Source organism: Petromyzon marinus, unplaced genomic scaffold, assembly GCF_048934315.1.
Source record: "Petromyzon marinus isolate PM22_M1 ecotype Great Lakes invasive population unplaced genomic scaffold, UKy_Petmar_22M1.pri1.0 PM_G_Scaffold_39, whole genome shotgun sequence".
Classification (NCBI taxonomy): Eukaryota; Metazoa; Chordata; class Hyperoartia; order Petromyzontiformes; family Petromyzontidae; genus Petromyzon; species Petromyzon marinus.
In genome coordinates, this window is record NW_027422972.1 from 425,005 (window position 1) to 495,339 (window position 70,335).

General features: G+C 48.2%; 1 protein-coding gene across 2 annotated transcripts; it reads right to left on the minus strand.

Moving 5' to 3' along the window:
* Positions 1–5,835: 5,835 nt before the first annotated feature.
* LOC142916501 (uncharacterized) lies at positions 5,836–39,579 on the minus strand. Of its 2 annotated transcripts, XM_076061631.1 has the most exons (8): positions 39,397–39,579; positions 36,572–36,709; positions 36,351–36,428; positions 12,244–12,336; positions 11,080–11,191; positions 9,813–9,979; positions 8,646–8,927; positions 5,836–6,600 (listed from the first exon to the last, which is right to left on the minus strand). In XM_076061631.1, the coding sequence occupies exons 2-8, from the start codon at positions 36,657–36,659 to the stop codon at positions 6,440–6,442; spliced, it is 981 nt and encodes a 326-aa protein (XP_075917746.1). In that variant the 5' UTR covers positions 36,660–36,709; positions 39,397–39,579; the 3' UTR covers positions 5,836–6,439. The 2 variants fall into 2 exon arrangements, with proteins under 2 accessions (XP_075917746.1, XP_075917747.1); XM_076061632.1 differs by lacking the exon at positions 36,572–36,709.
* Between the last annotated feature and the right edge of the window lie 30,756 nt (positions 39,580–70,335).

A 70,335-nucleotide genomic window follows, 5' to 3' on the forward strand; every position in this document is an offset into this window, starting at 1 on the left:
TCGGATCATTCATCAGTTACAAGGCATACCACTTAAAAGTTACACGTATAGGGGGAGGTACATTCTCTACAACACGAATTGTAGTTTTGTTACGTGTTGATGTAGATTTTGTCTAACTAGGACTAGAAATGCCCTTTGCTGATTCACGTCTGGATGTTCGTACCTATCGGTTGAAGCAAGCCCCACTGCTGCTGCTGCTGAGACGCTGTGCACCAATGAGGGTCCAAGCATTTTAGGGCCTTCGGCCAGGAAAGTCACAACATTTACGGCACACGAAGGACGCATTCACGCAAGCGGCCCATGCTCCGTTTTCAAGTTTTAAAATGAAACATCTTTGAATCGTGTTGTGTTTTGAATTAGATGATTGTTATTTCTTCATTAAAAGCTTCTTTCAAGCATATTTCGTCTCTAACAGCGACTACAGGGACCACGTGATTGTTAAAAAAATGTCTTTGATTATAACTATATTTGCCTACAATTCGTATTGTGTAGCTTATTTAGACTATAACTCATTCACTACCCAAACTGTATTGACTTGAAAACATAGGAGCTGATATTTGTAAGCAATGTCTTTGTTATTTATACGTTTGACAAAAAAATATTTGCACAAATTGAACTTGTTCAGATACAAGGTGAATTCACAAGGCTTTGTAAAAAATCCAATATTTCAGAATTTTGCCTTAATGGAGAATATTTTTTTTTAAATGTTGGTAAAAATAAAGATTCAGAAATATATATTGTGCCGTGTCTACAATTTTATTGTAAAGTGGAATTGGTAGAAAAATATATATATATATTTGTACACGTAGAGGCGTTGTGGTCCATAAGTCTGGTGACACAGAAGTTTAATTTATTAGGTATAGCCCTGTGAGCCATGCGGCTCATAAGTCGGGTGCAACCGCAACAAACATAAGTCTGGTGACACAGAGACGTTGTGGTCCATAAGTCTGGTGACACAGAGACGTTGTGGTCCATAAGTCTGGTGACACAGAGGCGTTGTGGTCCATAAGTCTGGTGACAGAGACGTTGTGGTCCATAAGTCTGGTGACACAGAGGCGTTGTGGTCCATAAGTCTGGTGATACAGAGGCGTTGAGGTCCATAAGTCTGGTGACAGAGGCGTTGTGGTCCATAAGTCTATGGGCTGTGTTGAGTCTATGGCAGTGTTGAGTCCATGGGTAGTGCTGAATCTATGGGCAGTGTTGAGTCTATGGGCAATGTTGAGTCTATGGTAGTGTTGAGTCTATGGTAGTGTTGAGTCTGTGGGTGGTAGTGTTGAGTCTATGGGTGGTAGTGTTGAGTCTATGGTAGTGTTGTGTCTATGGTAGTGTTGAGTCTATGGGTGGTAGTGTTGTGTCTATGGTAGTGTTGAGTCTACAGTGAGGGAAAAAAGTATTTGATCCCCTGCTGATTTTGTACGTTAGCCCCATGACAAAGAAATGATCAGTCTATAATTTTAATGGTAGGTTTATTTGAACAGTGAGAGACAGAATAACAACAAAATCCAGAAAAAACGCTTCGCTACGTGGCCACGAGTGACGGTGAAATATGAAGAAGGGGCGACCCTGAAGCGTGAAGGTCAGGAATCTTCTCCGGGTGCTCCTCCTCCCACGTTTGCAGGCGCCTATCACCGTCATCACAGCATCCCAATGGCAGTATTCTCGACACGAATATCTCGAGACTCAAGGAGGCTATTCTGGACAAATTCATTCGCGTTATTCTTATTATTATTGTAATCCTCATGTGTGTATGTTGAACTTCTTTCGCACAGTACGTAGCAAACCTTGCTATACATCCTAAATAGAAGAGTCATTCTATGCAGAGGCCGGTGCCTGCCAATAAATGTATAATTTCCACCCTCAAGCTCAGATGAGAGCCGTCAAATGTATATTTGACAATGGTGACACTTTGATTTGTGTTTCTGGATAAGGTTAACATATAGGTTGCATTTTGCATTCAAACATGCTTATACAGGAATACAGCTTCTGACCTTCAAGTGTGCATAACGTTAATTTTATTTAAGCCGAGATGCCATTCATTAATGTGAATGGAAATAAGCTCAAATATATGTTTTATGAAAGTATACCACATTGATGAAATGTATGGTGTGCATTATTGAAGGTCTGTGAACTTTCTAACAGTTTTCCCAGGAAGTGAAGAAACTTGTCAAGCATTTCTAAAACACTTTATATAAACAAGGTTAATGTTTTAATGGTATCTGTGAAAGCAGAGGATGGAGCTCTTTTTTCATCAGCGGAGTACGGTGCCCACACTCCTCTTACACAGCAACTCTTTGAGTTATGGATCACGCAGAGATCGTAAAACTCTGCACGCCCGACTTGCAGGGCAGCACTGTGGTGTCTGTAAGAGCATTCATTTTTATCTATGCACGTAGTCTTCAGTCTCGGTGGTGCTTTCCTGGGTAAATATTCTAATGAAATATGGATGATGAACGTTAGCAACTGCTCAATCTGCTGTGTGTGTATATTTACATTTCTGCTCTAATTTGATGCGTGAGAAGGGGAGATCCATTTTTCACTTAATGGGAACCAGTCTCCCCGAAAAAAGACTGCAGTATAGTGGTTGTACAAATATACTTACAGCTTTGTTGAACAGCACCACTCACCTTCATTACAGTGGAGATAACCCATGTATATCAGTTCACCAACATTGATCTGTTGTTCACACATTAATAAGGTTGTGGTTATGGTGGTGGAAACAGAAAAATGCATTTGTGGGGGCTACCGTCCCCCGCCATCACCGAATTGTCGGGGCCGTTGGCCCCCGACTCCCCCGTTAAATTCATACCACTACCACAACTACAACACCCGTTGTATGATTATGCCCGTGGGTACCCGTGTACCTCACGGCGCAGCTCTACTCACGCGGTAACCACCGCCAGCAGCATCGCGTACTTGAATTGTGTAATCTTGTTTCATTTACCTTCGCAGCCGGTCGGAAGCAACTAATTAGGCCGCGCTGCGCAATTCCCGGAACGCGCGGCGTGTGCCGTGAGCGCCGCTGCTCCTGCACGTCCCCGTACTGGCGCGGGCGAAGTGCAACCAGTACCACACAATGCAGAGGCTCACCACACCACGCACGAGTGCATTTAATGATCGAAGGACCCGTACTTTAATTCCCAGGGCGATAGCACGTTGCTGCTGCCCCGGCATGCGTGTCAAGCCCCGAGTGGACTCACCCGTGCGAGCGTAAACACGTGGGTAAAATTACTCACTCACGCGCAAACAAAAGAATCACCGCGGGCAGGCTCGCCACACCACGCACCGCCCCTCCGTACTCACAGAGACAACACGATACGGTTTATACCCTACGGACGGTTTATTCCCCACGAATAAACGAACTAGACTGTGCGTGTCAGTACGGACCAGCAGGACAGGTCTAACCTATCTCGCTACTGCCTGATACTTAATCGACCTGTCTGCCCTCTATTTTCTCTCCCCGTGCTTCCCCAAAGCGTCCCTTTTTATCCTCCTTTCAAAGCCCTCACACCGCCCATCCGCGGTGCATCACGGGTCAGGCCGTTAATTCGCGGTGCATCATGGGTAGGGCCGTTAATCCGCGGTGCATCATGGGTAGGGCCGTTAATTCGCGGTGCCTCATAGGTAGGGCCGTTAATCCACGGTGCATCATGGGTAGAGACGCTAACCCGCGGTGCACCATGGGTAGAGACGCTTAACCCGCGCTGCCCCGCTCCCCACCTGTCTGCTGGTCCGCGTGTGTCCTAGGCATCTCCTCACTGCAGTTCTCAGCGAGTTCTCCATGGTCATTTAATTCTAAGTTAAGCCACGGCGCCGCAGTGCCATTTGGCCTGGGGGGGGGGGGTGCCTGCCAATTCCCTAACCCTGAGAAACCGTGGAGCACCCCCACGAGGGGGCCTCTCGGGTAACAACTCAGGGCAGGTGCCCCCCCCCTCCCCATGAGGCCCTACTTGAGTGTGTGTTTAGGTGGGGGGGGGGGCAGGGGAAGTGCTGTGATGGGAGCCAGGTGGCTTCTCGGTCGCAGCAGCACAGCGACTGCCCCGGTTTCGACGGAGCGGCTTCTCTGTTGTGGCACCACAATGGCAATTGTCATCCCGGCCGAGGGCCGCCTGACAGCGAGGGACATCCGTCGCTTCATTACTGAGAACTTCCCCTTCTATCAGAACAATGACAAGAAGCGGGGAAACTCTGTCCGTCGCTGCCTCACGTTTGAAGACTGCTTCGTTAAAGTGCCCAGAAGGCCGGGCCGGCCGGGCAGAAGCAATCACTGGGTCGTGGACCCGGCGGCTGCGAACATCTTTGATGACGGCTCGTATCAGCGCAGGAGGAAGAGGTTCAAACGGTGCGGTGTGGTGTGGGGTGAGTGGGCGAATGACTGGATGGGTAGGTGAGTGGGTGGGTAGGTGAGTGGGTAGGTGAGTGGGTGGGTGAGTGGGTGGGTAGGTGAGTGGATGGGTAGGTGTGTGGGCGAATGACAGGGTGGGTAGGTGAGTGGATGGGTAGGTGAGTGGGCGAATGACTGGGTAGGTAGGTGAGTGGATGGGTAGGTGAGTGGGTGGGTAGGTGAGTGGGTGGGTAGGTGAGTGAGTGGGTAGGTGAGTGGGTAGGTGAGTGAGTGGGTAGGTAGGTGAGTGGGTGGGTAGATGAGTGGGTGGGTAGGTGAGTGAGTGGGCGAATGACTGGATGGGTAGATGAGTGGGTGGGTTGGTAGGTGAGTAGGTGGGTAGGTGAGTGGGTGGGTAGGTGAGTGGGTGGATAGGTGAGTGAGTGGGCGAATGACTGGATGGGTAGATGAGTGGGTGGGTGGGTAGGTGAGTGGGCGAATGACTGGATGAGTAGATGAGTGGCTGGGTAGGTGAGTGGGTAAGTGAGTGAAAGGGTGGGTGAATCGGTTGGTGGGTGAGTGGGAGGGTGGGTGTGGATGTGTACTGTGATGCATCTGCCAATTGTCTCAAGTGAGTCAACCCATGGCATCTGGGTCTGTCCCGTGACCTGTCAGCGAACTTGGCCTAAGCTCCGTGGTGATCTCACGGGTGGTCGGGGCATTTAAACTGGAGCATGATGTTTATTTTGCTCCCCATAGAATGTGGAGATTTTACGTGGTAACAACTTCTTTAAACACCACCGAGGCGTCGTTAAGCGTCTCTTTCAAACCGTGATAGTTTGCGAACGGTAGTTTCCCTTATCTCCAGATATATAAAAGGCAAAGTTGTGATTATGTGTGTCTGTTCAAAATGTTTAGCGTACTTCCCGACATGCAACAAACTTTAAATTTGCCATGTGGGTACTTTCCAGACTGTACACCGTGCAAACATTATAAAAATACACTTTTAGCTTCTATTTTAGGGGGGGGGGGGAGCTCAATAATGCATTTATTTTTTGCACGGCAAGTGAGCTGTGACATCAAATCTGTCACGTGACCCGCGCACGTGGAAGCGTAACGCATTGTAGTGTAGCGGTTAGCGTTGTCTGTGTGTCTGTGTGTGTGTCTGTGTGTCTGTGTGTGTGTCTGTGTGTGTCTGTGTGTGTGTCTGTGTGTGTCTGTGTGTGTCTGTGTGTCTGTGTGTGGCTGTGTGTGTGTCTGTGTGTGTCTGTGTGTGGGGGGGGGAGCGGTAGTGTAGTGGTTAGCGCTACGCTGCGCTACGAACCCGGCGACCCGAGTTCGATTCCCGCTCACGGCCACCACCGGTGACGATTATTTCAACCGGTCCTGGGCCTCCCCTAGGTCGACTCAGCCTCAAACGTGTAAATGTTGTGGTGTGAACATCGGGAGACAAAGGCGGCCGGACGTGGTGAATCCAAGTCCCGGGCGAAGCCGGGTAGTTAAAGCTCGTGCTGTTATATTCACAATCAGATGTTTTTATTTCGACTCGAGGAAAATCGGTGAAATCGGAAGCCAACGATAGGCCCCAGTTGTGGGCCCTTCTTAACCTGGTAACAAAATAATATTCTTAATCAGTGATGTCCTCACCTAAGCGTGTGAGACGAGACGGACGCACAAGACTCTAGTCTCCCTTTGCTGTACATCACTCACAGAGCACCACAGCGCCCCCCCCCCCCCCCCCCCACCAGATCCACAACAGCGTTCGCCCCGCAAGACTAAGGCAGCTTCTCCCTGCCTCAGCTGGACCATCAACAACGGCAACATTTGTGTCAACAACAGCAGCAACAGCTAACTTGGCGCCTTTATCATTACGTCTTCAGCACGGCAGCAGCAGCAGCACGGAACAACTTCAGGGCATGACTCAGTCGCAACTCGCGTTTAAAATCGTCACGCAAGACGGCTCTCCGCGAGACGTCGCGGGCACACGGCGAGTTACTTTTTTCCCCGAATAAAACTCGGGACAACGTGAATGCGTGGAAACGAGAAACGATGTCGGAACGCAACGGGGCATCGCAAATCGTAAAGATTTTTGCGAGAGCGAGAAAGAAAAGCTTCCTTCTAGACGTCGCCGCCGCGCGCCAACGACGGCACCAGCGCGAGCAGAAGCGCTGTGGGCCAAGCGGCACCGGGGCAGCAAGACGCCTTGCTGGTGGCGGACGCCCGCCCCGCTGACGTCGTCGCCGCTGACGTCGTCGCCGCTGCTGATGACGTCGTCGCCGCTGCAAAGGGGCAAGCGGAGAAACGAGACGTCAGTCGCCATCGCTACGATGAGAGCGATGTACGAGTACCGGGGGGCCTCTTACAACCCTCCGCCTCCTCCTCCATCTCCACCACCACCAACACCACCAACACCACCAACATCAACACCACCAACACCACCAACACCACCACCACCAACACCACCAACACCACCACCAACACCACCAACACCACCACCACCAACACCACCAACACCACCAACACCACCTACACCATCACCACCAACACCACCAACACCACCACGAACACCACCATCACCACCAACACCACCAACACCACCACCAACACCACCACCAACACCACCAACACCACCAACACCACCACCACCAACACCACCACCAACACCACCATCACCACCAACACCACCACCACCAACACCACCAACACCACCACAAACACCCCCAACACCACCACCAACACCACCATCACCACCAACACCACCACCACCAACACCACCAACACCACCACCACCAACACCACCAACACCACCAACCCCACCACCACCAACACCACCACCACCACCAACACCACCAACACCACCATCACCACCAACACCACCAACACCCCCAACACCACCAACACCACCAACACCACGAACACCAACACCACCAACACCACCAACACCACTAACACCACCAACACCACCAACACCACCAACACCACCAACACCACCACCAACACCACCACCGCCACCACCTCCTAGGGGATGGAAGATTTGTTGGAGGTTGTTGTTAGTTGAGACTGAAACCTCTTCCTCACTTGTTCACTCAGCCACTCACCCACCCACCCAATCACTCATTCAGAGAGACGATCCATCACACTACGTTTAAAACTATTTGGGAAATTAAAACGCCGACTGTCACATCATCGACGTCGGGTGCCCGATTGTAACTCCTCTGCGGTGAGCGGTGTACCACCACCACCACCCCCCGCGTGTCAACAACGCTCTTTGCCAAAACAGCAAACCCCTGCCCAGAGTTGCGATGCTGAGAATATTTTTAATGTCAAAGTGTTCTTTTATCTCCGTTTGACCGCAAATTGGTTGACTGCCCTCGATGTGTGCACCTCCGTGAGTCTATGGGAGCCTTTAACATTGAAGTCTATGGGAGCCTTTAACATTGAAGTCTGTGGGAGCCTTTAACATTGAAGTCTATGGGAGCCTTTAACATTGAAGTCTGTGGGAGCCTTTAACATTGAAGTCTGTGGGAGCCTTTAACATTGAAGTCTATGGGAGCCTTTAACATTAAAGTCTGTGGGAGCCTTTAACATTGAAGTCTATGGGAGCCTTTAACATTGAAGTCTATGGGAGCCTGTAACATTGAAGTCTATGGGAGGCTTTTACATTGAAGTCTATGGGAGCCTTTAACATTGAAGTCTGTGGGAGCCTTTAACATTGAAGTCTATGGGAGCCTTTAACATTGAAGTCTGTGGGAGCCTTTAACATTGAAGTCTGTGGGAGCCTTTAACATTGAAGTCTATGGGAGCCTGTAACATTGAAGTCTATGGGAGCCTTTAACATTGAAGTCTATGGGAGCCTTTAACATTGAAGTCTTTGGGAGCCTTTAACATTGAAGTCTGTGGGAGCCTTTAACATTGAAGTCTGTGGGAGCCTTTAACATTGAAGTCTATGGGAGCCTGTAACATTGAAGTCTATGGGAGCCTTTAACATTGAAGTCTATGGGAGCCTTTAACATTGAAGTCTTTGGGAGCCTTTAACATTGAAGTCTATGGGAGACTTTAACATTGAAGTCTATGGGAGCCTTTAACATTGAAGTCTATGGGAGCCTTTAACATTGAAGTCTATGGGAGCCTTTAACATTGAATCCAAACATGAATGGGGCAAGCACTTGGGAACCCGAGCAGCCAATGGAGATTCACGGAGTGGCCAGAAACCCAGTTTTTTTTAAACCCAGGACTTTCCGCGCCGCCGACCTCATTGGGCTGACCAGGGCCATTTGCATCGTCAGGGTGGTCAGACGATCCAAGCCGCCGCCCTCCCGCGTACCTGGCGAGGTAGCTAACAGCTCGTCGTCGTCATCTTCGCCCTCGTCAGCACCGCCGTCACGGCCGCTACCGGCGTTGGGGGCCGATGGCGAGGACGTAGAGGCCTCCTTGCCATCGTCCTGGCCCTCGTCCTCCTCGTCCTCCTCGTCCTCCTCCTCATCCTCCTCCTCGTCCTCCTTGTCCTCGTCCTCCTCCTCCTGCTCGTCCTCCTCCTCGTCCTCCTCCTCGGCCCCCTCCTCGTCCTCCTCGTCCTCCTCCTCGTCCTCCTCACCGTCCGACGCCACTGTGGGGGTGGTTGTGGGGGTGATGGTGGTGGTAGTTAATGGTGGTGGTGGTGGCGGCGGCGGCGGGTGTAGCGATCTACGCCGCGCTACGCCGCGCTACGAACCCGGCCGAACCCGAGTTCGATTCCCGCTCACGTCCACCAACATGCGGTGACGATTATCTGAACCGGTATTGGGCCTCCCCTAGGTCGACTCGGCCTCAAACGAGCACCCGGCGCGGTGTGTTGCGAACATCGCCAGCACCGGGGAGACAAAGGCGGTCGGGCGTGGCGCTGGCCACCCACCCCCTCGTGCGCCGTGCCGGCCTTCACAGGTGCTACTTGCTAACAGCACTTGCCCCTGCGGCCTGTTGAGGCTACACCAGACGTGGGCAAAGTACGGCCCCCGGGCCTTCTAGGGCCCGTTGGGCTTTTTAATCTGGCCCGCCGAACTTGTCCAAATATTATTATTAAATTAAATTTGACCTTTCTCCTGTAATGCCCCCGTTTCCCCATTAGACGGCGCTGTTTTCACGATGTTTGATCAGTCACGTTTCGACATGTTTTTGTATTGTTCATGTTCGTGCAATTTGTTAAATTGCCTTGCAAATAAATGCTTTGCTACCTGTTAAAGGCCAAATCCTTTCACGTAATGATTTTTAACACGTCATTTATATTTAGTTCACACAAACACTCCATCCATCTGTTCCTGGCCCGGCCCCTCTGTCAAATTTTAGAATCCACTGTGGCCCGCGAGTCAAAACATTTGCCCACCCCTGGGCTACACGGTGGGGGATCTTCATCTTCGATGGCGGCGGTTGCGGTGCGGCGGCGGTTAACGGCTCGGCGCCGGATCGGAGAGGGATTCCGGCCGACGGGTTTGTTGCCGGCGGCGACTTTGCTCACCTTCGACGGAGAGGTGCGCCCGCAGCTGGCCGGTGTTCAGGTTGTTGGTGGCGAAGCAGGTGTAAGTGTCCGTGTCCTCGCGCCGCAAGTCCACGATGTGAAGGGTGCCGTTCTCGAAGATCTGGAAGCGCTCGCCCTCAACATTCAAGCTCCGGTAGTTCCTGAACCTGGCGGTGCGCGGGAAGGCATGGGGGGGGGGGCAGGCGGGGGGCGTGAACCGTTGAGGTTTGACGGCGATGCCGTCGGGGGTTTTGAGATCCGGGGTCGGCGGCTTCGGGAGACGCGGAGGCGAACGTCCCGCGGGACGTTGGAGCGGCGAGGTTCACGCGGCCCTCCGCCGCGTTGAGTGCCCCTCTCGCTCTCTCGCTCTGAGCCACGTCCGTGTGGCAGCCATCGACAGTCGCCCAACCCCGCCCCGCGCGCGCGAAATTATAAATGTTAGCCTATGGGAGCCTTTAACATTGAAGCCTATGGGAGCCTTTAACATTGAAGTCTATGGGAATCTTTAACATTGAAGTCTATGGGAGCCTTTAACATTGAAGTCTATGGGAGCCTTTAACATTGAAGTCTATGGGAGCCTTTAACATTGAAGTCTACGGGAGCCTTCAACATTGAAGTCTATGGGAGCCTTTAACACTGAAGTCTATGGGAGCCTTTAACATTGAAGTCTATGGGAGCCTTTAACATTGAAGTCTATGGGAGCCTTTAACATTGAAGTCTATGGGAGCCTTTAACATTGAAGTCTATGGGAGCCTTTAATATTGAAGTCTATGGGAGCCTTTAACATTGAAGTCTATGGGAGTGTTCTATGTTGAACTTCTTTCGCTCCGTACGTAGCCAGCCATGCAAACCCGCTGGCGGCATTCACAAAACAGACTCAGCTCCCGTGCCTCTGATTAGCACGGTTGGCCACGTAGGGTGCGAAAGAAGTTCAGGGCACGTACACATACAGAGAGACCCACGGACACCCAGCTCCACGGAGGCACAGATTAGCACGGTTGGCCACGTAGGGTGCGAAAGAAGTTCAGGGCACGTACAGCCCTCGCGCCAGGGAGTGTCGAGGCGCGGTGACGGCGTGCCGAACGAACGAGGAGCCTCTTCGTCGTCAGGGCCGTCGTTTGCGACATGGCCCGGGTAGCTTCTGAAAAACAGCTGCACGGCTCGGTGGGCATCAGGCGGTGAAATAAACAAAAAGAGTCTCCAGCGAGCGGAGAGCGAGAGGAGAGGCGGAGAGGGACGGACGCTCAGGTGCGGCGTTCGGTCTCACCACAGGATGGTGGCGGGCGGCCACGCCAACACCGAGCACTCCATGTACACCGCCTCTCCCTCTCTCGCCCTGTACATCCTGTCTGGCTCCGACAGCATCTGCGGGGCGCTGGCTGTGTGAGGCGGTGGTGGGGGGGCAGAGACAGCGCGCGGGCAGAGGTCGCTCCCGAGGGGGGGGGGGGTGGTGGGGTCGCTCCGGGACGTCGGGGGGCTGCCGCGTCCCTCCTACGAGTCGTGGAGGGGGGGGGGGTCGTAGAAGGCGATTCGCACAAAGTGGGTTTTTAAAAAAAATATAAAAAAATCGATTTTCAGAACCCTCTCTCTCTCTCCCTCTCGCCTGCGAGGTTCTGCGGCTCGGAGTGGTGGTTTCTCGCGTTGGCCTCTCGTCACCGTGGCGGTCGCGTGGATTTCTTTCTCCGGGTCCTTCCGGGCGTCTCTCCCCGTGCGCCGCGCTCAGAATCGACGTCGCGCGTTTCAAAGCGTTTGGGCCGCAAAACGAAAAATGTCCACTCGCGCTGACGACGGCGACGGCCCGGTCGCCGGTGAAAAAGCGCCACGTAGCTCGGTGGGGCCCTTACCTGCCGGTCAAACACAAAAACAAAGTTTTTCGCAGTTTTAGTTTTCCTAACGAGGGGACGCCAGCCCGGCCCCCGGGGGTCTTCGTGGGGGGGTCACGCCGGGGTCGCGGGTCGTGAGCGACGACTCCGTTGTTGTCCACCCGGCGGTGGGAGTGAGCTCACCGCGGTGCTTCCCGTCTAGGCGGGTGGCACGTGGTGGGGGTGAAGTGTGGGGCACTTCAAGAGGTTTGGCTGGCGTGGTGGAGGAGTGGGGTCCAACGTGCACCTGCCTAGAGGGGAGCTACCTACAGCCCTCTGTGCAGTGAAGGACCTCCTCCTTATCCTCCTCCCCCTCCTCCTCCTCATCCTCCTCATCCTCCTCCCCCTCCTCCTCATCCTCCTCCTCCTCATCCTCCTCATCCTCCTCTACCTCCTCCCCCTCATCCTCCTCATCCTCCTCCCCCTCCTGCTCCCCCTCCTCATCCTCCTCCCTCCTATTCCTCCTTCCGCCAACAGGGGCACGAGCAAGTACTTGCAGTGCTGCACCTTAACAAACCGCGTACTCAACTGGGCCCTGTACGTGTGTGTGTGATGTCGCAACCGTGCACCTTTCCGTCGTGTGTCCGGAGGTTGCTGCTTTGCTGCATTCGCCAGATTTGAGCTTCTTTGGTACCGTACGTGGCCAGAGATGATAACCGCAGCTGCGGGCGAAAATACAGCAGAGTGTTAGTAGGGTCTCTGTGTGAGTAGTGTGTGGGTCTCTCTGTGTGAGTAGTGTGTGGGTCTCTCTGTGTGAGTAGTGTGTGGGTCTCTCTGTGTGAGTAGTCTGTGGGTCTCTGTGTGAGTGTGGGTCTCTGTGTGAGTAGTCTGTGGGTCTCTGTGTGAGTAGTGTGTGGGTCTCTGTGTGAGTAGTGTGTGGGTCTCTCTGTGAGTAGTGTCTGGGTCTCTGTGTGAGTAGTGTGTGGGTCTCTGTGTGAGTAGTGTGTGGGTCTCTGTGTGAGTAGTCTGTGGGTCTCTGTGTGAGTAGTGTGTGGGTCTCTGTGTGAGTAGTGTGTGGGTCTCTCTGTGAGTAGTGTTTGGGTCTCCGTGTGAGTAGTGTGTGGGTCTCTGTGTGAGTAGTGTGTGGGTCTCTGTGTGAGTAGTGCGTGGGTCTCTGTGTGAGTAGTCTGTGGGTCTCTGTGTGAGTAGTGTGTGGGTCTCTGTGTGAGTAGTGTGTGGGTCTCTCTGTGTGAGTAGTGTGTGGGTCTCTGAGTGAGTAGTCTGTGCTTCTCTATGTGAGTAGTGTGTGGGTCTCTGTGTGAGTAGTTTGTGGGTCTCTGTGTGAGTAGTGTGTGGGTCTCTCTGTGAATAGTGACTGGGTCTCTGTGTGAGTAGAGTGTGGGTCTCTCTGTGAGTAGTGTGTGGGTCTCTGAGTGAGTAGTCTGTGCTTCTCTATGTGAGTAGTGTGTGGGTCTCTGTGTGAGTAGTGTGTGGGTCTCTCTGTTAGTAGTGTGTGGGTCTCTGTGTGAGTAGTGTGTGGGTCTCTGTGTGAGTAGTGCGTGGGTCTCTGTGTGAGTAGTCTGTGGGTCTCTGTGTGAGTAGTGTGTGGGTCTCTGTGTGAGTAGTGTGTGGGTCTCTCTGTGTGAGTAGTGTGTGGGTCTCTGAGTGAGTAGTCTGTGCTTCTCTATGTGAGTAGTGTGTGGGTCTCTGTGTGAGTAGTTTGTGGGTCTCTGTGTGAGTAGTGTGTGGGTCTCTCTGTTAGTAGTGCGTGGGTCTCTGTGTGAGTAGTGTGTGGGTCTCTCTGTGTGAGTAGTGTGTGGGTCTCTGAGTGAGTAGTCTGTGCTTCTCTATGTGAGTAGTGTGTGGGTCTCTGTGTGAGTAGTTTGTGGGTCTCTGTGTGAGTAGTGTGTGGGTCTCTCTGTTAGTAGTGCGTGGGTCTCTGTGTGAGTAGTGTGTGGGTCTCTCTGTTAGTAGTGCGTGGCTCTCTGTGTGAGTAGTGTGTGGGTCTCTCTGTTAGTAGTGCGTGGGTCTCTGTGTGAGTAGTCTGTGGGTCTCTCTGTTAGTAGTGTGTGGGTCTCTGTGTGAGTAGTGTGTGGGTCTCTGTGTGAGTAGTCTGTGGGTCTCTATGTGAGTAGTGTGTGGGTCTCTGTGTGAGTAGTGTGTGGGTCTCTGTGTGAGTAGTCTGTGGGTCTCTGTGTGAGTAGTGTGTGGGTCTCTCTGTTAGTAGTGCATGGGTCTCTGTGTGAGTAGTGTGTGTGTCTCTGTGTGAGTAGTGTGTGGGTCTCTCTGTGAGTAGTGTGTGGGTCTCTGTGTGAGTAGTGTGTGGGTCTCTGTGTGAGTAGTGTGAGGGTCTCTGTGTGAGTAGTGTGTGGGTCTCTGTGTGAGTAGTGTGAGGGTCTCTGTGTGAGTAGTGCGTGGGTCTCTGTGTGAGTAGTGTGAGGGTCTCTGTGTGAGTAGTGCGTGGGTCTCTGAGTGAGTAGTGTGTGGGTCTCTCTGTGAGTAGTCTGTGGGTCTCTCTGTGAGTAGTGTGAGGGTCTCTGTGTGAGTAGTCTGTGGGTCTCTGTGTGAGTAGTCTGTGGGTCTACTGTGTTAGTAGTATGTGGGTCTCTGTGTGAGTAGTGTGTGGGCCTCTGTGTGAGTAGTCTGTGGGTCTCTGTGTGAGTAGTCTGTGGGTCTCTGTGTGAGTAATCTGTGGGTCTCTATGTGAGTAGTGTGTGGGTCTCTCTGTGAGTAGTGTGTGGGTCTCTGTGTGAGTAGTGTGTGGGTCTCTGTGTGAGTAGTGTGTGGGTCTCTATGTGAGTAGTGTGTGTGTCTCTGTGTGAGTAGTGTGTGGGTCTCTATGTGAGTAGTGTGTGGGTCTCTGTGTGAGTAGTGTGTGGGTCTCTCTGTGAGTAGTGTGTGGGTCTCTGAGTGAGTAGTCTGTGCTTCTCTATGTGAGTAGTGTGCGGGTCTCTGTGTGAGTAGTGTGTGGGTCTCTGTGTGAGTAGTGTGTGGGTCTCTCTGTTAGTAGTGTGTGGGTCTTTGCGTGAGTAGTGTGTGGGTCTCTCTGTTAGTAGTGCGTGGGACTCTGTGTGAGTAGTCTGTGGGTCTCTGTGTGAGTGTGGGTCTCTGTGTGAGTAATCTGTGGGTCTCTCTGTTAGTAGTGCGTGGGTCTCTGTGTGAGTAGTGTGTGGGTCTCTCTATTAGTAGTGCGTGGGTCTCTGTGTGAGTAGTCTGTGGGTCTCTCTGTTAGTAGTGCGTGGGTCTCTGTGTGAGTAGTGTGTGGGTCTCTGTGTGAGTAGTGTGTGGGTCTCTGTGTGAGTAGTGTGAGGGTCTCTGTGTGAGTAGTGCGTGGGTCTCTGTGTGAGTAGTGTGTGGGTCTCTCTGTGAGTAGTGTGATGGTCTCTGTGTGAGTAGTCTGTGGGTCTCTGTGTGAGTAGTCCGTGGGTCTACTGTGTGAGTAGTCTGTGGGTGTCTGTGTGAGTAGTGTGTGGGCCTCTGTGTGCGTAGTCTGTGGGTCTCTGTGTGAGTAGTCTGTGGGTCTCTGTGTGAGTAATCTGTGGGTCTCTATGTGAGTAGTGTGTGGGTCTCTCTGTGAGTAGTGTGTGGGTCTCTGTGTGAGTAGTGTGTGGGTCTCTGTGTGAGTAGTGTGTGGGTCTCTATGTGAGTAGTGTGTGTGTCTCTGTGTGAGTAGTGTGTGGGTCTCTATGTGAGTAGTGTGTGGGTCTCTGTGTGAGTAGTGTGTGGGTCTCTCTGTGAGTAGTGTGATGGTCTCTGTGTGAGTAGTCTGTGCGTCTCTGTGTGAGTAGTCCGTGGGTCTACTGTGTGAGTAGTCTGTGGGTGTCTGTGTGAGTAGTGTGTGGGCCTCTGTGTGCGTAGTCTGTGGGTCTCTGTGTGAGTAGTCTGTGGGTCTCTGTATGAGTAATCTGTGGGTCTCTATGTGAGTAGTGTGTGGGTCTCTCTGTGAGTAGTGTGTGGGTCTCTGTGTGAGTAATCTGTGGGTCTCTCTGTTAGTAGTGCGTGGGTCTCTGTGTGAGTAGTGTGTGGGTCTCTCTATTAGTAGTGCGTGGGTCTCTGTGTGAGTAGTCTGTGGGTCTCTCTGTTAGTAGTGCGTGGGTCTCTGTGTGAGTAGTGTGTGGGTCTCTGTGTGAGTAGTGTGTGGGTCTCTGTGTGAGTAGTCTGTGGGTCTCTGTGTGAGTAGTGTGTGGGTCTCTGAGTGAGTAGTGTGTGGGTCTCTCTGTTAGTAGTGCGTGGCTCTCTGTGTGAGTAGTGTGTGGGTCTCTCTGTTAGTAGTGCGTGGGTCTCTGTGTGAGTAGTGTGTGTGTCTCTGTGTGAGTAGTGTGAGGGTCTCTGTGTGAGTAGTGTGTGGGTCTCTGTGTGAGTAGTGTGTGGGTCTCTCTGTGAGTAGTGTGTGGGTCTCTGTTTGAGTAGTCTGTGGGTCTCTGTGTGAGTAGTGTGTGGGTCTACTGTGTGAGTAGTGTGTGGGTCTCTGTGTGAGTAGTCTGTGGGTCTCTGTGTGAGTAGTGTGTGGGTCTCTCTGTGAGTAGTGTGTGGGTCTCTGTGTGAGTAGTGTGTGGGTCTCTCTGTGTGAGTAGTGTGTGGGTCTCTATGTGAGTAGTGTGTGGGTCTCTCTGTGAGTAGTGTGTGGGTATCTCTGTGAGTAGTGTGTGGGTCTCTGTGTGAGTAGTGTGTGGGTCTCTGTGTGAGTAGTGTGTGGGTATCTCTGTTAGTAGTGTGTGGGTCTCTGTGTGAGTAGTGTGTGGGTCTCTCTGTTAGTAGTGCGTGGGACTCTGTGTGAGTAGTCTGTGGGTCTCTGTGTGAGTGTGGGTCTCTGTGTGAGTAATCTGTGGGTCTCTCTGTTAGTAGTGCGTGGGTCTCTGTGTGAGTAGTGTGTGGGTCGCTCTGTTAGTGGTGCGTGGGTCTCTGTGTGAGTAGTCTGTGGGTCTCTCTGTTAGTAGTGCGTGGGTCTCTGTGTGAGTAGTGTGTGGGTCTCTGTGTGAGTAGTGTGTGGGTCTCTCTGTGAGTAGTCTGTGGGTCTCTATGTGAGTAGTGTGTAGGTCTCTGAGTGAGTAGTGTGTGGGTCTCTCTGTTAGTAGTGCGTGGCTCTCTGTGTGAGTAGTGTGTGGGTCTCTCTGTTAGTAGTGCGTGGGTCTCTGTGTGAGTAGTGTGTGTGTCTCTGTGTGAGTAGTGTGAGGGTCTCTGTGTGAGTAGTCTGTGGGTCTAATGTGTGAGTAGTGTGTGGGTCTCTCTGTGAGTAGTGTGTGGGTCTCTGTGTGAGTAGTGTGTGGGCCTCTGTGTGAGTAGTCTGTGGGTCTGTGTGAGTAGTCTGTGGGTCTCTGTGTGAGTAGTGTGTGGGTCTCTGTGTGAGTTGTGTGTGGGTCTCTATGTGAGTAGTGTGTGGGTCTCTGTGAGTAGTGTGTGGGTATCTCTGTGAGTAGTGTGTGGGTCTCTGTGTGAGTAGTGTGTGGGTCTCTGTTTGAGTAGTGTGTGGGTCTCTGTGTGAGTAGTCTGTGGGTCTCTGTGTGAGTAGTGTGTGGATCTCCGTGTGAGCAGTGTGTGGGCCTCTGTGTGAGTAGTGTGTGGGTCTCTGTGTGAGTAGTCTGTGGGTCGCTGTGTGAGTAGTGTGTGGGTCTCTGAGTGAGTAGTGTGTGGGTCTCTGAGTGAGTAGTGTCTGGGTCTCTATGTGAGTAGTGCGTGGGTCTCTGTGTGAGTAGTGTGTGGGTCTCTCTGTGAGTAGTGTGATGGTCTCTGTGTGAGTAGTCTGTGGGTCTCTGTGTGAGTAGTCCGTGGGTCTACTGTGTGAGTAGTCTGTGGGTGTCTGTGTGAGTAGTGTGTGGGCCTCTGTGTGAGTAGTCTGTGGGTCTCTGTGTGAGTAGTGCGTGGGTCTCTGTGTGAGTAGTGTGTGGGTCTCTCTGTTAGTGGTGCGTGGGTCTCTGTGTGAGTAGTCTGTGGGTCTCTCTGTTAGTAGTGCGTGGGTCTCTGTGTGAGTAGTGTGTGGGTCTCTGTGTGAGTAGTGTGTGGGTCTCTCTGTGAGTAGTCTGTGGGTCTCTATGTGAGTAGTGTGTACGTCTCTGAGTGAGTAGTGTGTGGGTCTCTCTGTTAGTAGTGCGTGGCTCTCTGTGTGAGTAGTGTGTGGGTCTCTCTGTTAGTAGTGTGTGGGTCTCTGTGTGAGTAGTGTGTGTGTCTCTGTGTGAGTAGTGTGAGGGTCTCTGTGTGAGTAGTCTGTGGGTCTAATGTGTGAGTAGTCTGTGGGTCTCTGTGTGAGTAGTGTGTGGGCCTCTGTGTGAGTAGTCTGTGGGTCTCTGTGTGAGTAGTCTGTGGGTCTCTGTGTGAGTAGTGTGTGGGTCTCTGTGTGAGTAGTGTGTGGGTCTCTATGTGAGTAGTGTGTGGGTCTCTCTGTGAGTAGTGTGTGGGTATCTCTGTGAGTAGTGTGTGGGTCTCTGTGTGTGTAGTGTGTGGGTCTCTGTGTGAGTAGTGTGTGGGTCTCTGTGTGAGTAGTCTGTGGGTCTCTGTGTGAGTAGTGTGTGGATCTCCGTGTGAGCAGTGTGTGGGCCTCTGTGTGAGTAGTGTGTGGGTCTATGTGTGAGTAGTCTGTGGGTCGCTGTGTGAGTAGTGTGTGGGTCTCTGAGTGAGTAGTGTGTGGGTCTCTGAGTGAGTAGTGTCTGGGTCTCTATGTGAGTAGTGCGTGGGTATCTCGGTGAGTAGTGTGTGGGCCTCAGTGTGAGTAGTGTGTGGGTCTCTGTGTGAGTAGTGTGAGGGTCTCTGTGTGAGTATTGCGTGGGTCTCTGTGTGAGTAGTGTGTGGGTCTCTCTGTGAGTAGTGTGCTGGTCTCTGTGTGAGTAGTCTGTGGGTCTCTGTGTGAGTAGTCCGTGGGTCTACTGTGTGAGTAGTCTGTGGGTGTCTGTGTGAGTAGTGTGTGGGCCTCTGTGTGAGTAGTCTGTGGGTCTCTGTGTGAGTAGTCTGTGGGTCTCTGTGTGAGTAATCTGTGGGTCTCTATGTGAGTAGTGTGTGGGTCTCTCTGTGAGTAGTCTGTGGGTCTCTATGTGAGTAGTGTGTGGGTCTCTGTGTGAGTAGTGTATGGGTCTCTGTGTGAGTAGTGTGTGGGTCTCTCTGTGAGTAGTGTGTGGGTCTCTGTGTGAGTAGTCTGTGGGTCTCTATGTGAGTAGTGTGTGGGTCTCTGAGTGAGTAGTGTGTGGGTCTCTGTGTGAGTAGTCTGTGGGTCTCTATGTGAGTAGTGTGTGGGTCTCTGAGTGAGTAGTGTGTGGGTCTCTCTGTTAGTAGTGCGTGGGTCTCTGTGTGAGTAATGTGTGGGTCTCTGTGTTAGTAGTGCGTGGCTCTCTGTGTGAGTAGTGTGTGGGTCTCTCTGTGAGCAGTGTGATGGTCTCTGTGTGAGTAGTCTGTGGGTCTCTGTGTGAGTAGTCCGTGGGTCTACTGTGTGAGTAGTCTGTGGGTGTCTGTGTGAGTAGTGTGTGGGCCTCCGTGTGAGTAGTCTGTGGGTCTCTGTGTGAGTAGTCTGTGGGTCTCTGTGTGAGTAATCTGTGGGTCTCTATGTGAGTAGTGTGTGGGTCTCTCTGTGAGTAGTCTGTGGGTCTCTATGTGAGTAGTGTGTGGGTCTCTGTGTGAGTAGTGTATGGGTCTCTGTGTGAGTAGTGTGTGGGTCTCTCTGTGAGTAGTGTGTGGGTCTCTGTGTGAGTAGTCTGTGGGTCTCTATGTGAGTAGTGCATGGGTCTCTGTGTGAGTAGTGTGTGCGTCTCTCTGTTAGTGGTGCGTGGGTCTCTGTGTGAGTAGTCTGTGGGTCTCTCTGTTAGTAGTGCGTGGGTCTCTGTGTGAGTAGTGTGTGGGTCTCTGTGTGAGTAGTGTGTGGGTCTCTCTGTGAGTAGTCTGTGGGTCTATATGTGAGTAGTGTGTAGGTCTCTGAGTGAGTAGCGTGTGGGTCTGTCTGTTAGTAGTGCGTGGCTCTCTGTGTGAGTAGTGTGTGGGTCTCTCTGTTAGTAGTGCGTGGGTCTCTGTGTGAGTAGTGTGTGTGTCTCTGTGTGAGTAGTGTGAGGGTCTCTGTGTGAGTAGTCTGTGGGTCTAATGTGTGAGTAGTCTGTGGGTCTCTGTGTGAGTAGTGTGTGGGCCTCTGTGTGAGTAGTCTGTGTGTCTCTGTGTGAGTAGTCTGTGGGTCTCTGTGTGAGTAGTGTGTGGGTCTCTGTGTGAGTAGTGTGTGGGTCTCTATGTGAGTAGTGTGTGGGTCTCTCTGTGAGTAGTGTGTGGGTATCTCTGTGAGTAGTGTGTGGGTCTCTGTGTGAGTAGTGTGTGGGTCTCTGTGTGAGTAGTGTGTGGGTCTCTGTGTGAGTAGTCTGTGGGTCTCTGTGTGAGTAGTGTGTGGATCTCCGTGTGAGCAGTGTGTGGGCCTCTGTGTGAGTAGTGTGTGGGTCTCTGTGTGAGTAGTCTGTGGGTCGCTGTGTAAGTAGTGTGTGGGTCTCTGAGTGAGTAGTGTGTGGGTCTCTGAGTGAGTAGTGTCTGGGTCTCTATGTGAGTAGTGCGTGGGTATCTCTGTGAGTTGTGTGTGGGCCTCAGTGTGAGTAGTGTGTGGGTCTCTGTGTGAGTAGTGTGAGGGTCTCTGTGTGAGTATTGCGTGGGTCTCTGTGTGAGTAGTGTGTGGGTCTCTCTGTGAGTAGTGTGATGGTCTCTGTGTGAGTAGTCTGTGGGTCTCTGTGTGAGTAGTCCGTGGGTCTACTGTGTGAGTAGTCTGTGGGTGTCTGTGTGAGTAGTGTGTGGGCCTCTGTGTGAGTAGTCTGTGGGTCTCTGTGTGAGTAGTCTGTGGGTCTCTGTGTGAGTAATCTGTGGGTCTCTCTGTGAGTAGTCTGTGGGTCTCTATGTGAGTAGTGTGTGAGTCTCTGTGTGAGTAGTGTATGGGTCTCCGTGTGAGTAGTGTGTGGGTCTCTCTGTGAGTAGTGTGTGGGTCTCTGTGTGAGTAGTCTGTGGGTCTCTATGTGAGTAGTGTGTGGGTCTCTGAGTGAGTAGTGTGTGGGTCTCTGTGTGAGTAGTCTGTGGGTCTCTATGTGAGTAGTGTGTGGGTCTCTGAGTGAGTAGTGTGTGGGTCTCTCTGTTAGTAGTGCGTGGGTCTCTGTGTGAGTAATGTGTGGGTCTCTGTGTTAGTGTGGGTCTCTGTGTGAGTAATCTCTGGGTCTCTCTGTTAGTAGTGCGTGGGTCTCTGTGTGAGTAGTGTGTGGGTCTCTCTGTTAGTAGTGCGTGGCTCTCTGTGTGAGTAGTGTGTGGGTCTCTCTGTGACTAGTGTGATGGTCTCTGTGTGAGTAGTCTGTGGGTCTCTGTGTGAGTAGTCCGTGGGTCTACTGTGTGAGTAGTCTGTGGGTGTCTGTGTGAGTAGTGTGTGGGCCTCTGTGTGAGTAGTCTGTGGGTCTCTGTGTGAGTAGTCTGTGGGTCTCTGTGTGAGTAATCTGTGGGTCTCTCTGTGAGTAGTCTGTGGGTCTCTATGTGAGTAGTGTGTGAGTCTCTGTGTGAGTAGTGTATGGGTCTCTGTGTGAGTAGTGTGTGGGTCTCTCTGTGAGTAGTGTGTGGGTCTCTGTGTGAGTAGTCTGTGGGTCTCTATGTGAGTAGTGTGTGGGTCTCTGAGTGAGTAGTGTGTGGGTCTCTGTGTGAGTAGTCTGTGGGTCTCTATGTGAGTAGTGTGTGGGTCTCTGAGTGAGTAGTGTGTGGGTCTCTCTGTTAGTAGTGCGTGGGTCTCTGTGTGAGTAATGTGTGGGTCTCTGTGTTAGTGTGGGTCTCTGTGTGAGTAATCTCTGGGTCTCTCTGTTAGTAGTGCGTGGGTCTCTGTGTGAGTAGTGTGTGGGTCTCTCTGTTAGTAGTGCGTGGCTCTCTGTGTGAGTAGTGTGTGGGTCTCTCTGTGACTAGTGTGATGGTCTCTGTGTGAGTAGTCTGTGGGTCTCTGTGTGAGTAGTCCGTGGGTCTACTGTGTGAGTAGTCTGTGGGTGTCTGTGTGAGTAGTGTGTGGGCCTCCGTGTGAGTAGTCTGTGGGTCTCTGTGTGAGTAGTCTGTGGGTCTCTGTGTGAGTAATCTGTGGGTCTCTATGTGAGTAGTGTGTGGGTCTCTCTGTGAGTAGTCTGTGGGTCTCTATGTGAGTAGTGTGTGGGTCTCTGTGTGAGTAGTGTATGGGTCTCTGTGTGAGTAGTGTGTGGGTTTCTCTGTGAGTAGTGTGTGGGTCTCTGTGTGAGTAGTCTGTGGGTCTCTATGTGAGTAGTGTATGGGTCTCTGAGTGAGTAGTGTGTGGGTCTCTGTGTGAGTAGTCTGTGGGTCTCTATGTGAGTAGTGTGTGGGTCTCTGAGTGAGTAGTGTGTGGGTCTCTCTGTTAGTAGTGCGTGGGTCTCTGTGTGAGTAGTGTGTGGGTCTCTGTGTTAGTGTGTGGGTCTCTCTGTGAGTAGTGTGAGGGTCTCTGTGTGAGTAGTCTGTGGGTCTAATGTGTGAGTAGTCTGTGGGTCTCTGTGTGAGTAGTCTGTGGGTCTCTGTGTGAGTAGTCTGTGGGTCTCTCTGTGATTAGTGTGTGGGTCTCTATGTGAGTAGTGTGTGGGTCTCTCTGTGAGTAGTGTGTTGGTCTCTCTGTTAGTAGTGCGTGGGTCTCTGTGTGAGTAGTCTGTGGGTCTCTGTGTGAGTAGTGTGTGGGTCTCTGTGTGAGTAGTGTGTGGGTCTCTATGTGAGTAGTGTGTGGGTATCTCTGTGAGTAGCGTGTGGGTCTCTGTGTGAGTAGTGTGTGGGTCTCTGTGTGAGTAGTGTGTGGGTCTCTGTGTGAGTAGTGTGTGGGTCTCTGTGTGAGTAGTGTGTGGGTCTCTCTGTTAGTAGTGCGTGGGTCTCTGTGTGAGTAGTGTGTGGGTCTCTGTGTGAGTAGTGTGTGGGTCTCTCTGTGAGTAGTCTGTGGTTCTCTATGTGAGTAGTGTGTACGTCTCTGAGTGAGTAGTGTGTGGGTCTCTCTGTTAGTAGTGCGTGGCTCTCTGTGTGAGTAGTGTGTGGGTCTCTCTGTTAGTAGTGTGTGGGTCTCTGTGTGAGTAGTGTGTGTGTCTCTGTGTGAGTAGTGTGAGGGTCTCTGTGTGAGTAGTCTGTGGGTCTAATGTGTGAGTAGTCTGTGGGTCTCTGTGTGAGTAGTGTGTGGGCCTCTGTGTGAGTAGTCTGTGGGTCTCTGTGTGAGTAGTCTGTGGGTCTCTGTGTGAGTAGTGTGTGGGTCTCTGTGTGAGTAGTGTGTGGGTCTCTATGTGAGTAGTGTGTGGGTCTCTCTGTGAGTAGTGTGTGGGTATCTCTGTGAGTAGTGTGTGGGTCTCTGTGTGAGTAGTGTGTGGGTCTCTGTGTGAGTAGTGTGTGGGTCTCTGTGTGAGTAGTCTGTGGGTCTCTGTGTGAGTAGTGTGTGGATCTCCGTGTGAGCAGTGTGTGGGCCTCTGTGTGAGTAGTGTGTGGGTCTATGTGTGAGTAGTCTGTGGGTCGCTGTGTGAGTAGTGTGTGGGTCTCTGAGTGAGTAGTGTGTGGGTCTCTGAGTGAGTAGTGTCTGGGTCTCTATGTGAGTAGTGCGTGGGTATCTCGGTAAGTAGTGTGTGGGCCTCAGTGTGAGTAGTGTGTGGGTCTCTGTGTGAGTAGTGTGAGGGTCTCTGTGTGAGTATTGCGTGGGTCTCTGTGTGAGTAGTGTGTGGGTCTCTCTGTGAGTAGTGTGATGGTCTCTGTGTGAGTAGTCTGTGGGTCTCTGTGTGAGTAGTCCGTGGGTCTACTGTGTGAGTAGTCTGTGGGTGTCTGTGTGAGTAGTGTGTGGGCCTCTGTGTGAGTAGTCTGTGGGTCTCTGTGTGAGTAGTCTGTGGGTCTCTGTGTGAGTAATCTGTGGGTCTCTATGTGAGTAGTGTGTGGGTCTCTCTGTGAGTAGTCTGTGGGTCTCTATGTGAGTAGTGTGTGGGTCTCTGTGTGAGTAGTGTATGGGTCTCTGTGTGAGTAGTGTGTGGGTCTCTCTGTGAGTAGTGTGTGGGTCTCTGTGTGAGTAGTCTGTGGGTCTCTATGTGAGTAGTGTGTGGGTCTCTGAGTGAGTAGTGTGTGGGTCTCTGTGTGAGTAGTCTGTGGGTCTCTATGTGAGTAGTGTGTGGGTCTCTGAGTGAGTAGTGTGTGGGTCTCTCTGTTAGTAGTGCGTGGGTCTCTGTGTGAGTAATGTGTGGGTCTCTGTGTTAGTAGTGCGTGGCTCTCTGTGTGAGTAGTGTGTGGGTCTCTCTGTGAGCAGTGTGATGGTCTCTGTGTGAGTAGTCTGTGGGTCTCTGTGTGAGTAGTCCGTGGGTCTACTGTGTGAGTAGTCTGTGGGTGTCTGTGTGAGTAGTGTGTGGGCCTCCGTGTGAGTAGTCTGTGGGTCTCTGTGTGAGTAGTCTGTGGGTCTCTGTGTGAGTAATCTGTGGGTCTCTATGTGAGTAGTGTGTGGGTCTCTCTGTGAGTAGTCTGTGGGTCTCTATGTGAGTAGTGTGTGGGTCTCTGTGTGAGTAGTGTATGGGTCTCTGTGTGAGTAGTGTGTGGGTCTCTCTGTGAGTAGTGTGTGGGTCTCTGTGTGAGTAGTCTGTGGGTCTCTATGTGAGTAGTGCATGGGTCTCTGTGTGAGTAGTGTGTGCGTCTCTCTGTTAGTGGTGCGTGGGTCTCTGTGTGAGTAGTCTGTGGGTCTCTCTGTTAGTAGTGCGTGGGTCTCTGTGTGAGTAGTGTGTGGGTCTCTGTGTGAGTAGTGTGTGGGTCTCTCTGTGAGTAGTCTGTGGGTCTATATGTGAGTAGTGTGTAGGTCTCTGAGTGAGTAGCGTGTGGGTCTGTCTGTTAGTAGTGCGTGGCTCTCTGTGTGAGTAGCGTGTGGGTCTCTCTGTTAGTAGTGCGTGGGTCTCTGTGTGAGTAGTGTGTGTGTCTCTGTGTGAGTAGTGTGAGGGTCTCTGTGTGAGTAGTCTGTGGGTCTAATGTGTGAGTAGTCTGTGGGTCTCTGTGTGAGTAGTGTGTGGGCCTCTGTGTGAGTAGTCTGTGTGTCTCTGTGTGAGTAGTCTGTGGGTCTCTGTGTGAGTAGTGTGTGGGTCTCTGTGTGAGTAGTGTGTGGGTCTCTATGTGAGTAGTGTGTGGGTCTCTCTGTGAGTAGTGTGTGGGTATCTCTGTGAGTAGTGTGTGGGTCTCTGTGTGAGTAGTGTGTGGGTCTCTGTGTGAGTAGTGTGTGGGTCTCTGTGTGAGTAGTCTGTGGGTCTCTGTGTGAGTAGTGTGTGGATCTCCGTGTGAGCAGTGTGTGGGCCTCTGTGTGAGTAGTGTGTGGGTCTCTGTGTGAGTAGTCTGTGGGTCGCTGTGTAAGTAGTGTGTGGGTCTCTGAGTGAGTAGTGTGTGGGTCTCTGAGTGAGTAGTGTCTGGGTCTCTATGTGAGTAGTGCGTGGGTATCTCTGTGAGTTGTGTGTGGGCCTCAGTGTGAGTAGTGTGTGGGTCTCTGTGTGAGTAGTGTGAGGGTCTCTGTGTGAGTATTGCGTGGGTCTCTGTGTGAGTAGTGTGTGGGTCTCTCTGTGAGTAGTGTGATGGTCTCTGTGTGAGTAGTCTGTGGGTCTCTGTGTGAGTAGTCCGTGGGTCTACTGTGTGAGTAGTCTGTGGGTGTCTGTGTGAGTAGTGTGTGGGCCTCTGTGTGAGTAGTCTGTGGGTCTCTGTGTGAGTAGTCTGTGGGTCTCTGTGTGAGTAATCTGTGGGTCTCTCTGTGAGTAGTCTGTGGGTCTCTATGTGAGTAGTGTGTGAGTCTCTGTGTGAGTAGTGTATGGGTCTCTGTGTGAGTAGTGTGTGGGTCTCTCTGTGAGTAGTGTGTGGGTCTCTGTGTGAGTAGTCTGTGGGTCTCTATGTGAGTAGTGTGTGGGTCTCTGAGTGAGTAGTGTGTGGGTCTCTGTGTGAGTAGTCTGTGGGTCTCTATGTGAGTAGTGTGTGGGTCTCTGAGTGAGTAGTGTGTGGGTCTCTCTGTTAGTAGTGCGTGGGTCTCTGTGTGAGTAATGTGTGGGTCTCTGTGTTAGTGTGGGTCTCTGTGTGAGTAATCTCTGGGTCTCTCTGTTAGTAGTGCGTGGGTCTCTGTGTGAGTAGTGTGTGGGTCTCTCTGTTAGTAGTGCGTGGCTCTCTGTGTGAGTAGTGTGTGGGTCTCTCTGTGACTAGTGTGATGGTCTCTGTGTGAGTAGTCTGTGGGTCTCTGTGTGAGTAGTCCGTGGGTCTACTGTGTGAGTAGTCTGTGGGTGTCTGTGTGAGTAGTGTGTGGGCCTCTGTGTGAGTAGTCTGTGGGTCTCTGTGTGAGTAGTCTGTGGGTCTCTGTGTGAGTAATCTGTGGGTCTCTCTGTGAGTAGTCTGTGGGTCTCTATGTGAGTAGTGTGTGAGTCTCTGTGTGAGTAGTGTATGGGTCTCTGTGTGAGTAGTGTGTGGGTCTCTCTGTGAGTAGTGTGTGGGTCTCTGTGTGAGTAGTCTGTGGGTCTCTATGTGAGTAGTGTGTGGGTCTCTGAGTGAGTAGTGTGTGGGTCTCTGTGTGAGTAGTCTGTGGGTCTCTATGTGAGTAGTGTGTGGGTCTCTGAGTGAGTAGTGTGTGGGTCTCTCTGTTAGTAGTGCGTGGGTCTCTGTGTGAGTAATGTGTGGGTCTCTGTGTTAGTGTGGGTCTCTGTGTGAGTAATCTCTGGGTCTCTCTGTTAGTAGTGCGTGGGTCTCTGTGTGAGTAGTGTGTGGGTCTCTCTGTTAGTAGTGCGTGGCTCTCTGTGTGAGTAGTGTGTGGGTCTCTCTGTGACTAGTGTGATGGTCTCTGTGTGAGTAGTCTGTGGGTCTCTGTGTGAGTAGTCCGTGGGTCTACTGTGTGAGTAGTCTGTGGGTGTCTGTGTGAGTAGTGTGTGGGCCTCCGTGTGAGTAGTCTGTGGGTCTCTGTGTGAGTAGTCTGTGGGTCTCTGTGTGAGTAATCTGTGGGTCTCTATGTGAGTAGTGTGTGGGTCTCTCTGTGAGTAGTCTGTGGGTCTCTATGTGAGTAGTGTGTGGGTCTCTGTGTGAGTAGTGTATGGGTCTCTGTGTGAGTAGTGTGTGGGTTTCTCTGTGAGTAGTGTGTGGGTCTCTGTGTGAGTAGTCTGTGGGTCTCTATGTGAGTAGTGTATGGGTCTCTGAGTGAGTAGTGTGTGGGTCTCTGTGTGAGTAGTCTGTGGGTCTCTATGTGAGTAGTGTGTGGGTCTCTGAGTGAGTAGTGTGTGGGTCTCTCTGTTAGTAGTGCGTGGGTCTCTGTGTGAGTAGTGTGTGGGTCTCTGTGTTAGTGTGTGGGTCTCTCTGTGAGTAGTGTGAGGGTCTCTGTGTGAGTAGTCTGTGGGTCTAATGTGTGAGTAGTCTGTGGGTCTCTGTGTGAGTAGTCTGTGGGTCTCTGTGTGAGTAGTCTGTGGGTCTCTCTGTGATTAGTGTGTGGGTCTCTATGTGAGTAGTGTGTGGGTCTCTCTGTGAGTAGTGTGTTGGTCTCTCTGTTAGTAGTGCGTGGGTCTCTGTGTGAGTAGTCTGTGGGTCTCTGTGTGAGTAGTGTGTGGGTCTCTGTGTGAGTAGTGTGTGGGTCTCTATGTGAGTAGTGTGTGGGTATCTCTGTGAGTAGCGTGTGGGTCTCTGTGTGAGTAGTGTGTGGGTCTCTGTGTGAGTAGTGTGTGGGTCTCTGTGTGAGTAGTGTGTGGGTCTCTGTGTGAGTAGTGTGTGGGTCTCTCTGTGAGTAGTGTGTGGGTCTCTATGTGAGTAGTGTGTGGGTCTCTGTGTGAGTAGTCTGTGGGTCTCTGTGTGAGTAGTCTGTGGGTCTCTGTGTGAGTAGTCTGTGGGTCTCTGTGTGAGTAGTCTGTGGGTCTCTGTGTGAGAAGTGTGTGGGTCTCTGTGTGAGTAGTCTATGGGTATCTCTGTGAGTAGTGTGTGGGTCTCTGTGTGAGTAGTCTGTGGGTCTCTGTGTGAGTAGTGTGTGGATCTCCGTGTGAGTAGTGTGTGGGCCTCTGTGTGAGTAATGTGTGGGTCTCTGTGTGAGTAGTCTGTGGGTCGCTGTGTGAGTAGTGTGTGGGTCTCTGAGTGAGGAGTGTCTGGGTCTCTGTGTGAGTAGTGTGTGGGTCTCTCTGTTAGTAGTGCGTGGGTCTCTGTGTGAGTAGTCTGTGGGTCTCTGTGTGAGTAGTGTGTGGGTCTCTGTGTGAGTAGTGTGTGGGTCTCTATGTGAGTAGTGTGTGGGTATCTCTGTGAGTAGTGTGTGGGTCTCTGTGTGAGTAGTGTGTGGGTCTCTGTGTGAGTAGTGTGTGGGTCTCTGTGTGAGTAGTGTGTGGGTCTCTGTGTGAGTAGTGTGTGGGTCTCTCTGTGAGTAGTGTGTGGGTCTCTATGTGAGTAGTGTGTGGGTCTCTGTGTGAGTAGTCTGTGGGTCTCTGTGTGAGTAGTCTGTGGGTCTCTGTGTGAGTAGTCTGTGGGTCTCTGTGTGAGTAGTCTGTGGGTCTCTGTGTGAGAAGTGTGTGGGTCTCTGTGTGAGTAGTCTATGGGTATCTCTGTGAGTAGTGTGTGGGTCTCTGTGTGAGTAGTCTGTGGGTCTCTGTGTGAGTAGTGTGTGGATCTCCGTGTGAGTAGTGTGTGGGCCTCTGTGTGAGTAATGTGTGGGTCTCTGTGTGAGTAGTCTGTGGGTCGCTGTGTGAGTAGTGTGTGGGTCTCTGAGTGAGTAGTGTCTGGGTCTCTATGTGAGTAGTGTGAGGGTCTCTGTGTGAGTAGTGCGTGGGTCTCTGAGTGAGTAGTGTGTGGGTCTCTGTGTGAGTAGTGTGTGGTTCTCTCTGTGAGTAGTGTGTGGGTCTCTGTGTGAGTAGTGTGTGGGTCTCTCTGTGAGTAGTCTGTGGGTCTCTGTGTGAGTAGTCTGTGGGTCTACTGTGTGAGTAGTCTGTGGGTGTCTGTGTGAGTAGTGTGTGGGCCTCTGTGTGAATAGTCTGTGGGTCTCTGTGTGAGTAGTCTGTGGGTCTCTGTGTGAGTAATCTGTGGGTCTCTATGTGAGTAGTGTGTGGGTCTCTCTGTGAGTAGTGTGTGGGTCTCTGTGTGAGTAGTGTGTGGGTCTCTGTGTGAGTAGTGTGTGGGTCTCTGTGTGAGTAGTATGTGGGTCTCTGTGTGAGTAGTGTGTGGGTCTCTCTGTTAGTAGTGCGTGGGTCTCTGTGTGAGTAGTGTGTGGGTCTCTCTGTTAGTAGTGTGTGGGTGTCTGTGTGAGTAGTCTGTGGGTCTACTGTGTGAGTAGTCTGTGGGTCTCTGTGTGAGTAGTGTGTGGGCCTCTGTGTGAGTAGTCTGTGGGTCTCTGTGTGAGTAGTCTGTGGGTCTCTGTGTGAGTAGTCTGTGGTTCTCTATGTGAGTAGTGTGTGGGTCTCTGTGTGAGTAGTCTGTGGGTCTCTGTGTGAGTAGTCTGTGGGTCTCTGTGTGAGTAGTCTGTGGGTCTCTGTGTGAGTAGTCTGTGGGTCTCTGTGTGAGAAGTGTGTGGGTCTCTGTGTGTGTAGTCTATGGGTATCTCTGTGAGTAGTGTGTGGGTCTCTGTGTGAGTAGTCTGTGGGTCTCTGTGTGAGTAGTGTGTGGATCTCCGTGTGAGTAGTGTGTGGGCCTCTGTGTGAGTAATGTGTGGGTCTCTGTGTGAGTAGTCTGTGGGTCGCTGTGTGAGTAGTGTGTGGGTCTCTGAGTGAGTAGTGTCTGGGTCTCTGTGTGAGTAGTGTGTGGGTCTCTCTGTTAGTAGTGCGTGGGTCTCTGTGTGAGTAGTCTGTGGGTCTCTGTGTGAGTAGTGTGTGGGTCTCTGTGTGAGTAGTGTGTGGGTCTCTATGTGAGTAGTGTGTGCGTATCTCTGTGAGTAGTGTGTGGGTCTCTGTGTGAGTAGTGTGTGGGTCTCTGTGTGAGTAGTGTGTGGGTCTCTATGTGAGTAGTGTGTGGGTCTCTGTGTGAGTAGTGTGTGGGTCTCTCTGTGAGTAGTGTGTGGGTCTCTATGTGAGTAGTGTGTAGGTCTCTGTGTGAGTAGTCTGTGGGTCTCTGTGTGAGTAGTCTGTGGGTCTCTGTGTGAGTAGTCTGTGGGTCTCTGTGTGAGTAGTCTGTGGGTCTCTGTGTGAGAAGTGTGTGGGTCTCTGTGTGAGTAGTCTATGGGTATCTCTGTGAGTAGTGTGTGGGTCTCTGTGTGAGTAGTCTTTGGGTCTCTGTGTGAGTAGTGTCTGGGTCTCTATGTGAGTAGTGTGAGGGTCTCTGTGTGAGTAGTGCGTGGGTCTCTGAGTGAGTAGTGTGTGGGTCTCTGTGTGAGTAGTGTGTGGTTCTCTCTGTGAGTAGTGTGTGGGTCTCTGTGTGAGTAGTATGTGGGTCTCTCTGTGAGTAGTCTGTGGGTCTCTGTGTGAGTAGTCTGTGGGTCTACTGTGTGAGTAGTCTGTGGGTGTCTGTGTGAGTAGTGTGTGGGCCTCTGTGTGAGTAGTCTGTGGGTCTCTGTGTGAGTAGTCTGTGGGTCTCTGTGTGAGTAATCTGTGGGTCTCTATGTGAGTAGTGTGTGGGTCTCTCTGTGAGTAGTGTGTGGGTCTCTGTGTGAGTAGTGTGTGGGTCTCTGTGTGAGTAGTGTGTGGGTCTCTGTGTGAGTAGTATGTGGGTCTCTGTGTGAGTAGTGTGTGGGTCTCTCTGTTAGTAGTGCGTGGGTCTCTGTGTGAGTAGTGTGTGGGTCTCTCTGTTAGTAGTGTGTGGGTGTCTGTGTGAGTAGTCTGTGGGTCTACTGTGTGAGTAGTCTGTGGGTCTCTGTGTGAGTAGTGTGTGGGCCTCTGTGTGAGTAGTCTGTGGGTCTCTGTGTGAGTAGTCTGTGGGTCTCTGTGTGAGTAGTGTGTGGGTCTCTCTGTGAGTAGTGTGTGGGTCTCTGTGTGAGTAGTGTGTGGGTCTCTCTGTGAGTAGTGTGTGGGCCTCTGTGTGAGTAGTCTGTGGGTCTCTGTGTGAGTAGTCTGTGGGTCTCTGTGTGAGTAGTGTGTGGGTCTCTCTGTGTGAGTAGTGTGTGGGTCTCTGTGTGAGTAGTGTGTGGGTCTCTGTGTGATTAGTGTGTGGGTCTCTCTGTGAGTAGTGTGTGGGTCTCTGTGTGAGTAGTCTGTGGGTCTCTATGTGAGTAGTGTGTGGGTCTCTGTGTGAGTAGTGTGTGGGTCTCTGTGTGAGTAGTCTGTGGGTCTCTGTGTGAGTAGTGTGTGGGTCTCCGTGTGAGTAGTGTGTGGGTCTCTGTCTGAGTAGTGTGTGGGTCTCTGTGTGAGTAGTGTGTGGGTCTCTCTGTGAGTAGTGTGTGGGTCTCTGTGTGAGTAGTCTGTGGGTCTCTATGTGAGTAGTGTGTGGGTCTCTGTGTGAGTAGTGTGTGGGTCTCTGTGTGAGTAGTCTGTGGGTCTCTGTGTGAGTAGTGTGTGGGTCTCTGTGTGAGTAGTCTGTGGGTCTCTGTGTGAGTAGTCTGTGGGTCTACTGTGTGAGTAGTCTGTGGGTCTCTGTGTGAGTAGTGTGTGGGCCTCTGTGTGAGTAGTCTGTGGGTCTCTGTGTGAGTAGTCTGTGGGTCTCTGTGTGAGTAGTCTGTGGTTATCTATGTGAGTAGTGTGTGGGTCTCTCTGTGAGTAGTGTGTGGGTCTCTGTGTGAGTAGTGTGTGGGTCTCTGTGTGAGTAGTGTGTGGGTCTCTGTGTGAGTAGTGTGTGGGTATCTCTGTGAGTAGTGTGTGGGTCTCTGTGTGAGTAGTCTGTGGGTCTCTGTGTGAGTAGTCTGTGGGTCTCTGTGTGAGTAGTGTGTGGGTCTCTGTGTGAGTAGTCTGTGGGTCTCTGTGTGAGTAGTCTGTGGGTCTACTGTGTGAGTAGTCTGTGTGTCTCTGTGTGAGTAGTGTGTGGGCCTCTGTGTGAGTAGTCTGTGGGTCTCTGTGTGAGTAGTCTGTGGGTCTCTGTGTGAGTAGTCTGTGGTTCTCTATGTGAGTAGTGTGTGGGTCTCTCTGTGAGTAGTGTGTGGGTCTCTGTGTGAGTAGTGTGTGGGTCTCTGTGTGAGTAGTGTGTGGGTCTCTGTGTGAGTAGTGTGTGGGTATCTCTGTGAGTAGTGTGTGGGTCTCTCTGTGAGTAGTGTGTGGGTCTCTGTGTGAGTAGTCTGTGGGTCTCTATGTGAGTAGTGTGTGGGTCTCTGTGTGAGTAGTGTGTGGGTCTCTGTGTGAGTAGTCTGTGGGTCTCTGTGTGAGTAGTGTGTGGGTCTCCGTGTGAGTAGTGTGTGGGTCTCTGTCTGAGTAGTGTGTGGGTCTCTGTGTGAGTAGTGTGTGGGTCTCTCTGTGAGTAGTGTGTGGGTCTCTGTGTGAGTAGTCTGTGGGTCTCTATGTGAGTAGTGTGTGGGTCTCTGTGTGAGTAGTGTGTGGGTCTCTCTGTGTGAGTAGTGTGTGGGTCTCTGTGTGAGTAGTGTGTGGGTCTCTGTGTGAGTAGTGTGTGGGTCTCTCTGTGAGTAGTGTGTGGGTCTCTGTGTGAGTAGTCTGTGGGTCTCTATGTGAGTAGTGTGTGGGTCTCTGTGTGAGTAGTGTGTGGGTCTCTGTGTGAGTAGTCTGTGGGTCTCTGTGTGAGAAGTGTGTGGGTCTCCGTGTGAGTAGTGTGTGGGTCTCTGTCTGAGTAGTGTGTGGGTCTCTGTGTGAGTAGTGTGTGGGTCTCTCTGTGAGTAGTGTGTGGGTCTCTGTGTGAGTAGTCTGTGGGTCTCTATGTGAGTAGTGTGTGGGTCTCTGTGTGAGTAGTGTGTGGGTCTCTCTGTGAGTAGTCTGTGGGTCTCTCTCTGAGTAGTGTGTGGGTCTCTCTGTGAGTAGTCTGTGGGTCTCTGTGTGAGTAGTCTGTGGGTCTCTGTGTGAGTAGTCTGTGGGTCTCTGTGTGAGTAGTCTGTGGGTCTCTATGTGAGTAGTGTGTGGGTGTCTGTGTGAGTAGTGTGTGGGTCTCTCTGTGAGTAGTCTGTGGGACTCTCTCTGAGTAGTGTGTGGGTCTCTCTGTGAGTAGTCTGTGGGTCTCTGTGTGAGTAGTCTGTGGGTCTCTGTGTGAGTAGTCTGTGGGTCTCTGTGTGAGTAGTGTGTGGGTCTCTGTGTGAGTAGTGTGTGGGTCTCTCTGTGAGTAGTGTGTGGGTCTCTATGTGAGTAGTGTGTGGGTCTCTGTGTGAGTAGTCTGTGGGTCTCTGTGTGAGTAGTCTGTGGGTCTCTGTGTGAGTAGTCTGTGGGTCTCTGTGTGAGTAGTCTGTGGGTCTCTGTGTGAGAAGTGTGTGGGCCTCTGTGTGAGTAGTCTATGGGTATCTCTGTGAGTAGTGTGTGGGTCTCTGTGTGAGTAGTCTGTGGGTCTCTGTGTGAGTAGTGTGTGGATCTCCGTGTGAGTAGTGTGTGGGCCTCTGTGTGAGTAATGTGTGGGTCTCTGTGTGAGTAGTCTGTGGGTCGCTGTGTGAGTAGTGTGTGGGTCTCTGAGTGAGTAGTGTCTGGGTCTCTATGTGAGTAGTGTGAGGGTCTCTGTGTGAGTAGTGCGTGGGTCTCTGAGTGAGTAGTGTGTGGGTCTCTGTGTGAGTAGTGTGTGGTTCTCTCTGTGAGTAGTGTGTGGGTCTCTGTGTGAGTAGTGTGTGGGTCTCTGTGTGAGTAGTCTGTGGGTCTCTGTGTGAGTAGTCTGTGGGCCTCTGTGTGAGTAGTCTGTGGGTCTCTGTGTGAGTAGTCTGTGGGTCTCTGTGTGAGTAGTGTGTGGGTCTCTCTGTGTGAGTAGTGTGTGGGTCTCTGTGTGAGTAGTGTGTGGGTCTCTGTGTGAGTAGTGTGTGGGTCTCTCTGTGAGTAGTGTGTGGGTCTCTGTGTGAGTAGTCTGTGGGTCTCTATGTGAGTAGTGTGTGGGTCTCTGTGTGAGTAGTGTGTGGGTCTCTGTGTGAGTAGTCTGTGGGTCTCTGTGTGAGTAGTGTGTGGGTCTCCGTGTGAGTAGTGTGTGGGTCTCTGTCTGAGTAGTGTGTGGGTCTCTGTGTGAGTAGTGTGTGGGTCTCTCTGTGAGTAGTGTGTGGGTCTCTGTGTGAGTAGTCTGTGGGTCTCTATGTGAGTAGTGTGTGGGTCTCCCTGTTAGTAGTGTGTGGGTGTCTGTGTGAGTAGTGTGTGGGTCTCTCTGTGAGTAGTCTGTGGGTCTCTCTCTGAGTAGTGTGTGGGTCTCTCTGTGAGTAGTCTGTGGGTCTCTGTGTGAGTAGTCTGTGGGTCTCTGTGTGAGTAGTCTGTGGGTCTCTGTGTGAGTAGTCTGTGGGTCTCTGTGTGAGTAGTGTGTGGGTCTCTGTGTGAGTAGTCTGTGGGTCTCTGTGTGAGTAGTCTGTGGGTCTACTGTGTGAGTAGTCTGTGGGTCTCTGTGTGAGTAGTGTGTGGGCCTCTGTGTGAGTAGTCTGTGGGTCTCTGTGTGAGTAGTCTGTGGGTCTCTGTGTGAGTAGTCTGTGGTTCTCTATGTGAGTAGTGTGTGGGTCTCTCTGTGAGTAGTGTGTGGGTCTCTGTGTGAGTAGTGTGTGGGTCTCTGTGTGAGTAGTGTGTGGGTCTCTGTGTGAGTAGTGTGTGGGTATCTCTGTGAGTAGTGTGTGGGTCTCTGTGTGAGTAGTCTGTGGGTCTGTGTGTGAGTAGTGTGTGGGTCTCTGTGTGAGTAGTGTGTGGGTCTCTCTGTGAGTAGTGTGTGGGTCTCTGTGTGAGTAGTCTGTGGGTCTCTATGTGAGTAGTGTGTGGGTCTCTGTGTGAGTAGTGTGTGGGTCTCTGTGTGAGTAGTCTGTGGGTCTCTGTGTGAGTAGTGTGTGGGTCTCCGTGTGAGTAGTGTGTGGGTCTCTGTCTGAGTAGTGTGTGGGTCTCTGTGTGAGTAGTGTGTGGGTCTCTCTGTGAGTAGTGTGTGGGTCTCTGTGTGAGTAGTCTGTGGGTCTCTATGTGAGTAGTGTGTGGGTCTCTGTGTGAGTAGTGTGTGGGTCTCTCTGTGTGAGTAGTGTGTGGGTCTCTGTGTGAGTAGTGTGTGGGTCTCTGTGTGAGTAGTGTGTGGGTCTCACTGTGAGTAGTGTGTGCGTCTCTGTGTGAGTAGTCTGTGGGTCTCTATGTGAGTAGTGTGTGGGTCTCTGTGTGAGTAGTGTGTGGGTCTCTGTGTGAGTAGTCTGTGGGTCTCTGTGTGAGTAGTGTGTGGGTCTCCGTGTGAGTAGTGTGTGGGTCTCTGTCTGAGTAGTGTGTGGGTCTCTGTGTGAGTAGTGTGTGGGTTTCTCTCTGTGAGTAGTGTGTGGGTCTCTGTGTGAGTAGTCTGTGGGTCTCTATGTGAGTAGTGTGTGGGTCTCTGTGTGAGTAGTGTGTGGGTCTCTCTGTGAGTAGTCCGTGGGTCTCTCTCTGAGTAGTGTGTGGGTCTCTCTGTGAGTAGTCTGTGGGTCTCTGTGTGAGTAGTCTGTGGGTCTCTGTGTGAGTAGTCTGTGGGTCTCTGTGTGAGTAGTCTGTGGGTCTCTATGTGAGTAGTGTGTGGGTGTCTGTGTGAGTAGTGTGTGGGTCTCTCTGTGAGTAGTCTGTGGGTCTCTCTCTGAGTAGTGTGTGGGTCTCTCTGTGAGTAGTCTGTGGGTCTCTGTGTGAGTAGTCTGTGGGTCTCTGTGTGAGTAGTCTGTGGGTCTCTGTGTGAGTAGTCTGTGGGTCTCTGTGTGAGTAGTGTGTGGGTCTCTGTGTGAGTAGTCTGTGTGTCTCTGTGTGAGTAGTCTGTGGGTCTACTGTGTGAGTAGTCTGTGGGTCTCTGTGTGAGTAGTGTGTGGGCCTCTGTGTGAGTAGTCTGTGGGTCTCTGTGTGAGTAGTCTGTGGGTCTCTGTGTGAGTAGTCTGTGGTTCTCTATGTGAGTAGTGTGTGGGTCTCTCTGTAAGTAGTGTGTGGGTCTCTGTGTGAGTAGTGTGTGGGTCTCTGTGTGAGTAGTGTGTGGGTCTCTGTGTGAGTAGTGTGTGGGTATCTCTGTGAGTAGTGTGTGGGTCTCTGTGTGAGTAGTCTGTGGGTCTCTGTGTGAGTAGTCTGTGGGTCTCTGTGTGAGTAGTGTGTGGGTCTCTCTGTGTGAGTAGTGTGTGGGTCTCTGTGTGAGTAGTGTGTGGGTCTCTGTGTGAGTAGTGTGTGGGTCTCTCTGTGAGTAGTGTGTGGGTCTCTGTGTGAGTAGTCTGTGGGTCTCTATGTGAGTAGTGTGTGGGTCTCTGTGTGAGTAGTGTGTGGGTCTCTGTGTGAGTAGTCTGTGGGTCTCTGTGTGAGTAGTGTGTGGGTCTCCGTGTGAGTAGTGTGTGGGTCTCTGTCTGAGTAGTGTGTGGGTCTCTGTGTGAGTAGTGTGTGGGTCTCTCTGTGAGTAGTGTGTGGGTCTCTGTGTGAGTAGTCTGTGGGTCTCTATGTGAGTAGTGTGTGGGTCTCTGTGTGAGTAGTGTGTGGGTCTCTGTGTGAGTAGTCTGTGGGTCTCTGTGTGAGTAGTGTGTGGGTCTCCGTGTGAGTAGTGTGTGGGTCTCTCTGTGAGTAGTGTGTGGGTCTCTGTGTGAGTAGTGTGTGGGTCTCTCTGAGTAGTGTGTGTGTCTCTGTGTGAGTAGTGTGTGGGTCTCTCTGTGAGTAGTGTGTGGGTCTCTCTGTGAGTAGTCTGTGGGTCTCTCTGTGAGTAGTCTGTGTGTCTCTGTGTGAGACCCACAGAGACCCACACACTACTCACACAGAGACCCACACACTACTCACACAGATACCCAGACACTACTCACACAGATACCCACACACTACTCACACAGATACCCACACACTACTCACGCAGATACCCACACACTACTCACACAGATACCCACAAGTGTTTCGAGTACTCGGCCCCGCTTGAACGTCGAAGTGCTTCGTTGAAGCCATCATTTGCAGGAGCCGGGGCGCTTCTGAAAAAAAAAAGAGCCACGAAGCTCAGTGGGCATTGCCTGGTGAAGTCAAAAGAGTCGAGTTTAGTCGATGGCCTTTACTGGGAGTAGCGTTGAGAGGGGGCATCGTCTCAAGTGGGGTAGCGGCGCTGTTTGCTACTCACGGTCAAGGGGCAGGGCGAAGGGGTTGTGACGGTCGCCCAGCACAACGACCAGCAAGGCCACTAAACGGGTGGTGTGGAAAGTCTCCATTGGGGGGGGGGGGGTGGCAGATGGTCGGCCTGGCGGCTTCCTTCACTTGGCTAGGAGGGGTGAAGGGGAGGGAGTAGGAGGAGCAGTGGGAATTATATTTATTTAGACTGCAAGAGGAGGAATCCAAAGCGCTACGAAGCTCTTTTTGTCACAGGTGTCCAGCTGTGGCGCTGGGTCAGAAACATGACAACAAACACAAAACAAAAACACGGCGTGAGTGCAGAGTTACAGGAAGAGTAAAACAAATAACTTTAAAAAATATATATACTAATAAAACTAACCAATGTTTAATCTTGCCACGCGAAGCACACCACCGTGCTACATAGCTCTTTTTAAGAAGAGACATTGAACCATAAACGGTGGGCTGATATCAAGTGGACATTCAGGGCAAAATACTCTAAACGCGTGGCGTTTCTGAATGTGGAGGGGAAAAAATCGGAGGACTCTGGGAGAGAAATCCACGCGGCCGCGGGGCGCGAGAAACGTCAACTCCAAAGATAGAGCAGGGAGTGTCAGGGTCGGTATCAAACCCCACGACCTCCTGTACACCAGGTGACAACCATGCCGGGTTAAAGACCTCCTCCTTCACAACGGGACAATTGGATGCATGCCTAAGGCTCCATCACTGATGGACACGTTCCTCCTGTGTTGAGCAAAATGTTTAGGTTCTCATCGTTTCGCAGAGGCTGCATTTTTTGCCACCGCAGAAAACGAACGTTGGGGGAAACGCCTCCTCGCATCGGACTCTTTCTTTTTTTTTTGCTAAGGTCACGTAGGTAAAAAAAAATCTATAAAATAAATAAATGAAAAAAACAACTCAATTAAAATCACGACGTTTCGGAGGCAGCAGCACAAGCTTCCGTCTTGAGGTGGAAACCGTCACGGCAAAATTGCTGCATCAAGTGAAGAGAACTCTAAGACACCCGAGATTGTATACAGGTTAAGAAGGGGGGGGGAGATAAGAAGGGCCGTGGGGGGGGGGCTAAGTTAAGCCGCCTTCTGTTATGCTGCAGGGGGTTGGGGGGGACGGAGAGATGGCCGTGTGCAGGTTGAAGAGCGTTACACACGTGAACCGGAGGCAGGAGGCAGTAGTTAAGCCGACAAACTGGTTGCCTTGCAGAGCATACTGCTGTAAACTATAAGGCTGCTAAAGTTTAACTTGGGTTTAACTTTATTTTTTTTACCTCCGCGGCTTTACCAAAAAAAATCCAAAGAGTATGAATCCTTGCACATCACGAAAGCTTCAAATCTAGCGCCTCACATCGTGTTAGTTTGGCACCGATGTTCGTACTGATTGTTTTAAACTAGATCAATAAAACAACATTGATTACAGCCCCAGCTCAGGTTTTTTTCCCATAAATGAAACAGCCCCTGAAGTGAGAGCACCTCCCAGGGTATAAACCAACACTGCCGCACGTCTGTCCAAGAGCTGTGTAAAAAAACAATTGAGTTGAAAAAAATGTCAAGCCGACAGGGAAAGGGGCTCCTGGCAACTGTGACCGCCAGCCAGGTCGATGTGTTGGTAATGAGAATGTGCAATTTTTTTGTCCTTGGAAACACGGACTATGAATAAAACGAGATATTCTTAACTCTTTCGGTAAAGTCACGTTGAAGGGAAACAATAAAATAATAAAATATATATAAAACAATAAAAATTCTCACGACGTTTCGACCATAACACAAACGGTTGTCATCAGGTCGAAACGTCGTGAGAATTTTCAATTGTTTTATATATTTTTTATTATTTTATTGTTTCCCTTCAACGTGACTTTACCGAAAGAGCTAAGAATATGAATTACTGCAGTCACGAAAGCTTCACATCAAGATTCAAAACGAGATACTCGCAGAGTTTACGCTTCTGAATGTGCACTTGTTCAAGCGATTTACTCGGGTCTAAGAGGCAGACGCACGGTAAATTATTGGGCGGCACTTTGTAAGCTCCTAAGGTAGACAAAGCGAGCTTGAACACGACGCGCTCGAGTGAAGTCTTTGAGCGACGCATAGTTCATAGTTCATTTATTTGGTATAGCCCTGTGAGCCATTCGGCTCTTGAATCGGGTGCAACCGCAACAAACAAAAAAACATGAACAAGAAAACATCTTAAAGTGATTATGTGACTGTGCAAACAGAAAATACAGGAAAAAAAATATCAAAATATTCCTGAAATAGCACCGTACACCAACGCTGTGTGCAAAAATCCCAGTGGGATGCAAGTCAAATAACAACCACAAGACAACTAAGATTAAAGCCATCAGTCTAACTCCGTACTACAATAAACAAAAACATGGCCAAAACAAAAAAAACTTTTCTAAATCACCAAAATAAAAGCCATAAATCCAATGTAACAGTGATCATAGGGACTGTGACCGAATTTTTAACAATAAACTACATAAAAAAATTATAACACCAAAATCTAGAGCCATAATTTAGGCCACTGAATAGCAGTAGCAGCTAGGGTTGTACAACTCCTCTAGAGCACATTGACACGCGTGCATTGCAAATAATTCAAGTTTAAAACACGCAGCAAAGATTCGTTACAAAAGCCGAGCGGCAGCCTTCACGCATCCTTTGGAAGCTTGCTAGCCCACAACATAACCTAGAGACCATCTTCCAGGTCTCTATGGAGGCCATCGCATGACAGCGGCATCTGTAGCCGGCCAAAGTGCCGCCTCGGTCGGCTGGGCAATCTAGCCGAGACCGGTGACACTCCCGGAATAGGCCTCAACACGGCACTCACCAGCGCAACGCTGCGTAGGTGTCTGGGGGGGGGGTCTTGAGCTATATCCTCCTTCGTGGTGAGGTTACAAACAAAGCAATGTCCTCGTGTGGTCGTGGTGGAGGAGGAGATTCGACGTTCCGTGCCTTGAATCACGGGCAGGCGACTCGGCGGGGCTGCTATCACGTGAGGCCTTAGCAGGGCGCTTTTATAAATCGTAGTGCGGATAGGCGAACACGCAGTGCGAGCGAGGCTCAGATTCTGTAGAACTGATAAACACTGCCCATAGACTCAGCACTGCCCATAGACTCAGCACTGCCCAGAGACTCAACACTGCCCATAGACTCAACACTGCCCATAGACTCAACACTGCACCATAGACTCAACACTGCACCATAGACTCAACACTGCACCATAATAGACTCAGCACTGCCCATAGACTCAACACTGCCCGTAGACTCAACACTGCCCGTAGACTCAACACTGCCCATATACTCAACACTGCACCATAGACTCAACACTGCCCGTAGACTCAACACTGCCCATAGACTCAACACTGCCCATAGACTCAACACTGCCCATAGACTCAACACTGCCCATAGACTCAACACTGCCCCATAGACTCACCACTGTGATCTCTACATTGGGTCAAACTTAACATCTCTTAATGTTCGACGGCTTGTGCACCAGATCTTATTTATTCACGATGTACTTACAAAAAATTCCGCAGACTACCTACTGGATCTCCTCTCTGTTTCAAAGAACAAATTTGACCTCAGGTCTTCACTCATTTACCAGCTTCACATTCCCTATTGCCGTACAAAAACTGGAGGAAGGGCCTTTGCTATTCATGACCCCAGGGTCTGGAATGCTATTGCCAATAAACTGCAACTTGAATCACTACCTATGAGATCTTCACTCAAAACTGCTCTAGAGGAGTTGTACACCCCTAGCTGCCACTGCTATTCAGTGGCCTAAAATATGGCTCTAGATTTTGGTGTCATAATTTATTTATATATTTTATTGTAAAAAATTCGGTCACACTCCCTATGATCACTGTTACATTGCATTTATGGCTTTTATTTTGGTGATTTCGAAAAGTTTTTTTGGTTTAGGCCATGTTAATGTTTATTGTAGTACGGAGTTAGACTGATGGCCTTAATCTTAGTTATCTACATAATGACACCTTGCCGATATTAACTATGTTAACCTATTTGTATTTTTTATATTTAAATTATATCTTAAAGCTATTTTATATTCGATATTTATTCAATTTTACATACTTCAGCCCCTTGGTGTTAGACTTTTAACCCTTATTATTATAGTAAGACTTGTTTAAAACTTATTTAAGATTTTAGATTCCTATATGTTGAATGGATGCACCATCCTGCCAAAGTAAATTCCGTGTCAGTGTGAACTTTCATGGCGAATAAAACCCTTTCTGATTCTGATTCTATTGTGGTTATTGTTGTTGTTATTTGACTTGCATCCCACTGGGATTTTTGCACACAGCGTTGGTGTACGGTGCTATTTCAGGAATATTTTGATATTTTTTCCTGTATTTTCTGTTTGCACAGTCGCATAATCATTTTAAGATGTTTTCTTGTTCATGTTTTTTGTTTGTTGCGGTTGCACCCGATTCAAGAGCCGAATGGCTCACAGGGCTATACCAAATAAATAAACAAATGAACTGCAATGAACTAATATCGAAAGGAACATTAGCATAATTTATTCATACTCTAATTTATTTATTTACGGAGAAGCTCATTGTGGGAGGAGCGTGTCCCGTTCCCCGTAAGTGACGTCATGTCACCTGCTGCCGCGTGACGTCACGAGGTAACAGGAAGCTATCGCTTCCTGCACTGAAATCCGAGGTTAGAAATTCTCATTGCGATTGTGGTTGTTGTGGTGGTGGTTGTGGTGGTTGTTGTTGTTTACCAAGGTAGAGCCTCGCTCTCTCTCGTAGGGATGTCAGTTGAGTAGCAGCAAGCATTGGAATCGATGTCCAGGTTGGAACTTTACAACGCGGGGCCTAGCCACGCGGGGCCTTGCCTCCTGCCCTCGCCTGATTGCATTCACTTTAATTATCTCGCTTAAGTTTAATTTGTCTTCACCCGGCTCGCCACTTTGTAACTTTGTTTTATTGTAAATATTCACGCAGTTTTTTTATTTTTTTCACCAGGCCAAGCCCGCTTGAGCTGCTATACCGCTCTTGTTATCAGAAGCGACCTGCCCACAACAGCACAAGGTGAGGCTTTGTCAACGTGTGTGAATGTTTTGACTTAAAACTTTGGTGACTGCAGGAATTAATATTCTTGGTTCTTTCGGTAAAGTCACGTAGATAGAAAATAAAAATAACATAATATTTTTTCTTTTTTACAATGAAGCAAAACACCCCACAACGTTTCTATGGCAACATTAATATTGAAGATGCGAGGGCTTACAGGAATATTTATGACATTTGCCCTCTCATTGCGTGCCATGACAGTGCTGTTTGCACAGTCACACATAGTCACTGTAAGATGTTTCTCTTGGTCGTGTTTTTGTTTTGTTGCTTGTTGTGGTTGCACCCGATTCAAGAGCCGAATGGCTCACGGGACTATACCAAAATAAATCAAACTGAAAATCAAAAAACTGAAACCGCGTGATGAATTTTGGGAAAGTTTTTCACTGCATCTCCAAATATATATAAAAGGCAAAGTTGTGATTGTGTGTGTTGTCTGTTCAAAATGTTTAGCGTACTTCCCGACATGCAGCAAACTGGAAATTTGCCATGTGGGTACTTTCCAGACTGTACACCGTACAAACATTATACAAATACACTTTTGTGTTTTTGTGGGGGGGGGGGAGAGCTCAATAATGTATAGATTTTTTGCACGGCAAGTGAGCTGTGACGTCAAATCTGTCACGTGACCCTCGCACGTGGAAGCCTAACGCATTGTAGTGTAGCGGTTAGCGTTGTCTGTGTGTGTGTGTCTGTGTGTGTGTGTCTGTGTGTGTCTGTGTGTGTCTGTGTGTGTGTATCTGTGTCTGTGTGTGTCTGTGTGTGTCTATGTGTGTCTGTGTGTGTGTCTGTGTGTGTGTGGAAGAGTAACACATTGTAGTGTAGCGGTTAGCGCTACGCCGCGCTACGAACCCGGCGACCCGAGTTCGATTCCCGCTCACGGCCACCACCGGTGACGATTATTTGAACCGCTTCTGGGCCTCCCCTAGGTCGACTCAGCCTCAAACGAGTAACTGCTGTGGTGTGAACATCGCTACTGGGGAGACAAAGGCGGCCGGACGTGGTGGATCCAAGTCCCGGGCGAAGCCGGGTAGTACAGCTAGTCGTGAATACATGAATGAATATAGACGTGTAAGTCACGTATGACTGTATATATTCATTCCTCCATGGCTCGATACTGACGTGTAGATGGTGTGGATATTCTTATTTTCTGTCTGCAGCTGACGCTGGTCTGATGGAGCAAAGGCCCTCAGCGCGGCAGCTCGGTACGACAAGTCAACAATGCGACCAGACTGCATACAGCACGGATCGGACTGGAAATTTGACACAGCACCAGAGAACTCGCACAGGAGAGAAAGCCTTCAAGTGCACTGTGTGTGACAAGGCATTTGCATGGTCATCAGTTCTTGAGACCCACCAGTGAACACACACAGGAGAGAAACCCTTCAAGTGCACTGTGTGTGGGAAGGCATTTTCACAGTCATCTGCTCTTAAAACACACCAGAGAATACACACGGGAGAGAAACCCTTCAAGTGCAGTGTGTGTGGGAAGGCATTTTCAGATTCATCTCATCTTCAAAGACACCAGAGAACACACACGGGAGAGAAAGCCTTCAAGTGCACTGTGTGTGACAAGGCATTTGCATGGTCATCAGTTCTTGAGACCCACCAGCGAACACACACAGGAGAGAAACCCTTCAAGTGCAGTGTGTGTGGGAAGACATTTTCAGATTCATTTGCTCTTAAAACACACCAGAGAACACACACGGGAGAGAAACCCTTCAAGTGCAGTGTGTGTGGAAAGGCATTTTCACAGTCATTTGCTCTTAAAACACACCAGAGAATACACACGGGAGAGAAACCCTTCAAGTGCAGTGTGTGTGGGAAGACATTTTCAGATTCATCTACTCTTAAAAAACACCACAGAACACACACGGGAGAGAAACCCTTCAGGTGCAGTGTGTGTCGGAAGACATTTTCAGGTTCATTTGCTCTTAAAACACACCAGAGAACACACACGGGAGAGAAACCCTTCAAGTGCAGTGTGTGTGGGAAGGCATTTTCAGATTCATCTCATCTTCAAAGACACCAGAGAACACACACAGGAGAGAAACCCTTCAAGTGCAGTGTGTGTGACAAGGCATTTGCATGGCCATCAGTTCTTAAGACCCACCAGAGAACTCACACAGGAGAGAAACCCTTCAGGTGCAGTGTGTGTGGGAAGGCATTTTCACGGTCATCTGCTCTTAAAATACACCAGAGAACACACACAGGAGAGAAACCCTTCAGGTGCATTTTGTGTGGGATGATGTTTGCACAGTCATCAAATCTTCAAGTACACGAGAGAACACACACGGGAGAGAAACCCTTCAAGTGCACTCTGTGCGGGAAGGCGTTTTCACAGTCACCACATCTTAAAGTACACCAGAGAACACACACGGGAGAGAACCCCTTCAAGTGCAGTGTGTGTGTGAAGGCATTTTCACGGTCATCTGCTCTTAAAATACACCAGAGAACACACACAGGAGAGAAACCCTTCAGGTGCAGTGTGTGTGGGAAGACATTTTCAGATTCATCTACTCTTAAAACACACCAGAGAACACACATGGGAGAGAAACCCTTCAAGTGCAGTGTGTGTGGGAAGGCATTTCCAGATTCACTTAATCTTCAAAGGCACCAGAGAACACACACGGGAGAGAAACCATTCAAGTGCAGTGTGTGTGGGAAGGCATTTTCAGATTCATCTAATCTTCAAAGACACCAGAAAACACACACGGGAGAGAACCCCTATAAGTGCATTGTTTGTGGGAAGGCATTTTCACGGTCATCTGCTCTTAAAAAACACCAGAGAACACACATGGGAGAGAAACCCTTCAACTGCACTGTGTGTGGGAATGCATTTGCACATTCATCAAATCTTCAAGTCCACCAGAGAACACACAAGCATCAGATGATCCACAAGGAGGGGAGTCTGAAATCAGCTTGTGAAAGTCAAAGTGCCGCAATGAGCCCATCCCTCATGAAACACGAACTGGAAGAAAATCCCAGCTTGGACACTTTTAAAGGTATCGAGGTGATATATGAAGAGGTGAAGGTGAAATGTGAAGAGGTGATAGTAAAGAGCGAAGAAGTGAAAGTAAAATGTGAAGATGAAGATTCAAATCCAAAATGGGACCTTCACATCAATGGAGGCAACGTGAAGCAGGAGGAGAATTCTGACTGAGTCAGAGTGAGGCAACTCCCAGCAGTTTGTGGAAGTGGAGGTGTGGGTGGACTTCCTCCGAGACAATCCAAAGTCAAGTGGAGACCCGGTAGATGTGTAAGCTTGAGATGATGTCGCTACAATAGATGCACCTTTGTCACAGGCCTTTAATGAAAAGAATGTGAAGTTGGACACTCAGTTGCTAGGTTCAACCTGCAGAGTAAGGGCGGCCAGTCTTTGTGGACATGTGTGTTGGGTAGATCTTTAACCAGGAGCGAGAGACAATAAGCTCCCAAGCATTCACTATGTTATACTATTTGCATTTACACGGTGCTTGCTTAACCGCCTCGCAAACTCGGAGTTTTGTGTCGTACCTCGTCTGAAACACTCGAAGAGCATCTCCAAGTAGCAGCTGCCCCTGTGTGGCACAAGGTGGTGGCCCTGCACCGGCCTGCATGTGGACAAGAGCCTGTCAGTAGGGGGCGATGATTGATGCGTCATCTCAGTTGTGTTGTTTGTAGGTAATCTTGATTCGAAGCTGTCGTGACTGCAGGAATCCACACTCTTGAGTTATTTCGGTAAAGTCACCACGTGGGTAGAAACATAACAGATCACGGCGTTTAGATCACAACACAAGCAATCATCATCAGGTGGGACAACCACAGCAATAGAAACTGCTGAAGTAGTAGGCGCCTACTCCAGCAGTTTCTTCTTCTTGCTGCTGTGCTTGTCCCACCTGATGACGATTGCTTGTGTTGCCATCGAAACGCCGTGATCTATTATTTGTAGCGTAATGTTTAGAATTTGATACATTTTGACCCAGACGCCAGCATGCAACGGCCTACTCGTTTTGAATGACGCAACAATAGTACGTTGTACATATACTGTTAAGCAGACGGTGCGTATTTGTAAAATAACTTCTTGTTAATACGATGTAACGTGATGCAGTCAATTTCGCTGCAGTAATTCAATGTTAATATGCCCGTCAATTATTTAGAATGAATACTTGTCTGACTGTGCTTGTACATGTATCATTTTGTCTGAGGGGCAAACATTGAATAAGTGATGTTAGGACAAAGTGTGTGTGTGTTTTGAAAGCAACCTGTACAGAGAACTCAGGTGAGACCCGTTGTTCTTGTGATACAGGTCAAAGGGTACTTTTGTGTTTCAGGAAGCATCTGGAACAACTCAATTGTCTTTGAAATAGGGAGCACGCTCAGATCATTCATCAGTTACAAGGCATACCACTTGAAAGTTACACGTATAGGAGGTGGTACATTCTCTACAACACGAATTGTAGTTTTGTCTTACGTGTTGACGTAGATTTTGTATAACTGGGACTAGAAATGCACCTTGCTGATTCACGTCTGGATGTTCGTACCTATCGGTTGAAGCAAATCCCACTGCTGTTGTTGAGACGCTGTGCACCAATAAGGGTCCAACACATTGACGGCCTTCAGGCCAGGAAAGTCACAACATTTACGGCACACGAAGGACGCATTCACACAAGTACCCCATGCTCCGTTTTGTTTTAAAATGAAACATCTTTGAATTGTGTTTTGACTTAGATTATTTTATTTCTTCATTAAAAGCTTGTATCAATTTACATCTGGAAGACTTCATTGAAAAGGACATTTCGTGTGAATTTTCTCTCGTCATTAAGTAGATGGCCTTGCCGAGGGTTCGGTTCAATGCGGACACAGTGTACACACACACAGTGTACACACTATGTACACACACACAGTGTATACACAGTGTACACACACAGTGAACACACATACAGTGTACACACACAATGTACACAGTGTACACAGTGTACACAGAGTGTACACACACAGTGTACACACACACTGTATACACATAGTGTACACACACAGTGTACACACACAGTGTATACACAGTGTACACACAGTATACACAGGGTACAAATAGAGTGTATACACACACTGTACACACAGTGTACACACACTGTACACACGTACAGTGTACACACATAGTGTACACACACGGTACACAGTGTACACACACAGTGTACACACACACAGTGACACAGTGACACACACAGTGTACACACACACAGTGACACAGTGACATAACAATCGCCATTCGCCACTAAGTGGCGGTGACGTCACCACGACGCTTATGCCAGGCACAGTGACACACACACAGTGACACACACAGCGACACAGTGTACACACGCAGTGTACACACAGTGACACACACAGTGACACAGTGGCACACACACAGTGACACACAGTGACACACACAGTGTATACACACAGTGTACACACACAGTGTATACACAGTGTACACACAAAATTCACACAAAATGTCCTTTTCAATGAAGTCTTCCAGATGTAAATTGATACAAGCTTTTAATGAGTAAATAAAATCATCTAATTCAAAACACAACACAATTCAAAGATGTTTCATTTTAAAACTTCAAAACGGAGCATGGGGTACTTGCGTGAATGCGTCCTTCGTGTGCAAATGTTGTGACTTTCCTGGCCTGAAGGCCGTCAATGTGTTGGACCCTTATTGGTGCACAGCGTCTCAACAACAGCAGTGGGGTTTGCTTCAACCGATAGGTACGAACATCCAGACGTGAATCAGTAAGGAGCATTTCTAGTCCTAGTTAAACAATATCTACGTCAACACGTAAGACAAAACTACTTCGTGTTGTAGAAAATGTATCTCCGCTATGTGTAACTTTTAAGTGGTAAGCCTTGTAACTGATGAATGATCCGAGCGTGCTCCCTATTTCAAAGACAATGAGTTGCTCCAGAGGTAGACGCTTCGTGAAACACAAAAGTACCCTTTGACCTGTATCACAAGAACAACGTGTCTCACCTGAGTTTTCTGTACAGGTTACTTCCAAAACACACACACACTTTGTCCTACCATCACTTATTCAATGTTTGACCCTCAGACACAATGTTACATGCACGCGCACAATCAGACAAGTATTCATTCTAAATCATTGACGGGCATATTAACAACATTGAATTACTGCAGCGAAATTGACTGCATCACGTTACATCGTATTAACAAGAAGTTATTTTACAAATACGCACCGTCTGCTTAACAGTGTATGTACAACGTACTATTGTTGCGTCATTCAAAACGAGTGGGCCGTTGCATGCTGGCGTCTGGGTCAAAATGTAGCAAATTTAAAACATTACGCTACAAATAATAGATCACGGCACTTCGATGGCAACACAAGCAATCGTCATCAGGTGGGACAAGCACAGCAGCAATAAGAAGAAACTGCTGGAGTAGGCGCCTACTACTTCAGCAGTTTCTCTTGCTGTGGTTGTCCCACCTGATGACGATTGCTTGTGTTGTGATCTAAACGCCGTGATCTGTTATGTTTCTACCCACGTGGTGTCTTTACCGAAAGAACTAAAGAGTGTGAATTCCTGCAGTCACGAAAGCGTCGAATCAAGATTGCCTATAAACGACACAACTGAGATGACGCATCAATCATCGCCCCCTACTGACAGGCTCTTGTTCACATGCAGGCCGGTGCAGGGTCACCACCTTGTGCCACACAGGGGCAGCTGCTACTTGGGGATGCTCTTCGAGTGCTTCAAACGAGACACAAAACTCCGAGTTGCCGAGGCGATAAAGCAAGCACTGTATAAATGCAATTATAATAACATAGTGAATTCTTGGGAGTTTATTGTCTCTCGCTCCTGGTTAGAGATCTACCCAACCCACAGGTCCACAAAAGACTGGCCGCCTTTACTCTGCAGGATGAACCTAGGAGCTGAGTGTCCAACTTCACATTCTTGTCATTAAAGGCCTGTGACAAAGGTGCATCTATTGGAGCGACATCGTCTCTGGCTTACACATCTACCGGGTCTCCACTTGACTTTGTATTGTCTAGGAAGTCCACCCACACCTCCACTTCCACAAACTGCTGGGAGTTGCCTCGCTCTGCCTCACAGTCAGAATTCTCCTGCTTCACGATGTGAAGGTCCCATTTTGGAGTTGAATCTTCATCTTCACATTTTACCTTCACTTCTTCGCTCTTCACCATCACCTCTTCACATTTCACCTTCACCTCTTCACATTTCACCTCGATACCTTTAAAAGTGTTCAAGCTGGGATTTTCTTCCGGTTCTTGTTTCATGAGGGATGGGCTCATTGCGGCACTTTGACTTTCACAAGCTGATTTCAGACTGCACTCCTTGTGGATCTTCTGATAATTCTGTGTTCTGTGGTGTACTTTAAGATTTGATAAAACTGCAAACGCCTTCCCGCATAGAGTGCACCTGAAGGGTTTCTCTCCCGTGTGTGTTCTCTGGTGTGTTTTAAGAGTAGATGACTGTGAAAATGTCTTCCCACACACAGTGCACTTGAAGGGTTTCTCTCCCGTGTGCGTTCTCTGGTGTTTTTTAAGAGTAGATGAATCTGAAAATATCTTCCCACACACAGTGCACCTGAAGGGTTTCTCTCCCGTGTGTGTTCTCTGGTGTGTTTTAAGAGTAGATGACTGTGAAAATGTCTTCCCACACACAGTGCACTTGAAGGGTTTCTCTCCCGTGTGCGTTCTCTGGTGTTTTTTAAGAGTAGATGAATCTGAAAATATCTTCCCACACACACTGCACCTGAAGGGTTTCTCTCCCGTGTGTGTTCTCTGGTGTGTTTTAAGAGTAGATGACTGTGAAAATGTCTTCCCACACAAAGTGCACTTGAAGGGTTTCTCTTCCGTGTGCGTTCGCTGGTGTTTTTTAAGAGTAGATGAATCTGAAAATGTCTTCCCACACACACTGCACCTGAAGGGTTTCTCTCCCGTGTGTGTTCTCTGGTGTGTTTTAAGAGCAGATGACTGTGAAAATGTCTTCCCACACACACTGCACCTGAAGGGTTTCTCTCCTGTGTGTGTTCTCTGGTGTGTTTTAAGAGCAGATGACTGTGAAAATGTCTTCCCACACACACTGCACTTAAAGGGTTTCTCTCCTGTGTGTTCTCTGGTGGGTCTCAAGAACTGATGACCTTGCAAATGCCTTGTCACACACAGTGCACTTGAAGGATTTCTCTTCTGTGCGAGTTCTCTGGTGCTGTGTCAAATTTCCAGTCCGATCCGTGCTATATGCACGCTGGTCACATTGTTGACTTGTCGTACCGAGCTGCTGCGCTGAGTGCCTTTGCTCCATCAGACCAGCGTCAGCTGCAGACAGAAAATAACAATATCCACACCATCTACACGTCAGTAACGAGCCATGGAGGAATGAATATATACAGTCACATGTGACTTACGCGTCTATATTCATTCATATATTCATGACTAGCTGTACTACCCGGATTCGCCCGGGACTTGGATCCACCACGTCCGGCCGCCTTTGTCTCCCCAGTGGCAATGTTCACACCACAACAGTTACTCGATTGAGGCTGAGTCGACCTAGGAGAGGCCCAGAAGCGGTTCAAATAATCGTCGCCGGTGGTGGCCGTGAGCGGGAATCGAACTCGGGTCACCGGGTTCGTAGCGCGGCGTAGCACTAACCACTACACTACAATGCGTTACGCTTACACACACACACAGACACACACACAGACACACACACAGACACACACACAGACACACAAAAAATAAAACAAAGATCCCCCATGTAGCCTTAACAGACTGTAGGGGCAAGTGCTGTTAGCGAGCACCTATGAAGGCCGGAACGGTACACGAGGGGGTGGGTGGCCAGCACCACGCCCGACCGTCTTTGTCTCCCTAGTGGCGATGTTTACACACCGCACCAGATACTCATTTGAGGCTGAGTCGACCTAGGGGAGGCCCGGGACCGGTTCAGATAATCGTCACTGGTGTTGGCCATGAGCGGGAATCGAACCCGTGTCGCCGGGTTCATAGCGCAGCACGCTAACCGCTACACTATCGCTCCCCACAACACACAAAAAAAACACACAGACACACACACACAGACAGACACACACAGACACACACACAGACACACACACAGACAACGCTAACCACTACACTACAACGCGTTACGCTTCCACGTGCGAGGGTCACGTGACAGATTTGACGTCACAGCTCACTTGCCGTGCAAAAAATCTATACATTATTGAGCTCCCCCCCAAAAACACAAAAGTGTATTTGTATAATGTTTGCACGGTGTACAGTCTGGAAAGTACCCACATGGCAAATTTCCAGTTTGTTGCATGTCGGGAAGTAGGCTAAACATTTTGAACAGACAACACACACAATCACAACTTTGCATATTTTTATATATATGGAGATAAACAGTAGGAGCCAATTTGTTAATCCATTGCCGGACGAGGGTCTCCCCACGCCGCCCCGGGTCGTGATTTGACCATACTTCACCACGCTCGTCCGTGTGGCGGCTTGGTGGAGGAGGGTAGCGCAGACGTAGGAGCGTAGTGACATTGTACTCTACAATGGATGTTGCCCCCACCGCTCCTATGCCGCTCACCAACGTTGCACAGTCCCGCAGCCGCCTAAAACAACAACAAAGTGCCATCACAAGGGAGAAACACACAAATAGAGATTCACTTCGAGTACACTCACCACCACGTAGCTGTCAACCCACTATCAGTGCTCCTACCTTATTACAGATCAATTCAGACCGTATCGGCCACCACGTGTCTTTATAAATATCAACGTTCGTCCTACGGAGTCCCATCACAATGTAGAAACACAAACAAACAGACAATATTATGTTACCAAAGCATGTTTTTTTTTGCCCGTATTGAAACGGCTGTACCCCGTATGGGCGTGAAAACTCAATGTCTCTGTACAAGAATACGGGGTAAACCGTACGGGTTATGATGACAGCTGTGATGCATCAAGAGATAACTTGACCCGCCGTTGTGTTACCTCGTTCAACCAAAGGCTTCAAACTCGCGTGGAACAGCTCGAAACCCAAAGCATTAGGACAAATACAAAGACGGGTATATCACGAGAGAAAAAAACCCCTACATATTTACCAATAACACTGCCCTTGAAAGTAAATACTGTAGTGCATAATCGGGCAATGGCCCTTTTTCATAACGCCTCTGTGACTGACGATTGTATTTCAGCCTTTTTTCTTACAACTGCTGCCTGTGTATCTTACTGTGAAAACAGTTCCACAAAGCATGTATAAATGTTTATTTTCTTTGTGACAGACTAGGCCCGAGACGACAGGGAGGGCCTGAATGGCCTGGATTGCCTACCGAGGAGACGCCTTCCCCGGCGGGGAGCAACCACAGCCTGCGGTGTCACCACCGCAACGGGGGTCACACAACACCGGATTTTTTTGTGGTCAAAATTTTTAAACCAAAACACCCACTTACCGGTTCGCGTGAGTTCAATCCTGCTCAGAGTTTTAAGGGGCGAGAGGAATTGTTCGTGCAAGTTTAGGGGTGGGTGGGGGTGGGGAGTCGTTATGTTCCGAACAGTTTAGAAGCGTCCTGGGAGCCGGGCTTGAGGCGTCAGCCATTGGCACTTGGGAGCTACCACTCCCAGCCAAGGGTTGACGCTCAAACTATCAAACTTATACTTTCACTTCCATCGCATAATTTGAATCGTATTTACTCAAACAATATATGCTGAATGATCTACTGTGATAGTCACGGTCGCTCCGTCATTGTATTGCTGTTGGAGATGTATATATTTATATATTTAAAAAAATATTTCCGTGTCTGCGACCCCCCCCTATTGAAAGCGGTAAGTTGGTTCGTTCCAAATGATGACGTTCACACAACGCGATCAAAGTCCGGAACGCTCTTGCAGAATTGTACAACATTTAACTCCGACAGTTATCGCGATATGGCGACACTACGATATTACCTAATCATATCCACCATAAGCGTATCGTACATTTTTTTCCACACGGCACGTGCACACACTCAAAGCACTTGCAATTCAAATTTCTATTTAAAGCTTTCGTGACTGCAGGGATTCATCTTCTTGGTTATTTCGGTAAAGTCACCACGTAGAATGGAAACAATAAAATAAAAAAAATTGATCCCCTGCTGATTTTGTACGTTTGCCCACTGACAAAGAAATGATCAGTCTATAATTTTAATGGTAGATTTATTTGAACAGTGAGACAGAATAACAACAAAAATCCAGAGAAACGCATGTCAAAAATGTTATAAATTTATTTGCATTTAATGAGTGAAATGAGTATTTGGCCCATCAGAAAGATTTCTGGCTCCCAGGTGTCTATGTGTACACTGTATGTGTGTACACTGTTTGTATACACTGTGTGTGTACACTGTGTGTACACTGTATACAGTGCGTGTACACTGTGTGTGTATACACTGTGTGTACACTGTGTGTATACACTGTGTGTGTGTGTCACTGTGTGTACACTGTGTCACTGTGTGTGTGTACACTGTGTGTGTGTACACTGTGTGTATGTAAACTGTGTATACCCTGTGTGTACACTGTGTGTGTGTACACTGTGTGTGTATACACTGTGTGTGTACCCTATGTATGTACGCTGTGTGTGTGTACACTATGTGTATACACTGTGTGTGTACACTGCGTATGGATACACTGTGTGTATACATTGTGTGTGTACACTGTGTGTGTGTACACTGTGTGTGTACACTGTGTGTGTGTACACTGTGTGTACATTGTGTATATTGTGTATACACTGTGTGTGTACACTGTGTGTGTACACTATGTGTATACACTGTGTGTGTACACTGCGTGTGTACGCTGTGTGTGTACACTATGTGTATACACTGTGTGTGTACACTGCGTGTGTACGCTGTGTGTGTGTACACTATGTGTATACACTGTGTGTGTACACTGCGTATGTGTACACTGTGTGTATAAATTGTGTGTGTACACTGTTTGTGTGTACACTGTGTGTGTGTGTACACTGTGTGTACATTGTGTGTGTACACTATGTGTGTGTGTACATTGTTTGTGTACACTGTGTACACTGTGTGTGTACACTGTGTGTGTGTACACTATGTGTATACACTGTGTGTGTACACTGCGTATGTGTACACTGTTTGTGTACAGTGTGTACACTGTGTGTGTACACTGTGTGTGTACACTGCGTATGTGTACACTGTGTGTGTACAGTGTGTGTACACTGTGTGTGTGTACATTGTGTGTGTACACTGTGTGTGTGTACACTGTGTGTGTGTACACTGTATACACTGTGTATACCCTGTGTGTCACTGTGTGTACACTGTGTGTGTGTATATATACACTGTGTGTACCCTGTGTGTGTACACTGGGTGTATACACTGTATGTACACCGTGTGTACACTGTGTGTGTACACTGTGTATACCCTGTGTGTGTGTACACTGTGTGTTTACACTGTGTGTATACACTGTGTATACACTGTGTATGTGTACACTGTGTATGTGTACACTGTGTGTGTACACTGCGTATGTGTACACTGTGTGTGTACACTGTGTGTATACACTGTGTGCACACTGTGTATATACAGTGTGTGTGTACACTGTTTGTATACACTGTGTGTGTGTACACTGTGTGTATACACTGTGTGTGTGTACACTGTGTGTATACAGTGTGTGTCACTGTGTGTCGCTGTGTGTGTCACTGTGTCACTGTGTGTCACTGTGCTTGGCACAAGCGTCGTGGTGACGTCACCGCCCCTTAGCAAATGGCGGTTGTTGTTGTGTCACTGTGTCACTGTGTGTGTGTCACTGTGTGTGTACACTGTCACTGTGTGTGCGTCACTGTGTCACTGTGTGTGTACACTGTGTGCACACACAGTGTACACACACAGTGTACACACAGTGTACACTGTGTGTGTCACTGTGTCACTGTGTGCGTGTACACTGTGTGTGTACACTGTGTGTGTGTACACTGTTTGTGTTCGCATTGAACCGAACCCCCGGCAAGGCCGTCTACTTAATGACGAGAGAAAATTCACACGAAATGTCCTTTTCAATGAAGTCTTCCAGATGTAAATTGATACAAGCTTTTAATGAAGAAATAAAAATCATCTAATTCAAAACACAACACAATTCAAAGATGTTTCATTTTAAAACTTCAAAACGGAGCACCGGGTGTTTGCGTGAATGCGTCCTTCGTGTGCAAATGTTGTGACTTTCCTGGCCTGAAGGCCGTCAATGTGTTGGACCCTTATTGGTGCACAGCGTCTCAACAACAGCAGTGGGGTTTGCTTCAACCGACAGGTACGAACATCTAGACGTTAATCAGCAAGGTGCATTTCTAGTCCTAGTTAGACAAAATCTACGTCAACACGTAAGACAAAACTACAATTCGTGTTGTAGAGAATGTACCTCCTCCGCTACATGTAACTTTTAAGTGGTATGCCTTGTAACTGATGAATGATCCGAGCGTGCTACCTATTTCAAAGACGATGAGTTGCTCCAGAGGCAGACGCTTCGTGGAACACAAAAACACCATTTGACCTGTATCACAAGAACAACGGGTCCCACCTGAGTTCTCTGTACAGGTTACTTCCAAAACACACACACACACTTTGTCCTAACATCACTTATTCAATGTTTGACCCTTACAGATCAAATGTTACAAGTATGCACAAAATCAAGCAAGTATTAATTCTAAATTATTGACAGGCACATTAACAAAATTGGATTACTTCAGTGAAACATACTGCATCACGTTACATCGCATTAACAAGAAGCTTTTACAAAAAAGTTGCACAGTCTGCTTCACAGTGTATGTAAAACATACTATTGTGTCATTCAAAACGAGTAGGCCATTGCATGCTGGCGTCTGAGTGAAAATGTAGCAAATTCTAAACATTACCTACAAACTACACAACTGAGATGACGCATCAATCATCGCTCCCTACTGACAGGCTCTTGTCCACATGCAGGCCGGTGCAGGGCCACCACCTTGTGTCGCACAGGGGCAGCTGCTACTTGGGGATGCTCTTCGAGTGTTTCAGACGAGGTACGACACAAAACTCCGAGTTGCTGAGGCGATTAAGCAAGCACCATGTAAAAGCAATTATTATAACATAGTGAATGCTTGGGAGCTTATTGGCTCTTGCTCCTGGTTAGAGATCTACCCAACCCATGGGCCCACAAAGTGTCCAACTTCACATTCTTGTCATTAAAGGCCTGTGACAAAGGTGCATCCATTGTAGCGACATCGTCTCTGGCTTACACATCTACCGGGTCTCCATTTGACTTTGTATTGTCTAGGAGCAAGTCCACCCACACCTCCACTTCCACAAACTGCTGGGAGTTGCCTCACTCTGCCTCAGTCAGAATTCTCCTCCTGCTTTACGATGTGAAGGTCCCATTTTGGAGTTGAATCTTCATCTTCACATTTTACCTTCACTTCTTCGCTCTTCACTTCTTCACATTTCACCATCACCTCTTCATATTTCACCTCGATACCTTTAAAAGTGTCCAAGCTGGGATTTTCGTCCGGTTCGTGTTTCATGAGGGATGGGCTCATTGCGGTACTTTGACTTTCACAAGCTGATTTCAGACTGCACTCCTTGTGGATCTTCTGATGCTTCTGTGTTCTCTGGTGTACTTGAAGAGTTGATGAACGTGCAAACGACTTCCCGCACAGAGTGCACCTGAAGGGTTTCTCCCGTGTGTGTTCTCTCGTGTAATACGAGATTATATGACTGTGTAAACGCCATCCCGCACATCGTGCACCTGAAGGGTTTCTCGCCTGTGTGTGTTCTCTGGTGTTTTTTAAGAGTAGATAAATCTGAAAATGCCTTCCCACACACACTGCACTTGAAGGGTTTCTCTCCCGTGTGTGTTCTCTGGTGTGTTACAAGATTACATGACTGTGTAAACGCCATCCTGCACATCGTGCACCTGAAGGGTTTCTCTCCCGTGTGTGTTCTCTGGTGTTCTTTAAGAGCAGATGACTGTGCAAACGCCTTCACGCACACACTGCACTTGAAGGGTTTCTCTCCCGTGTGTGTTCTCTGGTGTGTTACAAGATTACATGACTGTGTAAACGCCTTCACGCACATACTGCACTTGAAGGGTTTCTCTCCCGTGTGTGTTCTCTGGTGGTTCTGAAAAACTGATGGCCATGCAAATGCCTTGTTACACACAGTACATTTGAAGAGTGTCTCTCCTGTGTGACTTCTCTGGTGCCGTGTCAAATTTCCAGTCCGGTCCGTGCTGTATGCACGCTGGTCGCATTGTTGACTTGTCGTACCGAGCTGCGCTGAGTGCCTTTGCTCCATCAGACCAAATCTGCAGAGGAAGCGTCAGCTGCAGACAGAAAAAAAGAATATCCACACCATCTACACGTCAGGCACAGAGGAATGCACACGTGACTTACACGTCTATACTTATTAATATATTCATGATGTAATGAAAAAGTTTCCCAAATTCATCAGATTTGATGAACGTGCAAACGCCTTCACGCACACACTGCAACTTGAAGGGTTTATCTCCCGTGTGTGTTCTCTGGTGTACTTTAAGATGTGGTGACTGTGCAAACGCCTTCACGTACAGAGTGCACCTGAAGGGTTTCTCTCCACGGGCTGCTATGGCACACAATGAGAGGGAAAATGTCATTAATATGCCTGGAAGCCTTCATATCTTCAAGATGAATGTTAACCCAAAACTTTAAGCACACAATTTCGGCTGTCTGACTACAAAATGAATATTTATGAAAACTAAATTCAGCTGACATAGCAAAGGGTTTTGAAAACAATACTATTTGTGTTTTGCAGAAATGCATGAATTAATGTTCAATCGCAACTCAGGTGTGAGTCCACGCTCAGATGTTCTTGAATGCTGGGGATGAACAGTTCTGACTTCAGCTGAATGTGTGTGCTGTGTTCACATCCTGTTTCCATTCTTACAAAGAGTTCCAGAGGAAAACAAAAATAAACTATTGCTTTGATATAACCTCCGTGTTCAACCTAGTTAATAGACTTTACTGCAAACACAAACTTGACACTGTCACACACTGCCATGAGTAAACAGGTGGTGGTGTGACCAGCACCATGCCTGGCCACCTTCATCTGCTCAGCATTAATTCTTCCTCACTCCACCAAATAATGAATCGAGGATCATCAACATAGCCGAGGCGATCCGTGTCTCTGTCTCTCTCTCCCCGTGGTGAAGGTGTTCCCCTCCACACATTCAGAGTCAACAGCGGCACGCGCTTAGCGTCTTTGACCGATAGATACATTGACGTACGTATTGTTGGTTCTTTCAGTAAAGTCACGTAGATAGAAAATAAAAATAACAGATTAAATTCAATAAGATAAAGACCACTTGTGTTGCGATCGAAACGTCGTGGGTTTTTTGCTTTATTTAAAAAAAAATTATTTTCATTTAATTTTCTATCTACGTGACTTTACCGAAAGAACCAAGAATATTAATTCCTGCAGTCACCAAAGTTTTAAGTCAAAACATTCACACACGTTGACAAAGCCTCACCTTGTGTTGTTGTGGGCAGGTCGCTTCTGATAACAAGAGCGGTATAGCAGCTCAAGCGGGCTTGGCCTGCTAACAAAAGAAAATAAAAACTGCGTGAATATTGACAATAAAACAAAGTTACAAAGTGGCGAGCCGGGTGAAGTCATTATTAAAGTGAGTGCAATCAGGCGAGGGCAGGAGGCAAGGCCCCGCGTGGCTAGGCCCCGCGTTGTAAAGTTCCAACCTGGACATCGATTCCCATGCTCGCTGCTACTCAACTGGCATCCCTACGAGAGAGAGAGGCTCTACCTTGGTAAACAACAACCACCACCACCACAACGATGATAATTTCTCACCTCGGATTTCAGTGCAAGCGAGCACACGGCAGCTTCCTGTTACCTCGCGACAGCAGGAAGTAGTATGACGTCACTTCCCTTCTACGTGGTGACTTTACCGATAGAACCAAGAATATAAGTGTGCTTTCTCTCTCTCTGCGTGTCCTCGTGTTATTATTATTTCCTGCAGTCACCAAAGTTCCAAATCTCTCATTGACACAAGGCCGTAATTATAATATGTTATAATAATTATAATATATTGGTGGGGGACATATCCCCCCCCCCAATAATCAAACATGCTCAAAATGTCCCCCCCCAATATATTGCTATAAAAATATTTTTTTAAATAATAATTGCTATGCTATGTTAATAAAAACAACATTTTCGCTAAACCTTGGCCACAAAATCCGGACTTGTCTTCATATAACAATGCGTAGATTTGTGTTTGTATGATTGCGTTGTACTTTATGAATCCCTAATCTCTGCCATTACATACTATGAAACAAGAAAAGTAAAAAAAATAAACAACAGAGCAATGTAATACAATACAATATTATACATTATTGTATCAAATAAAACAAAAATTCCATCCCATGTGTTAGTGAAATTTTTCAATATTTTAGGAAATGTCAGGAAATTAGTTTTCAAATTTAGATTTTTTTTTCCTGGGGGGTGGGGACCCCAGAGCCCCTGGTAGATTTGGTCCCCCCCAATGTTGACTCCATGGCTACGGCCTTGCATTAACTCGCGGATTTCTCTACACCCCCTCCCCTCTCTCTCTGCCCCCCTCTCTCTATTTAAGGCCTCGACACAGAGGCGTTGTTTCTCTGTGCCTACAGTGAGGGAAAAAAGTATTTGATCCCCTGCTGATTTTGTACGTTTGCCCACTGACAAGGAAATGATCAGTCTATAATTTTAATGGTAGGTTTATTTGAACAGTGAGAGACAGAATAACAACAAGAAAATCCAGATAAACGCATGTCAAAAATTTTATAAATTGATTTGCATTTTAATGAGGGAAATAAGTATTTGACCCCCTCTCAATCGGAAAGATGTCTGGCTCCCAGGTGTCTTTTATACAGGTAACGAGCTGAGATTAGGAGCATAATCTTAAAGGGTGTGCTCCTAATCTCAGCTTGTTACCTGTATAAAAGACACCTGTCCACAGAAGCAATCAATCAATCAGATCCCAAACTCTCCACCATGGCCAAGACCAAAGAGCTCTCCAAGGATGTCAGGGACAAGATTGTAGACCTACACAAGGCTGGAATGGGCTACAAGACCATTGCCAAGCAGCTTGGTGAGAAGGTGACAACAGTTGGTGCGATTATTCGCAAATGGAAGAAACGCAAAAAAACTGTCAATCTCCTTCGGCCTGGGGCTCCATGCAAGATCTCACCTCGTGGAGTTGCAATGATCATGAGAACGGTGAGGAATCAGCCCAGAACTAAACGGGAGGATCTTGTCAATGATCTCAAGGCAGCTGGGACCATAGTCACCAAGAAAACAATTGATAACACTTCACCGTGAAGGACTGAAATCCTGCAGCGCATGCAAGGTTCCCCTGCTCAAGAAAGCACATATACATGCCCGTCTGAAGTTTGCCAATGAACATTTCAATGATTCAGAGGACAACTGGGTGAAAGTGTTTTGGTCGGATTAGACCAAAATGGAGCTCTTTGGCATCAACTCAACTCGCCGTGTTTGGAGGAGGAGGAATGCTGCCTATGACCCCAAGAACACCATGCCCACCGTCAAACATGGAGGTGGAAACATTATGCTTTGGGGGTGTTTTTCTGCTAAGGGAACAGGACAACTTCACCGCATCAAAGGGACGATGGACGGTGCCATGCACCGTCAAATTTTGGGTGAGAACCTCCTTCCCTCAGCCAGGGCATTTAAAATAGATGGTGGATGGGTATTCCAGCATGACAATGTCCCAAAACACACGGCCAAGGCAACAGGAGTGGCTCAAGAAGAAGCACATTAAGGTCCTGGGGTGGCCTAGCCAGTCTCCAGACCTTAATCCCATAGGAAATCTGGAGGGAGCTGAAGGTTCGAGTTGCCAAACGTCAGCCTCGAAACCTTAATGACTTGGAGAAGATCTGCAAAGAGGAGTGGGACAAAATCCCTCCTGAGATGTGTGCAAACCTGGTGGCCAACTACAAGAAACGTCTGACCTCTGTGATTGCCAACAAGGGTTTTGCCACCAAGTACTAAGTCATGTTTTGCAGAGGGGTCAAATACTTTTTTCCCTCATTAAAATGCAAATAAATTTATAACATTTTTGACATGCGTTTATCTGGATTTTTTTGTTGTTATTTTGTCTCTCACTGTTCAAATAAACCTTCCATTAAAATTATAGACTGATCATTTCTTTGTCAGTGGGCAAACGTACAAAATCAGCAGGGGATCAAATACTTTTTCCCTCACTGTATGTGTGTATCTCTCTCTGTGTGTCTCTCTGTTATCTCTCTCTGTCTATGTGTCTCCGTGTCTGTGTTTTGTCTCTCTTTCAAATTGAGCAATCTTTGGAAGAACGTTATCAACCAGGTGAGGTGTTGACTCTTATGTTGGCTGTCTCTGTTGTATTGCATTACATTTCTATTCTAGATTTAAAGCTTTCGTGACTGCTAGGATCCATACTCTTTGGTTCTATTGGGTAAAGTTACGTAGGTAAAAAATAAAATAACAAAAATCACGATGTTTTGGCCACAACACAAGCGGCCTTCATCAGGTGAAGGGATGAGACTGTCTAGAGGACAGCGCTGGAGTGGAAAAAGCCACGCGCAGATCACGACCTTTAAGCTGTGTGAGAAGAAACAAAGCGCCTTGACAAAGGAATTAGCATATAATTTAGCATTGAAATGGCTCATTGAAATAGCTAAGTTAAAGTATACACATCCGCAGAGGCACCCCTTGACAAAGGAATTAGCATAGAATTTAGCATTGAAATAGCTGAGTGATTAGCTTGTAATTGGTCACAGAAATAGGTATGTTAAAGTCAGAGCATATACATTCACCGACGCACTTAGTACAAATCAAACAGGAGAATTTAGCGAAATACAACCACGCTCAGACCGCGGACTTTTAAACTGTGTGTGAGCAAACAAGGTGTCCTGACAAAGAAATTAGCATAAAAATTAGCATTTGATTGGCCGATTTTAGAAAAGAGGTGTTGTACGTGCCGGTGGACTTGCCGTTTGGCGCGGGGGGGGGGGGGAGGAGAGTTTACCTATTGATGGTGTGAAAAGGGAATTTATAAGAGCTGCGAAAGTTTGGGGTACCACTACTTGAAAAATATACTGTACCATTGAAATTAGTTTAATGTTTAGTTCGATTTAGAACATCTTTCCAATGGTTGCTTAATTTGAAACCATCCTCTCGGTTGAAATTGTGTCTGTGTTTGTAGATCTGAATTGCCTCATGAACAAATCTCTGATAAAAGCCCGTGGGTTTGCAAAGAACCTTGGTATCGGAGAAAATTATATCGTGATCCCCCACAGCGTTGTAACAGTGATCAGCCACGGCAGAAAAGAATTCGTTTTGCCGTGTTTCAAATCTGATTTGTGGTCGCGAATTCGGTCAGAGACATGTCAATTTGTCTCCCCGATATAGCAATCACCGCAGGTACAACTCAATTTGTACACCCCGGGGTACTGTAAGTCAGGAATGACATCCTTCGCGGATGGGATCAGATCACGAATTTTGTGTACTGTATTGAACCGGACCTGGATCTTGTGTTTGTTTAGAATTTTGGAAATCTTTTTAGTAATGCCTGCTATATATGGTAGTGTGATGGTTTTGACCGGAGTATCAAGTGGTTGTTTCTGTATGGAGGGAGAAACAGCTTTGCGGATGGTACGGTCAGAGTAACCATTCCTTTTGAGGACCAGTTGTACATGTTTTAATTCACTGGTCAGGTGGTGTTGGTCCGAAATGCAATGAGCCCTATGGTATAAAGTTTTGATGAGATAATTCTTTTGGGTTGGGTGGTGGTGGGAATCAGGTTTCACGTAGGAATCTGTGTGGGTGGGTTTCCTGTAGACAGAATGCCCCAATGAGCCATCAGGTCTCCTCTCAAACAGAACATCTAAGAATGGTAGCTTGCCATCTTTCTCCACTTCCATGGTGAATTTGATGGCGGGATGTTTGGAATTGATGTAGTGTAGGAAAAGGTTCAGAGCTGGGAGGCCATGTGGCCAAATCACGAAAGTGTCATCCACATATCTCTTCCACAGGGAAGGTCTGAGGGTGGAAGTCTGGATGGCGTCTGATTCAAATTTCTCCATGAAAATATTGGCTATCACTGGTGATAAGGGGGATCCCATGGGGGTACCCTCATTTTGTCTGTAGAAGGAGCCATTCCAAGTAAAGTAGGTATTGTTGAGGCAGTGCCTAACCAGTGCAGGTGTGTCGGGGTCTAGTCCATGTTGGACCAAATTTTCAATTATTTCAATGGTATCAGGTACTGGGACCTTGGTGAACAAAGAGACCACATCGAAGCTGACAAGGATATCGTCAGGGGACAGTACGTCTTTGACCTACGTGACTTTACCCAATAGAACCAAAGAGTATGGATCCTTGCAGTCACGAAAGCTTTAAATCTAGAAGTGTACACACACACACTGTACACACACACAGTGTACACACACACAGTGTACACACACACACACAGTGTACACACACAGTGTACACACACACACAGTGTACACACACACACAGTGTACACACACAGTGTATACACAGTGTACACACACACACAGTGTACACACACACGGTGTACACACACACAGTACACACACACACAGTATACACAGACACAGTGTATACACACAGTGTACACACACACACAGTGTACACACACACAGAGTATACACAATAATGTCCACGTTGTTGTTGCTGAGCTCACGCACCCAAGGGAGGGAGCAATGGAAAATGAATCTAAATCAACTTAAACTCCAATCCCGCTCTGTGACGTCACCACTCAGCATTACTTCATCGGCGTGAAACGCCAGGGGGAGATGTACTTCGCTAGTGACGTCATGTCACCAAGGTATTCCCCCGTCCACCACGCTCTTGAACGTGACGTCACCTCCGCTTGGGTCACTGCCGTTATTGGTCCAGTGGCAATCCTTATTTGGGCAAAGCTACGCCCAGTGACTGGCGGCTCATTAACATAATGTAATTCTTTGAAGCAGTCGCGAATTTATTGCGACGGGTTCAGCACCTACAATATATCGAATGGTACATTAACATAATTTAATCATACTTTAATTTGTTTACGGAGCAGCTCATTGTGGGAGGAGCGTGTCTCGTACTCCGGAAGTGACGTCATGTCACCTGCTGCCGCGTGGCGTCACGAGGTCACAGGAAGCTATCGCTTCCTGCACTGAAATCCGAGGTGAGAAATTCTCATTGCGATTGTGGTTGTTGTGGTGGTGGTTGTGGTGGTGGTGGTTGTTGTTGTTTACCAAGGTAGAGCCTCGCTCTCGTAGGGATGTCAGTTGAGTAGCAGCGAGCATGGGAATCGATGTCCAGGTTGGAACTTTACAACGCGGGGCCTAGCCACGCGGGGCCTTGCCTCCTGCCCTCGCCTGATTGCGTTCACTTTAATTATCTCGCTTAAGTTTAATTTGTCTTCACCCAGCTCGCCACTTTGTAACTTTGTTTTATTGTAAATATTCACGCAGTTTTTATTTTCTTTTGTTAGCAGGCCAAGCCCGCTTGAGCTGCTATCCCGCTCTTGTTATCAGAAGCGACCTGCCCACAACAACACAAGGTGAGGCTTTGTCAACGTGTGTGAATGTTTTGACTTAAAACTTTGGTGACTGCAGGAATTAATATTCGTGGTTCTTTCGGTAAAGTCAAGTAGATAGAAAATTGAATAAAATAACAATGAAATAAATAAATAACTTCAAATAAAGAAAAACAACTCACGTCGTTTTGATCGCAACACAAGTGGTCTTTATTTAATGTAATTGTATTATCTGTTATTGTTATTTTCTATCTACGTAACTTTACCGAAATCAACAAGAATACGTGTGTCAATGTCAATCGGTCAAAGACGCTCAGCGGAGAGACGCGCAAACTCCAAATATACAGCAGGCGTCAGGGTCGGGATCGAACCCACGACTTCCTGTACACCAGGTGAGGCAGTTAACATCTCACCACGGAGAGGGACACGCAAACTCCAGTTAGCCTCGGCTATGTTCATTGATCCTCGATTAATTACTTGGTGGAGTGAGGAAGCATTCATGCCAAGCAGATGAAGGTGGCCAGGCATGATTCTAGACACGCCACTGCCAGTGTGTGACAGTGTCAAGTTTGTATTTGCAGTAAAGTCTATTAACTCTGTTGAACACGGAAGTTATATCAAAACAATAGTTTCTTTTTGTTTTCCTCTGGAACTCTTTGTAAGAATGGAAACAGGAGGTGAACACAGCACACACGTGCAGCTGAAGTCGGAACTGTTCATCCCAGCATTTAAGGACATGTGAGCCTGGATTCACACCTCTAATTTGCGATTGAACGTTAATTTATGCATTTCTGCCTAACACAAATAGTATTGTTTTCAATACCCTTTGCTATGTCAGCTGAATTTAGCTCTCATAAATATTCCTTTTGTAACCAGACAGCAGAAATTGTGTGCTCGGAGTTTTAGGTTAACATTCATTTTGAAGATACGAGGGCTTCCAGGCATGTTTATGACCATTTGCCCTCTCATTGTGTGCCGTAACTGCCCTGTGATGAATTTGTGAAACGTTTTTACTACATCATGAATATATGAATATAGACGTGTAAGTCACATGTATATATGCATTCCTCTGTGCCTCGATACTGACGTGTAGATGGTGTGGATATTATTTTTTTCTGTCTGCAGCTGACGCTTCCTCTGACGCTTCCTCCGCAGAATTGGACTGATGGAGCAAATGCACTCAGCGCAGCTCGGTAGGACAAGTCAACAATGCGACCGGTGTGCATACAGCACGGATCGGACTGGAAATTTGACACGGCACCAGAGAACTCACACAGGAGAGAAACCCTTCAGGTGCACGATGTGCGGGAAGGCGTTTGCACATTCATCTACTCTTAAAATACACCAGAGAACACACACAGGAGAGAAACCCTTCAAGTGTAGTGTGTGCAACTATGCATTTGCACGGTCATTTGCTCTTAAAATACACCAGAGAACACATACGGGAGAGAAACCCTTCAAGTGCACTGTGTGTGGGAAGGCATTTTCACAGTCATCTGTTCTTAAAGAACACCAGAGAACACACACAGGAGAGAAACCCTTCAAGTGCAGTGTGTGTGGGAAGGCGTTTGCACGTTCATCTGCTCTTGTAACCCACCAGAGAACACACATGGCAGTGAAACCCTTCAAGTGCAGTGTGTGTGGGAAGGCATTTTCACAGTCGGTTGCTCTTGTAACACACCAGAGAACACACACGGGAGTGAAACCCTTCAAGTGCACTGTGTGTGGGAAGGCATTTGCATGGACATCAGTTTTTCAGACCCACCAGAGAACACACACGGGAGAGAAACCCTTTAAGTGCACTGTGTGTGGGAAGGCATTTGCATGGTCATCAGTTTTTCAGACCCACCAGAGAACACACACGGGAGAGAAACCCTTCAGGTGCAGTGTGTGTGGGAAGGCGTTTCCACGTTCATCTGCTCTTGTAATACACCAGAGAACACACACGGGAGTGAAACCCTTCAGGTGCACGATGTGTGGGAAGGCGTTTGCACATTCATCTACTCTTGTAGAACACCAGAGAACACACACGGGAGAGAAACCCTTCAAGTGCAGTGTGTGTGGGAAGGCGTTTCCACGTTCATCTGCTCTTGTAATACACCAGAGAACACACACGGGAGTGAAATCCTTCAGGTGCACGATGTGTGGGAAGGCGTTTGCACATTCATCTACTCTTGTAGAACACCAGAGAACACACACGGGAGAGAAACCCTTCAAGTGCAGTGTGTGTGGGAAGGCATTTTCACAGTCAACTGTTCTTAAAAAACACCAGAGAACACACACAGGAGAGAAACCATTCAAGTGCACTGTGTGTGGGAAGGCATTTTCACTGTCATCTGTTCTTAAAAAACACCAGAGAATACACACAGGAGAGAAACCCTTCAGGTGCATTTTGTGTGGGATGATGTTTGCACAGTCATCAAATCTTCAAGTACACGAGAGAACACACACGGGAGAGAAACCCTTCAAGTGCACTCTGTGCGGGAAGGCGTTTTCACAGTCACCACATCTTAAAGTACACCAGAGAACACACACGGGAGAGAAACCCTTCAAGTGCACTCTATGCGGGAAGGCGTTTTCACAGTCACCACATCTTAAAGTACACCAGAGAACACACACGGGAGAGAAACCCTTCAGGTGCACTCTGCGGGAAGGCGTTTGCACATTCATAAAATCTTCAAGTACACCAGAGAACATAGAAGCATCAGAAGATCTGCAAGGAGTGGAGTCTGAAATCAGCTTGTGAAAGTCAAAGTGCCCCAATAAGCCCATCCCTCATGAAACAAGAACCGGACGAAAATCCCAGCTTGGACACTTTTAAAGGTATCGAGGTGAAATATAAAGAGGTGATGGTGAAGAGGGAAGAAGTGATGGTGAAGAGGGAAGAAGTGAAGGTGAAATGTGAAGATGAAGATTCAACTCCAAAATGGGACCTTCACATCGATGGACGCAACGTGAAGCAGGAGGAGAATTCTCACTGTGAGGCAGAGCGAGGCAACTCCCAGCAGTTTGTGGAAGTGGAGGTGTGGGTGGACTTGCTCCTAGACAATACAAAGTCAAGTGGAGACCCGGTAGATGTGTAAGCCAGAGACGATGTTGCTACAATAGATGCACCTTTGTCACAGGCCATTAATGACAAGAATGTGAAGTTGAACACTCAATTCCTAGGTTCAACCTGCAGAGTAAGAGCGGCCAGTCTTTGTGGACCTGTGGGTTGGGTAGATCTCTAACCAGGAGCGAGAGACAATAAGCTCCCAAGCATTCACTATGTTATAATAATTGCATTTACTCGGCGCTTGCTTAACCGCCTCGGCATCTCCGAGTTTTGTCGTACCTCGTCTGAAACACTCGAAGCGCATCACCAAGTAGCAGCTGCCCCTGTGTGGCACAGGGTGGTGGCCCTGCACCAACCTGCATGTGGACAAGAGCCTGTCAGTAGGGGGCGATGATTGATGCGTCATCTCAGTTGTGTAGTTTGTAGGCAATCTTGATTCGAATCCACACTCTTGAGTTCTTTCGGTAAAGTCACCACGTGGGTAGAAACATAACAGGTCACGGCGTTTAGATCACAACACAAGCAATCGTCATCAGGTCGGACAACCACAGCAAGAGAAACTGCTGAAGTAGTAGACGCCTACTCCAGCAGTTTCCTCTTATTGCTGCTGTGCTTGTCCCACCTGATGACGATTGCTTGTGTTGCCATCGAAGTGCCGTGATCTATTATTTGTAGCGTAATGTTTAGAATTTGCTAAATTTTGACCCAGACGCCAGCATGCAACGGCCTACTCGTTTTGAATGACGCAACAATAGTACGTTGTACATTCACTGTTAAGCAGATGGTGCGTATTTGTAAAATAACTTCTTGTTAATACGATGTAACGTGATGCAGTCAATTTCGCTGCAGTAATTCAATGTTGCTAATATGCCCGTCAATGATTTAGAATGAATACTTATCTGATTGTGCATGTAACATTTTATCTGAGGGTCACACATTGAATATGTGATGTTAGGACAAAGTGTGTGTGTGTTTTGGAAGTAACCTGTACAGAGAACTAAGGTGAGACCCGTTGTTCTTGTGATACAGGTCAAAGGGTACTTTTGTGTTTCTCGAAGCGTCTGCCTCTGGAGCAACTCATCGTCTTTGAAATAGGGAGCACGCTCGGATCATTCATCAGTTACAAGGCATACCACTTGAAAGTTACACGTATAGGAGGAGATACATTCTCTACAACACGAATTGTAGTTTTGTCTTACGTGTTGACGTATATTTTGTCTAACTGGGACTAGAAATGCACCTTGCTGATTCACGTCTGGATGTTCACAACCATCGGTTGAGGCAAACCCCACTGCTGTTGTTGAGACGCTGTGCACCATTTAATGGTCCAACACATTGACGGCCTTCATGCCAGGAAAGTCACAACATTTGCACACGAAGGACGAATTCACGCAAGCACCCGGTGCTCCTTTTTGAAGTTTTAAAATGAAACATCTTCGACTTGTGTTGTGTTTTGAATTGGATGATTTTATTTCTTCATTAAAAGCTTGTCTCAATTTACATCTGGAAGACTTCATTGAAAAGGACATTTCGTGTGAATTTTCTCTCGTCATTAAGTAGATGGCCTTGCAGGGGTTCGGTTCAATGTGGACACAAACACAGTGTACACACACACTTAACATACAGACACTTACATACAGACACTTACATACAGACACTTACATACAGACACTTACATACAGACACTGAGACACTTACATACAGTCACTTACATACAGACACTTACATACAGACACTGAGATATTCACATTCAGACACTTACATACAAACACTTAACATACAGACACTTACATACAGACACTTACATACAGACACTTACTTAGACACTTACTTACAGACACTGAGATGCTTAAATACAGACACTTACATACAGACACTTACATACAGACACTTACAAACACACTGACATACAGACACTGATACTTACATACAGACACTTACATACAGACACTTACATACAGACACTTACATAAAGACATTTACATACAGATACTGAGACACTTACATACAGACACTTACATACAGACACTTACATACACACACTTACATACAGACACTTACATACAGACACTTACATACAGGCACTTACATACAGACACTTACATAGACACTTACATACAGACACTTACATACTGACACAAACAGACACTGAGACACTTACATACAGAAACTTACATACAAACACTTACATACAGACACTTACATACAGACACTTACATACAGACACTTGCATACAGACCCTTACATACACACACTTAGATACTTACATTCAGACTCTTACATAAAGACACTTACATACAGACACTTAGACACTTACATACAGACACTTACATACAGACTCTTACATAAAGACACTTACATACAGACAATTACATACAGACACTTACATACAGATACTAAGACACTCACATACAGACACTTACATACAGACACTTACATACAGACACTGAGACACTTACAAAGACACTTACATAAAGACGCTTACATACACTTACATACAGACACTGAGACACTTACATACAGACACTTAGATACAGACACTGAGACACTAACATACAGACACTTACATACAGACACTGAGACACTTACATACAGACACTTACATACAGACACTTACATACAGACACTTACATACAGACACTGAGACACTTACATACAGACACTTACATACAGACACTGAGACACTTACATACAGACACTGAGACACTTACATACAGACACTTACATAAAGACACTGAGACACTTACATAGACACTTACATACAGACGCTTACATACAGACACTTACATACAGACACTGAGACACTTACATACAGACACTTACATAGACACTTACATACAGACACTGTGACACATACAGATGCTTACATACAGACACTTATATACAGACACTGAGACACTTACATACAGACACTTACATAGACACTTACATAAGACACTTACATAAAGACATTTACATACAGATACTGAGACACTTACATACAGACACTTACATACAGACACTTACATACACACACTTACATACAGACACTT

Bases quoted from the DNA above. Each gene is read 5' to 3' on its own strand.
- LOC142916501 (XM_076061631.1), bottom strand. From the start codon at position 36,659: ATGGAGACTTTCCACACCACCCGTTTAGTGGCCTTGCTGGTCGTTGTG. The intron at 36,429-36,571 runs GTGAGTAGCAAA...TTTTTTTTTCAG, and splicing joins CTTCGCCCTGCCCCTTGACC to AAGCGCCCCGGCTCCTGCAA. The intron at 12,337-36,350 runs GTGGGTATCTGT...TTTCGCCCGCAG, and splicing joins GCCGAGTACTCGAAACACTT to CTGCGGTTATCATCTCTGGC.